The sequence below is a fragment of the Lolium perenne genome, chromosome 7, assembly GCF_019359855.2.
Source record: "Lolium perenne isolate Kyuss_39 chromosome 7, Kyuss_2.0, whole genome shotgun sequence".
In the NCBI taxonomy this organism is placed as follows: Eukaryota; Viridiplantae; Streptophyta; class Magnoliopsida; order Poales; family Poaceae; genus Lolium; species Lolium perenne.
This window is the reverse complement of record NC_067250.2, coordinates 107359736-107429953: the sequence shown is the minus strand read 5'-3', so window position 1 is coordinate 107429953 and position 70218 is coordinate 107359736. Positions and strand designations below refer to the sequence as shown.

General features: G+C 44.1%; 8 protein-coding genes and 1 long non-coding RNA gene across 11 annotated transcripts in view; 1 reads left to right on the top strand and 8 right to left on the bottom strand.

Moving 5' to 3' along the window:
• Positions 1-23407: 23407 nt before the first annotated feature.
• On the bottom strand, positions 23408-25546 carry LOC127312672 (uncharacterized). The gene is made up of 2 exons (XR_007858501.1): positions 25268-25546; positions 23408-25195 (listed from the first exon to the last, which is right to left on the bottom strand). It is a non-coding gene; the product is annotated as an uncharacterized lncRNA (long non-coding RNA).
• A 1384-nt stretch (positions 25547-26930) lies between these two features.
• LOC127316364 (uncharacterized) lies at positions 26931-30243 on the top strand. Its single transcript, XM_051346759.2, has 5 exons — positions 26931-27362; positions 27604-27699; positions 27889-28011; positions 29307-29655; positions 29746-30243. Exons 1-5 carry the CDS (start codon positions 27196-27198, stop codon positions 29857-29859), a joined length of 849 nt encoding a protein of 282 aa, XP_051202719.1. The 5' UTR covers positions 26931-27195; the 3' UTR covers positions 29860-30243.
• Positions 30244-30341: 98 nt separating this feature from the next.
• On the bottom strand, positions 30342-31421 carry LOC127316363 (chlorophyll a-b binding protein 2, chloroplastic-like). The gene has a single exon (XM_051346757.2). The coding sequence runs from the start codon at positions 31412-31414 to the stop codon at positions 30560-30562; it is 855 nt and encodes a 284-aa protein (XP_051202717.1). The 5' UTR covers positions 31415-31421; the 3' UTR covers positions 30342-30559.
• A 4346-nt stretch (positions 31422-35767) lies between these two features.
• On the bottom strand, positions 35768-36815 carry LOC127316365 (chlorophyll a-b binding protein 2, chloroplastic-like). The gene has a single exon (XM_051346760.2). The coding sequence runs from the start codon at positions 36767-36769 to the stop codon at positions 35990-35992; it is 780 nt and encodes a 259-aa protein (XP_051202720.1). The 5' UTR covers positions 36770-36815; the 3' UTR covers positions 35768-35989.
• A 2429-nt stretch (positions 36816-39244) lies between these two features.
• On the bottom strand, positions 39245-40321 carry LOC127316362 (chlorophyll a-b binding protein 2, chloroplastic-like). The gene has a single exon (XM_051346756.2). The coding sequence runs from the start codon at positions 40318-40320 to the stop codon at positions 39463-39465; it is 858 nt and encodes a 285-aa protein (XP_051202716.2). The 5' UTR covers position 40321; the 3' UTR covers positions 39245-39462.
• Positions 40322-42745: 2424 nt separating this feature from the next.
• LOC127316361 (chlorophyll a-b binding protein 2, chloroplastic-like) lies at positions 42746-43851 on the bottom strand. Its single transcript, XM_051346755.2, has one exon. The coding sequence runs from the start codon at positions 43834-43836 to the stop codon at positions 42955-42957; it is 882 nt and encodes a 293-aa protein (XP_051202715.1). The 5' UTR covers positions 43837-43851; the 3' UTR covers positions 42746-42954.
• A 5520-nt stretch (positions 43852-49371) lies between these two features.
• On the bottom strand, positions 49372-53479 carry LOC127316366 (uncharacterized). Its single transcript, XM_051346761.2, has 16 exons — positions 53083-53479; positions 52843-52933; positions 52595-52716; positions 52444-52497; positions 52247-52366; positions 52019-52138; positions 51795-51936; positions 51548-51718; positions 51240-51395; positions 50974-51080; positions 50747-50840; positions 50535-50676; positions 50309-50465; positions 50113-50229; positions 49886-50012; positions 49372-49795 (listed from the first exon to the last, which is right to left on the bottom strand). Exons 1-16 carry the CDS (start codon positions 53094-53096, stop codon positions 49556-49558), a joined length of 1974 nt encoding a protein of 657 aa, XP_051202721.1. The 5' UTR covers positions 53097-53479; the 3' UTR covers positions 49372-49555.
• Positions 53480-57194: 3715 nt separating this feature from the next.
• LOC127316367 (O-fucosyltransferase 6) lies at positions 57195-64744 on the bottom strand. Of its 2 annotated transcripts, XR_007860290.2 has the most exons (11): positions 64393-64744; positions 64225-64293; positions 61582-61672; positions 61298-61374; positions 60570-60658; positions 60274-60457; positions 59725-59906; positions 58854-58956; positions 58426-58757; positions 57782-58328; positions 57195-57514 (listed from the first exon to the last, which is right to left on the bottom strand). XR_007860290.2 is itself a non-coding variant. In XM_051346762.1 (10 exons), exons 1-10 carry the CDS (start codon positions 64588-64590, stop codon positions 57833-57835), a joined length of 1821 nt encoding a protein of 606 aa, XP_051202722.1. In that variant the 5' UTR covers positions 64591-64744; the 3' UTR covers positions 57587-57832. The 2 variants fall into 2 exon arrangements, 1 of the variants encoding a protein (XP_051202722.1); XM_051346762.1 differs by lacking the exon at positions 57195-57514 and having other exon boundaries at positions 57587-58328.
• Positions 64745-68451: 3707 nt separating this feature from the next.
• LOC127316368 (WD repeat-containing protein DWA2) overlaps positions 68452-70218 on the bottom strand; it is a 3858-nt gene continuing 2091 nt past the window's right edge. The window contains exons 8-14 of one of the 2 annotated variants that reach the window (XM_051346763.2): positions 69877-69965; positions 69488-69533; positions 69296-69366; positions 69140-69213; positions 69007-69065; positions 68837-68909; positions 68452-68733 (exon numbers count right to left, since the gene is read on the bottom strand). In XM_051346763.2, the coding sequence (XP_051202723.1) occupies positions 68868-68909; positions 69007-69065; positions 69140-69213; positions 69296-69366; positions 69488-69533; positions 69877-69965 (381 nt within the window). In that variant the 3' untranslated portion in view covers positions 68452-68733; positions 68837-68867. Of the gene's footprint in view, positions 68737-68836; positions 68910-69006; positions 69066-69139; positions 69214-69295; positions 69367-69487; positions 69534-69876; positions 69966-70218 lie in introns of both variants that reach the window. The other variant, XM_051346764.2, reaches the window with a different exon arrangement.

Here is a 70218-nt window from a genome sequence, read left to right as displayed (position 1 = left end):
CATATAGGTTATAGATAATAACGGAAGTAAACTGCCAAAATTACCAACCAAGAACTCAGATTCCAACCTTCCCTAGCGTCCCCGCTCGTTAATGTTGGATGTTCTAATAAGTGGTTCGCATGATCAATCCCTAGGAAAAATAACATTGACAAGTCAGTCTACGATAATACAAAGACCAGACATGCACGCAAAGCAATAACTATATAAGCTAAAGACGAGGTATAAGAGCAAGCAGATTGGAAATGCACATAGCATGATTATAAAAGCGATGTGAGAATAGCAGACACGATAAAACAGCTAGCAGCTAGCGGTGAGCTAATGACGTGGTATAAGAACAAGCAGATTGGAAATGCCCATAGCATGACTATAAAAGCAAGCGACAATAGCATGCAAGACAAAAACAGTTGGCAGCAAATGAATGGGTATAAGGCTATAAATATGTGGATGCACACAGTGTCGATAGAATGAACAGGATGGTAGCGACCGGATAATGCTTTTGTACTGTACAATATTTAAACAAACTTCATGCGAAGCAACACATCAAGAAAGTTAACGGCATATGAGATCTGCAAATAACTACACAAAACATGGCTAAAGAAACACCGCGATCTAACGGGCCAGCGTACTAACCAAGCTGCGGCGGGCTGGACTGGCGCGGGCACTTGCATTACAGCGGCGCCCAACGCGGGTGACGAGGAATCGACCCTGTTTCAAAGAGAAGCGGGCGTTAGTGAAGCAGATCTGGTTGGTCGGCAAGGGATTCGGTGAAGTTGATACAGCCGCTGCGCCGAGGTAGTCGGTGGCGAGGTCGGCGGTGACGCAGATCCGTCGGTGGCGAGGTCGGCGGTGACGCAGATCCGTCGGTGGCGAGGGCGGCGGTGAAGCAGATCCGTCGCTGACGCGGGCGGCGGGGAGCGGATCGTGGGTGGACAGCCAACACGATCAAGGCTACGCCGTGGAGGAGTATGCCGGCGGCGAAGCAGATCTAGTACTGTAGAGAGTCAGAGCTTTGGCGTGTGAGAGTATTTTTGAGCTAATGGGGCGAATGGTTGGTGGGTGGGTGTGGGCCTGTGGGGAGGGTTCGGGATCTAGGCAAGATATTTCATTGTTACCGAATGAGCCCTCCATGGTCGGTGGGTTGTAGCTTCCGACCAGGGTTAAAAGGGTAAAACTGGTCACGGGATTTTCGAATGGATGCGGCGGGATGATTTGGCGCGCGGCCGAAATTTTCAGTTTCAAGCTACGAGCAGAACGACAAAAATAATGTTCTTCCCCAGGGAGCTCTCATTTCTTCCTCTTCTCTTTCTCTCTCGAATCTCTCCCACTCCCCCGGCTCCTCTCCCCCTTCTCTCCGGCGGCCTCGCCGGCCGGAGACGAGGCCGACTTCTCTCTGTATATTGTACACCCTCCGAACTAAATTAATTGATTCAACTTTCCTTAGACGTGTATGTATCTAGAGTAAAAACATGTGTGGATACATCCATATTTAGATAAGCAAAGTTGAGTCAGCTAATTTGGATCCGAGGGAGTTAGTGTTGTTGTAAGCTTAGATCCAGTGTTTCCCATGAGCAGAATGGCGCAATGGAGTCAGGGATCTCGTCATCGGCTTCAGATCCGGCCTATGGTGAATCATGGCGGATCTTGCCGGCCAAACCCCGATCTGGTGCCATCAATGTGATGGCGCTAACGGTGAGGCTTGCTTTGGTCAGTGCTTCAGATCTGGCCAATGGGGAAGTCAAGCTGCTAAAGTTCACAAGCTCGGGGCATACGACGGCGTCATCCGTCTTGCCCGTGCACATCTTGGCCTTTCAGCGGCCCTTCTCAGAGCCAATATGCCGTTGCTGAGGCCCTTCTTCTCCTTCGTCCTGGCGACTACCGGCGACACTGTCCCAAGTGGTGCGTCCCCGGCGACGGAGTTGCTGGAAAGGATGCGGAGCAGAGATCTGATGTGCGGTCGAGAAGGACTCGATTGATTTTCTTCTATATGTTTTGGGGTCCTTTTTGTAAAGTTGCAGGTTCTATTAGTTATTGTCTAGTACTTTTGGTCCTCTATGTAATTTTTTGGACTAGTTTCCATTGGCACTGATAAACTTGAATTTTGACAAGTTCACAGGGAAAAAATTCCTTTGCACATATGGCCTATCATGTATAAACATTCTTGAGATTTAAACTATATGTAATGTGCCATGCATTAACCCTAAACCATATATATGTAACTAACCCTAGCTGATCAAACCCTACTTAATTAAAACAAATAACCCTAAACTATACGCATGCACTTTATGCGCAAAGGCGCGGGTGCCTCTAATAATGTGTGTGCGCACTCGATCGATGATCCCTAAACCTTATACAACCCTGAAACCCTAATCCCTAATCCCTAAACCCTAAACACCCTAAACACTAAACCCTATACCCTAAACCCTAACCCTAACCCTAAACCCTAATTAAACCCAATATATAGGCCAACGACACTTAATTGTGCATCAAGCGAGCCGTGGTGCCTCGCGGTCCTCTAATTAAATTAAATGTGCCATGCATTAACCCTAAACCATATATATGTAACTAACCATAGCTAATCAACCCTACTTAATGAAAACACATAACCCTAAAGTATACTAGCTATAACCCGATCTAATAAAAACATGCTCTATATATAGCAGCTAGCTAGCAAACCTTAGATTAACACCAATTAATATATACATGGCCTATATCGATCATGTTGTATAACATATCCCTGAGATTCATTAATTAATTATATAATTATCGTGATAAATTAATTAACTCTAATTTTGACAAGTTCTCTCGAATGAAAACACATTTGATTAAGTTGCCTCATAATATATATATATAATTAGTGTGCATGCATGGCCTACGATGCATTCGTGCATATATTTTAATGTATATTTGAACATATTCTTGGGGATTTCAATCTCTCTCTCTCGATCATCTATATATCGTTGGTGGCCAAAAAACACACATATATATGCATGCAATTTATGCGTAAAGGCACGGGTGCCTCTAATAATGTGTGTGCGCACTCGATCGATGATCCCTAAACCTTAAACAACACTAAAACCTTAAATCTCTAATCCCTAATCCCTAAACCTAAACACCCTAAACACTAAACCCTAAACCCTAGACCCTAAACCCTAACCCTAACCCTAACCCTAACCCTAAACCCTAGCTAACCCTAAACCCTAATTAAACCCTATGTATAGGCCAACGACACTTAATTGTGCATCGAGCAGGCCAGGGGTGCCTCGCGGTCCTCTAATTAAATTAAATGTGCCATGCATTAACCCTAAACCATATATATGTAACTAACCCTAGCTAATCAACCCTACTTAATTAAAACACATAACCCTAAACTATACTAGCTAGCTATAACCCGATCTAATAAAAACATGCTCTATATATAGCAGCTAGCTAGCAAACCGTAGATTAACACCAATTAAAATATACATGACCTATATCGATCATGTTGTATAACATATCCCTGAGATTCATTAATTAATTATATAATTATCGTGATAAATTAATTAACTTGAATTTTGACAAGTTCTCTCGAATGAAAACACATTTGATTAAGTTGCCTCATAATATATATATAATTAGTGTGCATGCATGGCCTACAATGCATTCGTGCATATATTTTAATGTATATTTGAACATATTCTTGGGGATTTCAATCTCTCTCTCGATCATCTATATATCGTTGGTGGCCCAAAAAACACACATATATACGCATGCACTTTATGCGTAAAGGCGCGGGTGCCTCGATCTAATAATTAATGTGTGTGCGCACTCGATCGATGATCCCTAAACCTTAAACAACCCTAAATCCCTAAATCCCTAATCCCTAAACCCTAAACACCCTAAACACCCTAAACCCTAAACCCTAGACCCTAGACCCTAAACCCTAACCCTAACCATCTGCCCTAGCTAACCCTAAACCCTAATTAAACCCTATGTATAGGCCAACGACACTTAATTGTGCATCGAGCAGCCCAGGGGTGCCTCGCGGTCCTCTAATTAAATTAATTAAATGCGCCATGCATTAACCCTAAACCATATATATGTAACTAACCCTAGCTAATCAACCCTACTTAATTAAAACACATAACCCTAAACTATACTAGATATAACCCGATCTAATAAAAACATGCTCTATATATAGCAGCTAGCTAGCAAACCGTAGATTAACACCAATTAAAATATACATGGCCTATATCGATCATGTTGTATAACATATCCCTGAGATTCATTAATTAATTATATAATTATCGTGATAAATTAATTAACTTGAATTTTGACAAGTTCTCTCGAATGAAAACACATTTGATTAAGTTGCCTCATAATATATATATATATAATTAGTGTGCATGCATGGCCTACAATGCATTCGTGCAGATATTTCAATGTATATTTGAACATATATATTATTGGGGATTTCAATCTCGATCTCTCTCTCGATCATCTATATATCGTTGGTGGCCCAAAAAACACACATATATACGCATGCACTTTATGCGTAAAGGCGCGCGCGGGTGCCTCTAATAATGTGTGTGCGCACTCGATCGACGATCCCTAAACCTTAAACAACCCCTAAAACCTTAAATCCCTAATCCCTAATAATCCCTAATCCCTAAACCCTAAACACCCTAAACACTAAACCCTAAACCCTAACCCTAACCCTAACCCTAGCCCTAACCCTAACCCTAAACCCTAGCTAACCCTAAACCCTAAACCGTAGACCCTAAACCCTAGACCCTAAACCCTAACCCTAACCCTAACCCTAAACCCTAGCTAACCCTAAAACCCTAATTAAACCCTATGTATAGGCCAACGACACTTAATTGTACGTGCATCGAGCAGGCCAGGGGGTGCCTCGCGGTCCTCTAATTAAATTAAATGTTCCATGCATTAACCCTAAACCATATATATGTAACTAACCCTAGCTAATCAACCCTACTTAATTAAAACACATAACCCTAAACTATACTAGCTAGCAATAACCCGATCTAATAAAAACATGCTCTATATATAGCAGCTAGCTAGCAAACCGTAGATTAACACCAATTAAAATATACATGGCCTATATCGATCATGTTGTATAACATATCCCTGAGATTCATTAATTAATTATATAATTATCGTGATAAATTAATTAACTTGAATTTTGACAAGTTCTCTCGAATGAAAACACATTTGATTAAGTTGCCTCATAATATATATATAATTAGTGTGCATGCATGGCCTACAATGCATTCGTGCATATATTTTAATGTATATTTGAACATATTCTTGGGGATTTCAATCTCTCTCTCGATCATCTATATATCGTTGGTGGCCCAAAAAACACACATATATACGCATGCACTTTATGCGTAAAGGCGCGGGTGCCTCGATCTAATAATGTGTGTGCGCACTCGATCGATGATCCCTAAACCTTAAACAACCCTAAAACCCTAAATCCCTAATTTCTAATCCCTAAACCCTAAACACCCTAAACACTAAACCCTAGACCCTAGACCCTAAACCCTAACCCTAACCCTAACTATCTGCCCTAGCTAACCCTAAACCCTAATTAAACCCTATGTATAGGCCAACGACACTTAATTGTGCATCGAGCAGCCCAGGGGTGCCTCGCGGTCCTCTAATTAAATTAATTAAATGCGCCATGCATTAACCCTAAACCATATATATGTAACTAACCCTAGCTAATCAACCCTACTTAATTAAAACACATAACCCTAAACTATACTAGATATAACCTGATCTAATAAAAACATGCTCTATATATAGCAGCTAGCTAGCAAACCGTAGATTAACACCAATTAAAATATACATGGCCTATATCGATCATGTTGTATAACATATCCCTGAGATTCATTAATTAATTGTATAATTATCGTGATAAATTAATTAACTTGAATTTTGACAAGTTCTCTCGAATGAAAACACATTTGATTAAGTTGCCTCATAATATATATATATATATAATTAGTGTGCATGCATGGCCTACAATGCATTCGTGCATATATTTTAATGTATATTTGAACATATATATTCTTGGGGATTTCAGTCTCGATATCTCTCTCTCGATCATCTATATATCGTTGGTGGCCCAAAAAACACACATATATACGCATGCACTTTATGCGTAAAGGCGCGGGTGCCTCTAATAATGTGTGTGCGCACTCGATCGATGATCCCTAAACCTTAAACAACCCCTAAAACCTTAAATCCCTAATCCCTAATAATCCCTAATCCCTAAACCCTAAACACCCTAAACACTAAACCCTAAACCCTAGACCCTAAACCCTAACCCTAACCCTAACCCTAACCCTAAACCCTAGCTAACCCTAAACCCTAAACCCTAGACCCTAAACCACCCTAGACCCTAAACCCTAACCCTAACCCTAACCTTAAACCCTAGCTAACCCTAAACCCTAATTAAACCCTATGTATAGGCCAACGACACTTAATTGTGCATCGAGCAGGCCAGGGGGTGCCTCGCGGTCCTCTAATTAAATTAAATGTGCCATGCATTAACCCTAAACCATATATATGTAACTAACCCTAGCTAATCAACCCTACTTAATTAAAACACATAACCCTAAACTGTACTAGCTAGCTATAACCCGATCTAATAAAAACATGCTCTATATATAGCAGCTAGCTAGCAAACCGTAGATTAACACCAATTAAAATATACATGGCCTATATCAATTTTAATATATATTTGAACATATTCTAGGGGATTTCAATCTCTCTCTCTCTCGATCATCTATATATCGTTGTTGGTGGCAAAAAACACACACGTACATATATACGCATGCACTTTATGCGCAAAGGCGCGGGGTGCCTCTAATAATGTGTGTGCGCACTCGATCGATGATCCCTAAACCTTAAACAACCCTAAAACTCCCCTAAACCCTAAACACCCTAAACACTAAACCTTAGACCCTAAACACCCTAAACACTAAACCCTAAACCCTAGACCCTAAACACCGTAAACACTAAACCCTAAACCCTAAACCCTAAACACCCTAAACACTAATTAAATCCTAAACCCTAGACCCTAAACACCCTAAACTAAACCCTAGACCCTAGCTAAACACCCTAAACACTAAACCCTAAACCCTAAACCCTAGCTAACCCTAAACCCTAATTAAAACCTATATATAGGCCAACGACACTTAATTGTGCATCAAGCAGGCCAGGGGTGCCTAGCTCGCGGTCCTCTAGTTAAATTAAATGTGCCATGCATTAACCCTAAACCATATATATAACTAACCCCTAGCTAATCAAACCCTAGTTCATTAAAACACATAACCCTAAATTATACTAGCTAGCTATAACCCGATCTAATAAAAACATGCTCGATCTATATATAGCAGCTAGCTAGCAAATTAAACGGTAGATTAACACCAATTAATATATACGACATGGCCTATATCGATCATATGTTGTATAACATCTCCCTGAGATTCATTAATTAATTATATAATTATCGATGATAAATTAATTAACTTGAATTTTGACAAGTTCTCTCGAATGAAAACACATTTGATTAAGTTTCCTCATAATATATATATAATTAGTGTGCATGCATGGCCTACCATGCATGCATTCGTGCATATATTTTAATATATATTTGAACATATTCTTGGGGATTTCAATCTCTCTCTCTCTCGACCATCTATATATCGTTGTTGGCCAAAAAAACACACACATATACACATGCACTTTATGCGCAAAGGCGCGTGTGCCTCTAATAATGTGTGTGTGCGCACTCGATCGATGATCCATAAACCTTAAACCCTAATTAAATAAACCCTAATCCCTAATCCCTAAACCCCTAAACACCATAAACATTAAACCCTAGACCCTAGACCCTAAACCCTAACCTCCTAACCCTAAACCCTACACCCTAATTAAACCCTATATATAGGCCAATGACACTTAATTGTGCATCAAGCAGGCCAGGGGTGCCTTAGCTCGCGGTCCTCTAATTAAATTAAATGTGCCATGCATATATATATGTGTTTAATTTGGGGATTTCAATCGCTCTCTCGTATGTAGATCTCTCTCTACCTCTCTCTCTCTCTGTCTCTCTCTCTCGTTAATTGGTGGCCAACAACACACACATGCACTTTTGTGCGCAAAGGCATGCGCCTCTAATAATGTGTGCGCAGTCGATCAATCTAGTTTTGATTAATCATAGCACACAAATAAAGAAGTTGTATTTGAATCCACACAACCTAATCTAAAACACATAACCCGTAACATGGCCTAATTAATTAACCCCTTCTCTCTACCTAATTAGTGGAAATTGCACAAAATCAAAAGGGGTCCCTCACTAATTGTGCATATCTGCTAGATTGTGATAAACTTTTGCCCCATATATATTTGGTGGATGGGTGCATCTTGGCATGTAAAACAATTAGTGTTTGCAAATGGCGTTGTCAAAATTTATGTACAAATGATTTCTTTCCATCCAAAGTGCATAAAATGGGAGTTTTAATGAAGAAAGTACAAATAAAACAGCTCAACATGCTTCCACACCCCGATTTCCACACGAAGTAGAGCATATTTAAAGGATAATTCCAGAGTTTTACTATTTTTCAAGCAACTTTGCTAATTTTCCCCCACTCACATGACTTTATGTCGATTTAACGAAAATATGGCGAATTTAAACTACATGGGCGGGATAGTTTGAATTATGCGCGCGGCAAAGGGAACCGCCTATTCCTCAACCTTGTGCACGGCAAATTACACACGCAACTCCATTAAACGCCACCTACCGACCTTAATTATCACCCCGGCGGCCCGGCCGCATGACCCCCCACCCACCCCTACACAACTTATCCCCGTCCGTGCGAAGAGCTTCCCCTCCCCGCCCCGTCCGTGCGAAGAAGAAGCTTCCCCTCCCCGTCGTTCTTCTCGAGACGCACCGGCGGTCAAGTTGATCCACGGTAGGGCTGCTATCTCTAGCTCAATCATGTATCGGGCAAGACGGCCTAACGATTTATATTTTCTTGATGCTGCTAAAAAAATTTGTCAGTATGCTCGAACTAATTGGCACTTTATAGTTTTCCGCTCGATTTGTCATCGATCAATTTGTTCATTTGTGTGGGCATATAGAGTCAGTTCTGCACTCGATCCGTTAATTTGCTGAAATGCCATGGCAGAGTTTTGTACACGATCAGTTTGCTAAAATGTCGATGGGCATTTTTTGTTTTGTACTCGACATGATTGCTGAAATGCATAATCATGTAGTATAGTTTTGTACTCGATGGATATACATTTCCTACTTCGCCTTAAATTAATCACCAACCACTGTATCTCATAATTAAACAGATGGACAGAACTTGGATACTGCATGGACACTTATGTTCCCCTTCATATATAAATGGTGTTCAACCCTTTATGGGGTTTATTAGAGCTCATGAAGGTCACAACCTGGACGTGTATTGCCCGCGCTGCACATGTATGAATGGTGAGAAGAGGCCTCACCCTGTAGTGGCAGATCATTTACACATTTTTGGGATGGACCGCACATATGTTAATTGGGTTTAGCATGGTGAACCATATAATGATCCTTTAGCAGGAGAAGCAGATCTTGCTCACACTGTATGTGTGCTGGCATATGTAGTTAATTATTTATATTGATGCTGCCGCTGTTTCAATCAATAGTTTGCATTGCTGTGCAAGGTTCTGTACTCAAATTTAACTTGTTGCAGATGGATGGACGGGAAGGAGAGAAAAAGCGCTTGCTTCAGGAAACGGGTTTCAGCTCTGGGACATGTGCTGTGCCAGATGAGAAGGTAAATATGTAAAACGGCATTTGTTCAGGTTGCATCCCTTAGATGTTTGTCTAATCGGTTGATGTACTAATTGCAGAAGCATAGAGTTGAAGAGGTCTCTCAGTTTGATGGGAGATTTGAAGATGAATCTCAGTTTGATGCACCTGTGGATGGTACTGATGACGAGCCTTTCATAGACGAAGGTCCTGCACCTGAGATTATCCAGCCTACAGAAGGAGGCCGTGGACCGAGTACACAGCTTTGCGTTGAAGTGGATGCACGCCCGGAGATCATCAGGGGCGTCCGGGTAGTCTCAAGACCACCCAGCCCTGATGCACCTGTGGATGGTACTGATGACGAGCCTCTCATAGACGAAGGTCCTGCACCTGAGATTATCCAGCCTACAGAAGGAGGCCGTGGACCGAGTACACAGCTTTGCGTTGAAGAGGATGCACACCCGGAGATCATCAGGGGCGTCCCGGTAGTATCAGGACCACCCAGCCCTGATGCAAAATGTTGAGCTACTTTATGATTCGTACTCTTATGTTCTGGTGCTGTAGTATGTTATGATTTGTACGCCTTTGGCGCTAGATTAAGCATTCAGTGGATGATCGCGTTGCAAAATTCGACACCCACACAATCAGTTCATCGTATGAGTAGTAGCACAATTACTTCTACAGCGATTCCTGCCAGCGCATTAGTTGGTAGCATGAAACACTTTCAGGTACTCCCCTCTGATTCATATTAATTGACTCAATTCTATCTAGATATGGATGTATCTAGATGCATTTGTTAACTAGACTAACAAACTTGAGTCAGTTAATATGAATCCGTGTAAACCGCCCAGTCCTCGAGCAGCTAGTTTATTGACTCTGGACTCCAAGCCTCTCGCGGCAAGCCATCGACGAAGCTTTGACCAGATCTTGGCCCGCAATTTTTTGTGTGTGGCGAATAGCAAAGCTTTGACCAGTTCCTCTCGGGATGCAGCACGCCGGTGAGCATGCACGGTTGCCATGAGCACTTTCCGGCGGAACTTCCTCTTTAGTGCCCTCAAGCCGCTGCTGCGAGATAGCACGCAGTGCCTCGAGGTGGACAGAATTCTGGATCTCAGGGCGGGGGGTCCGCATCGTCCGGGAACGATCTCCAGCGGGTTAACGAGGACATGCATGGCGGCCAGGGGATTTGTTTTTTTGTTTTTTGGTTTGAGCTTGGGATTTGGGGTTTTTTCGGATAGGGGAGGAGGAACCGAGGAAGATGAAGGAACAGCCGCGTGCTTGGCCCGTGGCGGTGTGCTTGAATTTCGAATTTTTGTGAAATGTTTCATTTCCCCGCTACAATTCGGGGGGTTTCTTGACGCGCCAATGCGTCCCGCCGGGCAGCTTCAAGTGAATTTGGGGTGCCACGCTATGGCCCTAGTTTCAGTGAGACATGTAATGACTAGTCACATCAGTAAGTTCACTGTGTAATAAAATATGTTACCCCTCCCCTTTATGTAGCACCCCTTCTCTCCCGATCGAGTGCCGATTGCCGACGGATGCAAGCCGCTAGCTCGATCCCCTCCTTTCGCCTCCACCGTCCAGGCATCCAGCTTGGAGGGGCAAGCTGCATCTAGACCAAGCGGATTAGGTAGGACTAGTAATGTTCTTTCCTTTCTCGAGATCGGTTCTTTTTTCCTCTCCTCGATATCTTGCGCATCTCTTTCCTATTCTGGGCGAAGGGGTGTCTTTCTGGTCACCCTCGAGCTAGGAGTGATTGATGGGGGTGGGGGCGGGGGCTACCTTTGCTTGGATTGGGGTGTTCTTCCTTTATTTGTCGACATTTGCAACCTTTGTAGTTTCTGCTGATCCTCACCGTATCTTTTGTCGCCTTGTACAGAAAGGTAAGACCTCGGCGGTGGGGGCAATGGAGCGTAAGGCCACCACGCATGTGGGCGCTTGGCTGAGCCTGAGCTGCGTCCCCAGCCCCGCGGCAGGTACTCCGTTTGCTTATCCACTCTTTACCTTTTAAGTGTCTCTCTCGCATCCTCAATCTGTTCCTGTTGGAATATGCTTAAAGTAGCACATGTCTTCGATTGTTTGTGCGTAAAGCCTCTGTGACACCATGCTCTATATTCTCGTATCAGGTTGGTACCTCCGTGTTCCGTGCCGAGGCTATGGGGAACGAGAATAGCGCCCCACCTGCTGCAGAGCATGGCCCGATCTGCAAGACAAGAAGCGAAATGCCATCGCCGAGCTGGGCGGGGACCGCCTGTGGGTAATTTTTTTTAACCAACTTACCATGATGTAGTCTGAATCTGATACTCCCTCAGATCCAAATTAATTGACTCAACTATCTGTAGATACGGATGTATCTAGATGTGTTTTAGCTCTAGATACTACTGCCTCCATCCCAAAGCTTTGGGCTTATATTATTTTTAGAAAGTCAAACTATACCATGTTTGACTAAGCTTTTACCAAAAATCAGTAACATGCAAAATACAAAATTAATATCATTAAATAGATAATAAAATATATTTTCCTACGGTATCTACACAGTATTATATTTGTTGATAGAATGTTCTAAAATTTTGGTCAAACTTTGCTTGTTTTGATTTCTCAAAAATAAATAAGGCTTAAGCTTTTGGATGGTGGTAGTACATTCATATCTAGACAAAGCTGAGTTAACTAGTTTTTTGTCTGTCCATAGCTAGTGTTCACGCTGCAAAAGGCTAAGAGCATCCACTATATGCATCAGTCTATCTCATACAGTAATTCAATATCACTGCTGAGGTCTGCCTTTTGTTTTGCTATTCATATGCAGACTGAAACTTTAGGGCCTTTACTTAAAAGGAAGATCAAAACTACGGCTGATCAGGCTGCCAGTATGTTGATGCCGTCCCCATCTTCTAAATGCCTCTACAAGCACAAGGCCACGCGCCAGCTGGGCGGTGATCTTTTAATGAATATGGTATATTTTCTTAATCCACAAAACATGCCTTGATTTTTCTCTGTTTATTGTCGGTTTTTTCTATGCTTGCCAAAAGTTTACAACAACAACAACAACAACCAAGCCTTTCAGTCCCAAAAAAGTTGGGGTAGGCTAGAGTTGAAACCCATAAGATCTCGAAGCCAAAAGTTTAGAAACACCAAATTCGTTTGCTTACAATCATCATACAATAATGTTCATCTACTCCAGTTCCCCTAACCCAACAAAAAATGATGTTAATTACGATTTTTAGATTAAAAGAGAACCATTAGGCGCTGTTAATTACGACTTTGAGATTAAAATGTCATTTGCAATTGTTAATTACAATTTTGAGACAAATGGTTAGTTTAACCTCGATCTCTTCTGCTCTCCATTTATCCCAACCGAACAAAAATTTAACCATTCCATTCCTCTGAAATGGAACCATTCCATTCCATTCCACGCTGTTTCAGAACCGAACACACCCTTGCATTGTTGTGAACTGTTGTCCATACACGGCCATACCCTTCCACTTACATCCAGCACTATATGCATCAGTCTGTCTCAGAGTCATTCAATATCACTGCTGAGATCTGTTCCCATTCTTATGCAAGCTGAAACTGCTGCGCCTTTACTCAAGTGGATGCAAAATGAGGCTAATGAGGCTGCTGTGAGGACGATGGTGCCGGCACCATCTTCCGAAAACCTCTACAAGCACGAGGCCATGGGCCAGCTGGGTGGTGACCTTTTAATGAATCTGGTATATTTTCTTAATCCACATACATGATTTCATTATTATCTGTTTAATTACTATTGGCTTTGTCTAATGCTTACCAAAAGTTCAGAAACACTGCGTTTGCTTACAATCATCATACACTAATTTTTCACTTTTCAGTCTGTCTCATCCAGTATATAAACTGTTGATTTCCAGTGGCTTCTTTTGTAATCATTTGCATTGTTGTCAACTGTTCTCAATGCACAACCCTATTCTTCCACTTACACCCGCACTATTTGCATCAGTCTATCTCATAGATTTATTAAATATCAATGATGAGTTCTGTTGCTATTCATATGCAGGATGAAACTTCTGTGCCTCTACTCAAATGGATAAAAATGATCCTGATGAGGCTGCTGTGAAGACGATGGTGCCGCCACCATCTTCTGAAAACCTCCTCAAGCACAAGGCCACGGGCCAGCTGGGTGGTACCCTTTTCAGTAAGCAGGTATATTTTCTTAATCCTCATACATGATTTGATTTTTGTCTGTTTATTGCCGGCTTTGTCTAATGCTTACCAATAGTTCAGAAACACACACACCTATTCTTACACTTACATCCAGCACTATATGCATCAGTGTCTCATAGATTCATTTTATATATCACTGCTGATGTCTGTTGCTCTTCAATTTTCATATGCATCGAAACCGCTAACCCTTCATTGGTCAAAAGGATTGCAACTGCCGCCGATGAGGCATCCGCAGAGGCTGCCACCAAGTTATCACAGCCCCACCTTCCGGAAGCTTCTATAACCTCAACTCCAAGGACCAGCCGGGCCGTAACCATCCAAGGGTTCGGGTATATTTTCTTAAGCCACATATACATGCCATGATTTATGTCTGATATTATCACCGGCTCTGTCTAATGCTTTTTGGAATTCGGAAACACCAAATTAGCATGCTTATATTCATCATACACTAATTTTTCACTGCTCGCTTTGTAACATAGTGTTATGCACTCGCTTGTCAACATTTGCATTGCTCTGAACTATGCACTTTACACAACCTAATTCTTCCACTTACATTCAGCGCTACGCACCAGTAGTACCTCCCATGTTTCCTTCACCATCCCGATGCCGAGCTTGCGGGAATATGGCGGGCCCATGTACATACCCCGCATATAACACCTCCTATGGCTCTATCTACCTTTCTAGTAGCTCCTTCACAGAGTTACAGGTATGTATTCTTAGTGGTTTAGCATGAATTGGCAGATAGTAAAGTCTTGTTTTTAGTCTTCCGCTTCTTACATTTGTATCAATTTTCACATGCAGATCGTACCTTGTGAACTTCGTCCAATGATTAACCAGATGTGTCCGTATGAAGGGTCTTTCACTATGCATGGCAATGGCAAATTGATGAACACCTACACGGTCTATGAGGTGTATGTCTACAAGACGCAGCCATCACATATTTGTATGGACATGATTGGAGAAAGTTTGCTTTTGACTACGGTCTGAAGAAGGGCGACGAGCTGAGGATCGTAAACTCAAACGGGCAGATATACGTAATCGCTTACGTAGTTGGAGACACTTCCAAATATATAATATGTAACTTTTTTCTACTCATATCTTTTGATAACCGTTACGAGCAGTTGTTCTAAACCATTCCCTCTGTTCTAGCTTGCTGGGTTTAACATGATCAAAGTCAGCAGATCCCCGATGGAACATGAGCGGATGTCACAAAGGGCAACCACACCAAGACCGCACCGGCTTCCCACTCTCCCGCATCAGCACCGGTTCCTGTACCAGCTCCGTTCTTGCATCTACCCAGCAGTCCCCTACATCAGCATTGGTTCCTCGTAGAGGCCCCATATACTACACCTGCCCAAAGAAGCTTCGCATCAGCATTGGTTCCTCTAGCTGCACCATTTATCGCACCTGCCCAACAGCCTCTCGTATCGCACCGGTTCCTCTAGAGGCACCGTTTATCGCACCTCGCCCAGCAGTCTCCTGCATCAGCACCAGCTCGTGTACCAGCCCGGGCTCCCGCACCTGCCCCAGCCAGATCACCGAGGTCTCAGCTCATTGCCGTGGCCACCCGTGTGGTGACCAGGACGCATCCAAGGCTATGTTCGTGAGTATATGACAAAGATAATCGCTCTTATCTTGATGTCTTCTCTGCTCAAAGTCTCACATGGTTCAGTGCATTGGTGCCATTGACTAATTTTTGGTGGTATCTCTTGCTTTGAATCAGAAATTGCCTAAAAGTATCTCCAAGGATCTCAATGCTGGCCGAAGGGGCAAGATATCCCTCGTCATGGAGAGTGAAGGTCTCACCGTGGAGGGACGGTACTCCGTCAGTCCCACAGATGGCCGCTTGGCTGTTACTTCCAGGTGGAAAAAGTCCATTGACGGTGCCAAACTTCGCATTGGATCAAAGTTGAAGGTCAAGATCTTTCGATGCCGCTGTGACATGCTGGTCATAAAGTTCGCGGTTGTCTAGTTCTGTTGCCCCATGAGCCCTTAGCAAATGCATTTGTAGTTATACTTATATAAGGTTATCTTATCTGAACTGCTAATTAATTGTATGGGTGGTAAAACTCTGGCAAGCTTTTGCTCTTAGCAAGTATGTATGTATGATCAGCTATTATGATAACTAATGTTTGTGTTCATCTTAATTTGCATTTCCGTTTTAGAAAAAAACTTAATTTCTATTTTGGCTAACCTGTTAGAGAACTATCAGATTGAACCCACAACATGATTCAAATAGATTCATTACACCGAACCACATGTCTTGACCTTGCTATACACTACTTCCATTAATCAGTGCAAGAAGGCTTACCTGAGCTGCCTGAACCATGGTAGATTCGAATCCACCTTATCTATCTAGAAATACAACCTTTGCAGAAAGAGGATTTGCAGTATGGGGAGGCTGACATTGGGGACCCATGAGCCAGCAGCGTCAACATTTTAAAGGTGGCAGGAGATCGAAAGAAAAAATAAGCCAATATTCAGTTGGTAAACAAATTCAAGAAAAGAAACATTTACCTTTCTGAGAGGATGACATGCGGGACCCATGAGGCAGCAGCATTCTCAACTATTTCAAGGCGGCAGGGGATCAAAAGAAAAAAGGAAATAGCCAGAAATTAATTAGGGTCAAAAATAAATCCATCAAAGGAAACTTTTATTGTTCATAGAGGATGACATGTGGGACCGACTTGCCAGCTGCGTCGTCATCGTTTCAAAGGGGGCAGGATCAAAAGAAAAAGGCAAATAGCCAGAAATTAGGGGAAAAAATAAATCCAACAAAGGAAACTTTTATTGTTCATAGAGGATGATATGCGGGACCCATGAGCCAGCAGCTTCCTCAACGTTTCAAAGTCGGCATGAGATTGAAAGAAAAAGGCAAGTGACATAATATCAGGAGCCAAAAATAATCCAAGAAAAGAAACTTTATTGTACATAGAGGATGACATGCGGGTCCCATTTTGTAGCAGCGGTCTCAACGCTTCCAAGGCGGCACAGACCGAAAGAAAAATGAAGTAGCCGTAAATCAGGGTGTGAAAAAAAATCCAAGAAAAGAAAGATTTCAATTGGGCCGTATCTGGACATCTCGGGCCTTCGAACTATCCCGCCGGGCCTTTTGACTCTTACAATTTCAGCCCACTCCAAAACAGGAAGGTCGGATTTTTCTCAAAAAAACAGAAAGTCCTATGCTTCGCAAAAACAAAAAACAAGGAGATTCAACATATAAGTTTGTTTATGTAGATATAAAGATTTAATTTATCCGTTTGCAATAGCTCGAAGCGAAATACAACGTTTATTGTCCGCAAAATAAAATATCACATGTTTCTTGTACGGGGAGGCTGACATCGGGGACCCATGAGCCAGCAGCGTCGTCAACGTTTCAAAGGCGGCAGGGGATCGAAAATAAAAAAAGCCAAAAATCAGTTGGTAAAAAAATACAAGAAAAGAAAACATTTATCGTTCTGAGAGGATGACATGCGGGACCCATGAGGCAGCAGCATCCTCAACGTTTCAAAGTCGGCATGAGATCGAAAGAAAAATCCAAGTGACATAATATCAGGAGCCAAAAATAATCCAAGAAAAGAAACTTTATTGTACATAGAGGATGACATGCGGGTCCCATTTTGTAGCAGCGGTCTCAACGTTTCCAAGGCGGCACAGACCAAAAGAAAAATGAGGCAGCAAGATTCTCAACAATTCCAAGGCGGCAGGGATCAAAAGAAAAAAAGGAAATAGCCGTAAATTAATTAGGGGTACAAAATAAATCCACCAAAGGAAACTTTTATTGTTCATAGAGGATGACATGTGGGACCGACCTGCCAACAGCGTCCTCATCGTTTCAAAGGGGGCAGGGGATCAAAAGAAAAAGGCAAATAGCCAGAAATTAGGGGTCAAAAGTAACTCCAAGAAAGGAAACTTTTATTGTTCGTAGAGGATGACATGCGGGACCCATGAGCCAGCAGCTTACTCAACGTTTCAAAGGTGGCATGAGATCGAAAGAAAAAGGCAAGTGACCAAATATCAGGAGCCAAAAATAATCCAAGATTTATTGTACATAGAGGATGACATGTGGGTCCCATTTTGCAATGGTCTCAATGTTTGTAATGCGGCTTGAGATCAAAAGAAAAAGAAAGTAGCTAGTAATTAGGGGGTGAAAAAAATCCAAGAAAAGAAAGTTGATGGACATAGAGGATGACATGCGGGTCCCTTGAGCCAACAAATTTACTCAACGTTTCAAAGGGGGCAGGGATCAAAAGAAAAAGGCAAGCCAAAAATCAGAGGGTGAAAAAAAATCCAACAAAGGAAACTTTTATAGCACATAGAGGATGACATGCGGGTCCCATGAGCCAGCAGATTCCTCAACGTTTCAAACGTGGCATGAGATCGAAAGAAAAAGGCAAGTGATCAAATATGAGGTGCCAAAAAAAACTCCAAGAAAAGAAAGTTGATTGCTCATAGAGGATGACATGCGGGTCCCATTTAGCTGCAGCGTTATCACCTTTAGAGAGGAGGCAGGGGATCGAAAGAAAAAGGCAAGTGACCAAATATCAGGAGCCAAAAATAATTCAAGAAAAGAAAGTTTTATAGTCCATAGAGGATGACATGCGGGTCCCATTAACCAGCAGCGTAATCACCGCTAGAGAGGACCCAGGTGATAGAAAGAAAAAGGCATGTGACCAAAAATGAGGTACCAAAAAATCCAAGAAAAGAAAGTTTTATAGTACATAGAGGATGACATGCGGGTCCCATTTAGAAGCAGCGGTATCACCGTATGAGATGCGGCACGGGCTAGAAATAAAAATGAAAGTGACCAAATATTAGGATAAAAAAAAAATCCAAGAAAAGAAAGTTTAAAAGAACCTATAGGATGACATGCGTGTCCCATTTAGCAAGAGCGGTATCACCGTTTGAGAGGCGGCAGGGATCGAAAAAAGGCAAGTGACCAAATATGAGGTGCCAAAAAAAACTCCAAGAAAAGAAAGTTGATTGCACATAGAGGATGACATGCGGGTCCCATTTAGCAGCAGCGGTCTCAACGTTTCCAAGACGGCAAGGGATCAAAAGAAAAAGGAAGTAGCCAGAAATCAGGGGGTCAAAAAAATCCAAGAATAGAAAGAATTTTGGTTCATAGAGGATGACATGCGGGACCCATGATCCTGCATCGTAAACGGCTCGATCGGAGAACGTTGAACGAGATGGCGCGATCTAGAAAAAAAACAATGCCAGAGAGGCTGCCATCTGGGCCCTACATCCCTCGGCGGTGCGGATTTGCGTTGACTCGGCCGGCGAACCCGAGATTTCGAGATGCACCACGTCCCGGGCCACCATACGCGACGTTTTGGCCGCTTTCGTCGGGCTAGGTGGCCTCAAAAACGAGAAAAAAAAAGTTTTGACATGCACCACGGAGGGACCCAAAATCGTCGGCCATGGTACACCAGCAACCACGGCGCGACTTCAACTTCGTCGGCCATGGCAACTTTTCTTGTAGTGCATGTTTCAGTTATAAAGATACCGGTTTAAAGATTAATCCGGACTACTAAGTTATGCTGGTTAGCACCAAGTGAAAACATACCGGTATCCCAGGAGGGGTATACCGGAATATGATTAACTAGAGAAGAGGCCGGAGTACCGGCAGGAGCTCAGCTGTAGCCTGTCGGCACGCTGGTCAAAGATTCCTTCAAGAACTAGAGGACAAAGATGAGCGAAGCAGGTCAGCTTTAAACGAAGCCCTGGCGCCAAAGCAGAAGGTGACGAAAAAGCTACCGGAGGATGTCATCGTTCCCTGATTAAAGACATACCGGTGTCATCTGATGCCAAAGAGGCTTTGTAAAGTAGTTTGTCTAGTCAAAGATGCCATTAGGGTTTCTTCCCTTGTAAGCCACCCTCTCCCCTATATAAGGAGAGGGAGCACACCCCTGCGTGGGATGGATCACAACCCAGCAGTAGAGAAGTAGAGCTTGTACTGTACATCTTCAACCTCTGGCCAAGGGCTAAGTTAAGGAAAACATACCGGAATTCTGTTCCAAACCTTCTCCCCTGTTACCAAAACCCTCCCCCGAATCCTCTAGCGCACATTCGGTCCCAACTTAAGCCATCTCATGGCATCTGTCTGTTCACCACGACGACACCGCCTCCATCACCATCTTCATCAACACATAGAAGAGGAGGAGGAGGCTAGGATCTTGAAGGGCAACACATCGATCTCCATCATCAACACCGTCATCAACGTCTTCACCGCGATCCCCTTTGTCTACTTGGTTGTGATCCGAACTCTATTATGATTTGCACTTGTATACTTGTACCTTCATATTCAATCCATATTATTGCTATGATGTTGACCCCCTTCATGTTTGAGTAGTTTGTTTATTCTTGAGGAGATATGGAGAAACCCTAGTAAAATTATGATGTGAAATAAAGATGTTTTATACCTTTAATCTATGAATATGTGTTAGTTTTCTCTCTTGATATTACATGTTGTGCACCATGTAATATATGCCTTATGGTCTTGAGAAGAAACTACCCTTAGAAGTGTGGTAGAGTGAACGGCGGGAAGTGACATTACCATATCGGCGCTATAACACATGGATGAGGGGATAAGAGGGATTCACAAAGCTCATATCGATAACCATGGGGTACATCCCTTAATAACTAATAGTCAATATGTGGCTTGCAGAAGGCTTGCTGTTGTGGTTATAAAGAGATGCGATGACCGATGGCTTTTTGGGCGCATGTTATTACAGAGCTCTCTCACACATATAGCATAGAAAAGATATAATTCATTCTAATGGTAAGTAATAGAAATACTAGTGGTGGAACCTACACTCCTTGATAACCCCTCAACCATATTACAAACACATTCTCAATACTCTCTTGTTTTAGTTTACATTAGTTTATTTCTTTGTCCTTATTTACTTTAGCTTTCAACACAAAAAAAACTCGTTTATATACTTTATATTAAAATTATAATAACTTACGAATACCCCCTTAGATAATAGTAACAAGGGATATTAAGATCACTACTAGTAGCTCCTCGTGGTTTGATACTCTTACTTCGAAACTAGCTACATCTGATATGTGTTCTTATAGTTATCATCAACATCTTCATCAACATCCTCAGCACCATCTTCATCTACCCTTTGTAATCTCTTGGGAAACATGATGTGTGATGCAATCTATCGTTTTCCCATGATGTATTGTACCTCTATGTCTTTATTTGAGTAGTGACTTGTTCTTGGCAATTGTGAGGTAATTTATTGATAGTCGATTGCATATAAGTATTTGTTATCTTCTATGATGATCTCTTGTACTAATATAAGAGTGCACACATATGTTGGGGAATACATGAGGTTATCACCGTTGCATGATGATAGGAGGAGGGACAGCTGGAGCTTGATAGAAACCATCTCCCAATTCTTAGATACCATGTTATATTAATTCATGGTTAATCAACATGGATATAACTATGGGAACCTTTAAAATTACATCGGTGGTTAGACTTTATATCTTAATAATTCCCTTGTTTCCTCTTAACTGGCCTTGGGATCAATCACTAGGGGTGTATTTGCACCTATCTATGGTTCCTCTCTAGAAGAAACACCAACAAGACTATACTAAGCTTCATTAATTGTGACAACCGAACAAATGAAATAGAAATTTGCCAGAACACTTACTTCCTTGAGTTACTGCACTCCACTTCACTTCACTTTACTTTTCTTGTATTCTTGTATTAGTTTTACTCCTTGCATTTTAATTTTAGTACTTATAGTTTTATACTAGAAACCTCTTCACACACACACAAAACACACTATAGATCCTAGCTTTGCATAGAAGGCCATATAAGTGGATTATAGGGATTTAGAGAATAGATAGTCACATTCAGCTTCTCGTGGGTTCGACACTCAAATACTTATCGAATTGTACTGCGGTGATCCCCTGCACTTGGGGGTTATCAGCGCCTCATCTTCTGCACGTGCACTAGGTCTGGCGGGCGGCGGCTAGACTTCTGTGTCGCCATCAATATCATCGTGTCCCACGTGTGCCCGGTTGGACAGAGGAGGATGCGAGGAGGAAGACGGGCTTCCTCGGCGACCGAAACTTTCCGTTTGACCAGCATCTGGCACCTGCGCGCTCGCCTCCTCGTCGAACACGGCAGCCGCCGACTCTTCCTTCGCCTCCCGAGGATGATAACGACGCGCTGGCCTACCACAACGAGGAGGCCAAGGACGACTCAGACGCTTAATCGGTCCAGACGGCCATGGCGTAGGGCCGGAAGTTTGAGTTGCCGACAATGATGACCGACGACGAGGTGTGTCCTCGTGTCAGAGGTGGACCGACCGGTGCGTCTGCCGCTGCCCCGGTACGCCACCGACATCATGCCGACATGCCTCACAGAGGATAAGGCCCTCCAACGGGCGCTACAGAACTCGTCCCCGCACCCGGCGCCGCCTCCACCTCCGTCATTCAACCCGTGGGTTGCACCACCTCCACCTCCACCACCGGCGGCACCGGCGTATATTTCGCCGGCTTCCAACTAGCCGTGGCCAATACCGGATTTCGTCGTGCTCGACCACGATGACGAGGAGTAGGTTAGGGTAGCAGGCGGTACATATGCGGCTTTTAGTTTTTTTTCCTTTATTCACTATGTAAATTATGTTTCTATCGAAAGAATGCAAAACCTTAAATAAGATTGCTTCGTGTCGCTGGGAGCACTTGGCGCAAACGCACACGCGCGATTAGTTTAAGCGTCCGATTTGTATCGCTCCGTTAGAGATGCTCTAATAAAACCTCCGAAGGTTTTGAATCGTTTTCCTTAATAAAGTCTGTAACATAGTCCCCGCTGCTTGCATATAACAAACAAATAGATGATCCTCCCAAGTTTCCTTATGCTTAGGCTTGTAAAAGATATGACTATGTTCGATTGAATAATAAAGGTTACTACTCTGTCAAAAAAAAGATATACTCCTCGATCGGACAGACATATAGACAGAATCGGACTGGACCTGACCGCCTGGTTAATTCCAACAAGCACTGCCTATTAAGTTGTAAGACCACTCGGGACGTACGTGTTGTATTCGGCCCCTAGCGTCGGCCTGATCATCAATCTAACTCTATATATGGGCAGCAACTCCTTGCGAGGACGACGACGCCTAAAAGGACTAGGATCTAGACAAAACAATAACTGGCGTGAATTTCGTCGACTCAGGCCGGCGGCGCAATGCATCCACTCGTCGACTCAGCAGCAGCCGAGCAGTACGTATAAACTCCGTACATGTGTGTTTGTGAACTAGATGATACCCCGCGCGTTGCGGCGGAAACTGATTGATTGGTTTTGTCTGATATTTATTTTAGAAATCACTTTAGAATGGATATAAATGAATGAAGAAATTTAATGTGTGAATAAGAGAACCCAAAAAGAAAAAAATTATTATTTATTCTATTGGAGAATTTGATCATTATAATTTCTTACTCAATACAAATAACATGGTACTATTTATTTCAAGTTGTTTGGGTGGGTGCCTTCTTCGTTGATGACAACTTGTACATGGGGGCTTCCTTTCTTCGTGTACTGGACGATGTATTTGGCAGCCTTGAAAGGGTGCTCCTCAGGAAGCTTTGTGGTGCCTTTGAAAGTAATAGTACACGCCAGTGGTTTTGCAATATTCTTCAAGTCTGCAATAGCTTCCATATACCTTGTGTGAGTTCCTCTGGATGAGTGAAGAAAAGAGGGGGTGGATCTTTTTTTTTTTTTTTGCATCATCTTGAATCCTGCAGAAAATGTTTTTTTGTTTTAAATAAGGTAAGTATGCAACGCTGGAAGAACCAATAAAACTTGATAAAGTGGCCATACCTGCTGCCTTCTTGCAAATTCACCATGTATGACCTATAGACAAAACTCTATGCAGATGAAAATGATGAATTTGTAGGTAATACGGTGCTTGGGATGGTGTTATAGGTGTTTTTCAGTTTTGAAGAATGTTTAAACATAAAAATAGTTCTAATAATAATAATTAATTGGGTAATGAATGTTTAGAAACTGATAAAGGTACAGTAGTAACGTTGTTGTTTTGTAGAATGTCACAAATAGTAGCAGTTAATGAAGGCATTAACATGCTGCATGCCTACATGGGTTCACGGATTTTCTTAGGACAATAATGAGAAGAATAAGAAAAATAGTTGAGCAGCTTCAAGATTTTGAGCAAACATGATAATGGTGCAAAAAAAAACTTGAAACTGGGTTTATTAATAATAATATCCATGCAGGTTGCAGGTACATGTAGACACAGGCGATGACATAAGTAATTCAACAAAGTTTTCTGCGTATGAGATGTTTCTCAGTTACAACCGAAGCTGATTAGTGCGGGTATGGGCTATTATCAATGAAAGTAATACTGGGTTCTTCTTGTAGGTTGTGAAGATTTCATGCACAGTATATTTTCATGGACACACTCATTGGATCATCTTGAGTTGTTTACATAAGTAGGAATATCAGTAATTTGGGTAGAAGCGAGTGCAGTCCTTAGTTGATCCATGCGTGGTTGATGGTGCCCTGCATGTGGTTCAACAAATTGGCAGTACTGCTTGTGTGTTCATGTTTATGTTATACTAAACTTTCGGATGATTCTGCTTGTACATGAAAATCGATAATACCGATGTTATCTTTAATCTCTAAAATTGAAGGTGCATATGGTCAGCCAAATTAAATTAAAATTTAATAGGTTATTTTCATTTGTAAATTGTTCCATCTACACCTCAATTCGGACCATTGCTAATTTGCTATTATTACACAATATAAAGGCACAAAGTATTCCGTGTTTAATTCTATGTACCAATAGTGCAGAAATATCCCCGAATAAATCATTCGTTGGATAAACTCTATATGACTACAGAAATACTACTAGCTATTTGTATTTACTGGTCCCTGCAATCCACTTGACATCATACAAAGCTTACTGATTAGGTGCGCTTACTTGAACAGAAAAGGGGAAGGAGATTAGAATATGCGTAAAGCTTACCAATGGAAGAAGCCGCTATGTACTGTGTAGAGAGTGAGTACTCAATAAACCCAAAGTAATATCCGCGAGCAGTCTAAGAATCCAAGAAATCCGAAGAATTGGGAGAGCCTGAGGTAGTAGGTGACTGAATCCAATTGAATTGGGTGGCGCTGTACATCGTCGAGCCATATTCCAGCAGTAGTTGGACCTGCCAGGTTGGAAAGATATGAGGAATTGTGAAAAAATGAAGGAGAAATTAGAAAGGGGATCGGCCAAGTACGAGCGTTTAGGCTGCTTGGCGTTGTGGCAGCGCGAGCACCCTGGCGTGGTTGGTGTGGATGCCGATGGCAGCGGGGGCCCTTTTTAAGGTCGATGCAATTGCGGCGACATATGTGCTCCATTGAGCAGTTTCTAGTCCTTCAATGCTTGGATTTTGATTACAATTAAACTCGCGGCGGCACATTCGTGGGGAGGAATACGGATTTTTGCGGCGGCGAAGGAAGACGAATAGAGCCTGGGGAGGAGAACGGATTTTGTCAACGGATGGGGAAGATGAACAAAGGCTGATTTTTTTTCTGAGGACAAACGTCTAGCGAGCAGGCCATCTTTATACAATGTGAGCTACGGATGTGCAGCCCATGTCTTCCGGGCCATGCTTCGCAGCCCATGTCGGTCTGGAGGGTGCTTTGCAGCCATGGCGGTGGGAAGCGATGCGGAGGATGTTCGGAAGCAGGCGAACCGACGTGCGAGGAGTCTGCGCGTACGCATGGTTTTGGACGAAAAGGAGTGACGTGGCTCAACCACAGGCCAGGAAAATCAGTAGTGGGGGATTCCTATTTAGAGATAGAAGATTTCGTCGCATCCACATCTCTTTTTCGTTACTACACGCCGACTGAAATAACCGTAAATTCGATCTAAGGATGCATGCATTGCATACACACACGCACGCTTCAAATCGTCCGGTTAGCCTTAGGGGTGTGGTGGTGGTATTGCGTTTAGAGAGGACACGTCGGGGGAAGATATCGGAAAATTGCCTCGATTAGGGCTCGCCCGATGCCCGCACACGAATGCGGCCGGGCACGGTGTTACTGGCCCGGCGGAGGTGAGGAAGACACTTAGCGGAGGGTGCATACGGGTGGAAGCTCGCCAGCTACCGGAGTCTATGATTGGCGTGTTAGGATGACCTCGCCAACGTCGGAGGGTTTAGATGGAGCCTCGAGAGGGTGGACCTTTGGAGGTAGAGGCTCGAGAAGGACTGTGCGGAAGCTACGCCCCGAACACACCTGGATGCATAGTGGCGGGAGCAGCAAGCTATTAGGGCAACTGGCACATATTGACATGCGGTGGTGATGGATGCGTGGCAAGCCTGGGCCCAGGGGATACACCGAACATATCAAAAGGATATTTGTCCCAACCAAGGAGATTCCTATTTGATGCTTCACGTGTCGGTTAGCGCCAAAAGACCCAAAACGCGTTGATGTGGAGAGTGAGGCGGTCGAAGATTGCAAAGATGATGTTCCATCGAACCCGGGAAGATGACCTTAACTTAAGGTTTGGGGAGGGGGAGGGGGTGGGTCCAGGGCGGTGATGAACCGGTGGTGGGCGGAGGATTGAGGATGGCTGCGGGGGGCCACAACTGCCGGTTTAGCCAGCGGAGGATGGAGGGAAAAGCCCGAGGTGGTGACTATCGTGAACGACCACGGTACGTGGTGGCCTGGCCCATCTGCTAGTTCCTGCGAGCGTTCAAGCGTAAGCGTTGAACATTAAGGCATGTGACATGGGTCCAATTTCGAATGGTTTATAGAATTCAGGGTTGAAGATTGAACCAAAATAAAATTAAGGGTTGTAATCTGAACTTTGAGACGAGTTTAGGGGTAAATTGGACATCTCTCTAATAACATTATGATTGAAAAAAGCAGTAGTTTTCTTAAAAAAAAAAAAAGCTAACCCGCAGGCCAGACCCGCAGCGCTCTTCTGCTCGTCTCCCGACCTCACCGGCCCCTCTCCTCGCCGGCCGCGCCCCGCCTTGAGCGGCTGCAGAAGCACGCGGCTGCGCACTAAGCGCGACCTACACACTCAGGACAGATCGATACAAAGGAGGGGGAAAGGAGGAGAGTTAGAGAAAGGGATATGGGTTGAGAGGGAAGGAACCCTAGCTAGAATCCAAATTTCCCCTCAAAAAAAAATCCAAATTTCCCCAATTTTGCCATGGACGGCGGCGATTCCGGCTCCGGCTTCGTCCATCTTCGTACCGAGGACCATGACTATGGCTTGGTTAGTGAAGCATTTGCAAGAGCACACATGGCAGCCCTAGAGAGAGACCGGCGGCATCGAATCCTCTTTCCAGAAGCATCCTCCTCCGCCCGTGCAACCGGGTGAGCGACCTCCCCGAGCCCGTCCCCCCTCTTACTTTTGGCCGCCCTCTCCTCCTTCGATTTGATAGGTTTCATGGATGAGTAGAGAGGTTCTGTAGGACGATCCCCATCTAAACCTATGCTTTCTCACCATAGAATCATCAACAGATATACTATAACACTGTCTCCCAGGAAAATAGAACTGAATTATATATGCAGTTGTTACTACTAGTAAAATTTACCTTTTACATCTTTCCTGCAGTTCTCGCCAGAAAGGGTTCCGTGTCCGGCACAGTGCTATGTATTCAGACCGCCCAGGGCGATCCCGGCGGCAAGTGCAGCAGCCACCCAGCTCATGGTAAGTGCCATCGGTTGTTTTCCCATTTCTTTTTGGGCACACAACATATTTATGACATTTTCCATTTACAAAAAAATTACCGTCGCGTTCCCTCTCCCTGTTTATTGAAAGTGTTTCTCATACATTTGATAGAATATCGATTGGTTGTGTGCCCATCATAACAATCAGCATCCTACGTGTTCTAACCAGGGTTCAGGAGGAGGATTCCAGCAAGGCAAGCAGCAGTGAGCTTGGGCCTAAAATTTCTGACGCGTCAAAATTCGAGACACTGTCGCTGAATGACTCACCTCCCGCACTTGACTCATCCGATCGGTATGACCTTTAATTTCGAAATTGCCTCTGTTCCATCTTGTAGCATAATCACACCCCCAAAAAAAGCAAAATAAATGAGTAGAACACAGAGAAGTGCATTACAGATCGATAGTGTCTTGTGTTGAAAGAACCATTTTGAACCCTCAGGATTGACCAGCAAATTTCTGTTTTGCCTTGATCACCCTCTTCCCACATTGTGTAGAATAAAGATAAGTGCTATATGGTTACAAACACATTCTGTTTAAGAACTGTTAGAGTTGAAATTATTCCGAGCTTATATTTCATACGACATGTATGGTTATACCTTACATTGGATAGATGTTCATTGGCAGCATGTGTATGATTCTTAATGACCTAGCGTTCTGGTACTTGACACCCATGTGGGTAGTACGCATCTGAAACCTTTGCCAGTCCTGCGTGGGCCTCCCAGGCATATTTCATGTGATGTATATGGTTATTATCATGTCTGATTATTGGTTTGCTCTTCTGTGGAGACTTTTGTGCCTGCAATTCTATTACTCCGTCATTTAGTAAATACTGGAGCACATATTGTTTCTATCATGGGTGTATGCTTGTTATATATATTTAACTAAGTCACTCAAACATACCATTTTGGATTTTTTTAATTACAGTAGAAGTTGAAACAATACATTGTCTTTCAAGTTTTCATGTTTCATTACAGTGACTTTCTCCTGTCTCTGTTTTTCATTACAACGATTTTTCCTATCTCTGTTTTGCATATGGAGCAAGTAATGAGAAATGCAACATGTGTTTTGTGTGTGATGTAAAATGTAAGCACCACAAATAAAACTTTTGTCACTAAAATTCTTAGGTTAACTGCTATTATGCAAACCCATGATTCTTTTTGAATTAGACTGCACCAAGAGTTAGTAATAGGCCCTTATCTATTTACTTGGCGCTGGATGGTTTAAACATATAGAACCCAGGCCCCTAGAAGCACCGATGCACGGTGTAAACTAACTAACTAAGGGCACTGATAACTGATAATGTAGAGAAAGGCAGGGGTAGACCAAAACTGACATGGGAGAGGAGTCTGTAAAGTGAGACTTGAAGGACTGCAATATCACGCGCCTACTGCCTTTGTAGATGACTTAGTACTGCGTTTAAGTGGCCAACCTACTGCCTCTGTAGATGAATTAGTACTGTACTACTTGTGTTGCTTTATTCTGCCAGTCATGAATTGTTATTTAGTTCTAGGAAAATGGATTCACTTGCTGAACTGTGCCCTTACAAAATTTACATGTTGCATGGCATAACTTGTTGGTTTTACTTAGGTCAGAGGAGCCAAGCATAGCTGATTTGCTCTTAAATCAGCCTACATTTGACAGCGTTGATGATTGTATGGACTATTTTTGTAATAGTGACAGAGCAGCTCGAGCTGCTCGAGATAAGGCTCTACCATTTTCCCAGCAGCCTACACTAGACAAATTTGAAGCTGAACAGGTGCTGGTAACACCAAATCAAGCTCAGCCAGTTCCAGCACAAGAACAAGCATCAGCAGTTGCAGCACAAGGGCGATATGAAGGTTCCAAAGCAAAAATTGCTGAGAATGGGAACAAATGGATGACCGAGGAGTTGCGGGTAGCACTTCAAAAATACCTTCAGAAAGAAGATGCTCTTAAGGTTTGGCTGTAATTTCTATCTTCGAACTGTGCTATAAGTTTTTCTGATTGTTGCAAGTGTAAAAAGTTTAACTAACAATCATTGTTATAGGAATTTGACTGTGAATTTGAAGAACTTAAACACCAGTGTTTTCATGTGGAAAATTATTGCAAAATCTTCCATCACTTCAACTTTACTGTAAAGATGAAGAAACACGGTTATTAGGGCCGCAACAAGACATTGCAAAATCTTCCATCACTTCAACCTATCCAACAAGACATATACAAGCGCCGCAACAAGAAAGGTGACCACAAACCCTTTGTTATGTTTCATTGCTACAAGAAACTAGAGGGCAATGAGAAGATTTTGCAATGAGTGTTGCAATGTTCATCATTATAGACCGTTGATATGTATTATTAGCTCACGTTTGGCTATAATACCAAGCCTCACCGCACACATGTCTTTTAACCGTGTATGATGTCCAACCTGTGTCCGCAGGGGTGTCCTTAGGGTTTTTATGTATTGATGATGTTGTGTAAGCATTGACAAAATTATTGTGGGATGTCGATTGTGGACGTGTTAACCACTACATAAATTGTTGTTTGTCGACTGTCACTCGATCTCTTGGCAAAAGAGGTGTATCAAAGGTGTAAAGATATTTCAAGTTTCGCTGGTAACTGGATATACAACTTTCATGAGAAAACAAAGAAACAAACGATCGAACCACATCCATTCATATTCATATGGAAACCGAGATCTTGCATTTTTCCTTATAGACATTTCGTGTTCCAACATAGGTCCTTGACGATCAGAGAAGTAGGCCTCAGCTAAAAACATCTTTGATAGTGTACAAATGATCACAGCTTAATGATACATCTAGAGTTCAGAGTATATGTATACTCTTAGGAACTCAACCTTCAAATGCTCACTTACCGGGCACAAAGTTGGTGGCGAAAGCCCACGCATTGTTGTTGACGGGGTCGGCGAGGTGGTCGGCAAGGTTCTCAAGTGGACCCTTACCAGTGACGATGGCCTGCACGAAGAATCCAAACATGGAGAACATGGCGAGGCGGCCGTTCTTGAGCTCCTTCACCTTAAGCTCAGCAAATGCCTCAGGGTCGTCAGCCAGACCAAGGGGGTCGAAGCTGCCACCAGGGTAGAGTGAGTCGACGATCTCTCCGAGCGGGCCACCGGCAACACGGTACCCCTCGATGGCACCCATGAGCACGACCTGGCAGGCCCAGATAGCAAGGATGCTCTGAGCATGGACCAAACTTGGGTTGCCGAGGTAGTCGAGGCCACCCTCACTGAAGATCTGGGAGCCGGCCGTGAACCAGACGGCCTCACCGAACTTCACGCCGTTGCGGGCGAGCAGCTCGGGGAAGACGCAGCCGAGCGCGCCGAGCATGGCCCAACGGGAGTGAATCACCTCGAGCTCACGGTTCTTAGCGAAGGTCTCCGGGTCAGCGGAGAGCCCGGCGGTGTCCCACCCATAATCACCTGGGAACTCGCCGCTCAGGTAGCTCGGTGGCTCACCGGAAAGTGGGCCGAGATAAAGAACGCGGTCGGGGCCGTACCACGGGCTGTTGGAGCTTGCCGCCTTGGCCGTGGCCTTGCGCATGGTGATGCGGCCCCCGCCTAGGACGGATGAGGCTCCGGCGAGCTTCATAGCAGGGGAGGACGGAGTCATGGTTGTGGCTGCCATTGCTACGGGATGGAAGAGAGCAAGCTGCTGATGTGGTGCTGCTGCTGGTGGATGACTGCGTGAGGAAGACAGCATTGCGGAGGGAACTTAAATACCAGGGCGTGCGCAAGAGGAGGAGCCACGTCCTTATTTCGGGAATCACGAACTGCTCTACTATTGGCTTCGTTGGCTGGAGGACGGTGGATTGGGTTGCTAGTGTGGCGTACGCAGGTCCGGACACCTGATCTGCCAGTGGCCTGGACCTTCGCTACGGATGTGGTGGTGGAATTTCGTCAAGTTGTATGTCTGTACCACTAATCAGCTAGCTCTTGTCATGACATCCGAAAGTAGAAACCTTCGGTTTTCCAATACATGCATCTATTTGCATGTTACTAGCCAATAGACACGATAAATTTTGGGCAGTGGTAGGCAGCAGGCTACTATTCAAGCTTTAGGGCCGGTTTGGTGCCGCTACATCGTGGAAAGTATACATGTGCAGAACTTTACACTAATGAGTCCGCCTTGTGGTCACTTGAACTCGTTCGATGTCAGCTATGGATTTTTAAAAAAAAAAATCAGTTTCAACTATATGGCAACTGATAAATATTCACCTGCAATAATGGTAAAACAGGACAAGTTCCAACTTAAAATGGAAAACAAGATCAGTTACAACTAGTGTGCAACTGAAAAAATCAGTTGCATTCACAATATAAGTGAAAAGGATTCAATTGCAACCATCGCGTAACCAAGTTTACATGACCCCCACAACTATCGTATTTAGGACGCAGCACCCCCTCAGGTTTCAACGGGAGCATTTAACCCCCTCAACTATATAATACCGGGTAATTAACCCCCTGAGCCCCTGATTAGCTGTTTTGCAATCTGGTTTTAGTGTCGTGGAACTCTGCCAAAACCAGGTACGGTGAGAGGAGGTCGTGGCCATGGCCAGGTCTATCGGTGGCATCGCTCCCGTCCCGACTAGCGGCGGCGCTCGCACCTCAGTAGCAGCAGGGCTTAGAGCATCTCTAACAGAGCCCCTATTTCTCGGAACCGAAAAAACGAGTTCAGTCTCCTGAAAAACAATTTGGTTGCGGATTTAGCGACGACGCATAATAGAAACCGAAAACGTGAACCGAACTCGCTGAAATCAAACGTCGCGGAAAATTGAAATTTGCGATCGCACTCGATTTCATCGGATGAAGCTGAATTTGTTCATAATTTTTACAATACTAAGGCAAAATACATGCATATTTCACCTACATTGCTCGCCGGGTCTTCCTAGGCGACGACGACCGCCGCCACCTCGATGATCGCCGCCTCGGAGGTTCTCCCTCACGCTAGAGGCGGCCCGGCGGCGTCGTCGTCGCCGTCGCCGTGCGGGGGCAGCGCCGGCAGAGGAGGGATGCACGCGCCGGCAGTGGGGGCTGCCTCCGCTTCTCCTTCCGGCGCCTCCTCCGCGCGCGCTTGCAGGTACGTCATCATCTCCGTCCACTTCCGGCCGGCCCGCTTCCACGCGCCGTTGGAGCGCCTACGCCTGGCGAGCTCCGGCGACGCCCGTGCACCCGGCGGACGTCGAGTTGACCTTCCGGCGTCGGATCGGCCACCTCCCCTACCCACGCGTCTTGCACACGCCATTCTGGACGGAGGGGAGCTGGTCGAAGCGGCGGAGCGGCGTCGGAGCGTCCAGAATCGCTCGTCGGAGCGGATGCATGCGGCGGCGGGAGAGGAGCGGCGGAGGGGAGTAGGGTTTACGAACCGAACTCCCCTCCGCGAACCCTTTTAATAGGGGTCATGCGGGGAGTTTCTCGGACCCCCGAACTTCCGATTCGGGCTGGCCCATGTTTACGGACTCTGATCTGCGCGCCTTTCGGCCTGAACCCGTAAATTCACCGAAAAAATTCGGTTCCGACAGGATTTACGGCGTCTGTTAGAGATGCTCTTACGCGTCTTCCGTCCTGTGCAGCGATGGCTGGGTCAGGGCCCCTGTGGTGGCAGTGGCACAACAACTCGATCGCAGCAGTGGACTCGGAGGGGAGCTTACTTGAGAGGGAGAGCCAGAACCATCTTCAGGAGACAAATCCAGAACTGTATCCGTCTGGTGAGGCAATGTAGCAAGTAGCAGCACGTGGGAATTCAGCATTGGCAAAGTATAATCATTGCCAGGGGATCAAAAGACATACCACGGTTATGAAGAACAGCATTAGGGATCTGCGAGCCAAACCGTCAATGGCTCACATCCAGCTCTTGGATGGTTTGCATCAGCGACAACAACTGTGAGCCTAGCGGTTGTGTATTTTGTACGAATCTAGACAGAGGAGCCGTGTGGGACTCTGTGATGGCCTCGGGGTCTCGGCTGCGATGTGGATCCGTTGTGAGAGCGGCCGGCAGTTTCGAGCACCGAAGAGCTGCACGAGACAGGCGACCTTTTTTTAGGAAGACTAGAGTTCTTACACTGACTTGTGGCGGTGGGTCTAGGATGACAAGTCGAACGTTATCACATTATCTCAGCACCACGTGTGCAAAACCGCTAGCCAAAACAGCCTAGGGGGTCTTTTACCCGGTTTTGTATAGTTGAGGGGGATAAGTGTGCTAGTTCATAGTTGAGGGGGTGTAGTCTCCGAAACATGATACTTGTGGGGGTTATATAGACTTTTTTCCGTAACCAAAACAAAAGTTGCAACCATTGTGCAACTGATCATACAAATCTCTATGTCAACATCCAAGCTACGGAGTTGATTGAGCTCTAAGCTAATTCTCATATGAGTTACAATTGGCAAAAACTATTTACTAATTCGGGCAATAGTATGGCTTTACGACCCTAATCACTTTACTAATTCTTGCATGGTTTTGCTTTGTGTAAAACAAAAAAAAGTCTCACTCAACACAATTGGATTTTTTTGACCAACCAATAGACTGAACACAATCGACAAAACATTTCCATTAAATATAGTGAGGGAAAAAGAACCCAAGAAACATAAGCAAACAATTTTAACACAAATTTTTATTACCACATTAAAAAAACACAAAAATTCAGTCAAAAGTAATAAAAAGATGCAACTAGCCAAGATAAATTTGTGAATGTTAAAATCAGTAGCATATATTAATTAACTTAATCCATATTATTATCAGGACAAAACTATACAAGAGGGTAAGTTGTATTGCCTCCGTTCCAATAAATAAGATTTATATTATTTTTGAAAAATCAAATCATGTATAGTATGATCAAGTTTTACAAAATATCATTAACATTCAAAATATTAATAATAATATCATTAGATATATCATGAAATATTTTCATAGGATATCTATAGAATATCATATTTTCGATATTTTTTTTAATTTTTTGATTAAATTTTTATTTGGCTTGACTGTTAAAAATAAAAAAGCTTGTTCGTTGGAACGGAGGGAGTATAGAAAAACAAGAGATGCGGCAAATCAATAGCTGAACATCTATCTCATTTGCATATGAAGTTATCATCCATACTAGTACTATCAACAAAGTAACATATATAATAATCAAGGAAAGTTGACTCAAGGTGAGGGTCTTCGTCCTCCGGTCTGGCAAGTGACTCTTTGGCAGGGTTCCTCTCGCGGTGCAGTTGGGTTTGAGATGGCCAGACCAATCATGGATTGGGGGTTCTCGGGAGAGGTGCTCCCTCCCACCAATGTTGATGTTGTATTTGTCCTCTCCCTAGGCCACTAAGTTGTGTCCCGAATCCAATCTCTTCTTTTGTCTGGCCTCCCACAGATTTCGGTGACTATCCCTCCTCTCCTCTCACACATATCATCGCCACCTCCTTGTATCCTCTCACACGCTTCTCGCGCCGTGCCTTTTCTACCTCTCTTCCTAGGCTCGAGATTTGGACGATGAGGAGGAGACGTTGTGCTCTCACGCGTTGAACGAACTCTCTCGTCGAGAGTTGTGAGAGTGCTAGGTCATGACAAGTGCCGCCGCCACACAACATCCAAATCATGGAGAGTGGGGGAGAGGTTACAGGGTTTATGTGGGTTACAGGGTGATATATAATTTTGCGGTCACATCAACAATGGTTAATACAACGTCTAAGTGTTCACACTTTGCTCCGTAAAATATTTTGTGGCCTGTGTAAACTGACCACGTCGGCAACGGTCATCATTATAGACCGTTGATATGTATTATCAGCTCACGTTTGTCTATTCTACCAAGCCTCGCCGCACACATGTCTTTTAACCGTGTATGATGTCCAACCTGTGTCCGCAGGGGTGTTCTTAAGGTTTTTATGTATTGATGATGTTGTGTAAGCATTGACAAAATTATTGTGGGATGTCGATTGTGGACGTGTTAACCACCACATAAATTGTTGTTTGTCGATTGTCACTCGATCTCTTGGCAAAAAAGGTGTACCAAAGGTGTAAAGATATTTCAAGTTTCGCTGGTAACTAGATATACAACTTTCATGAGAAAACAAAGAACCAAACGATCGAACCACGTCCATTCATATTCATATGGAAATCGAGATCTTGCATTTTTCCTTATAGATATTTCGTGTTCCAGCATAGGTCCTTGACGATCAGAGACGTAGGCCTCAGCTAAAAACATCTTTGATAGTGTACAAATGATCACAGCTTAATGCATGATACATCTAGAGTTCAGAGTATATGTATACTCATAGGAACTCGACCTTCAAATGCTCACTTGCCGGGCACAAAGTTGGTGGCGAAAGCCCATGCATTGTTGTTGACGGGGTCGGCGAGGTGGTCGGCAAGGTTCTCAAGTGGACCCTTGCCGGTGACGATGGCCTGCACGAAGAATCCAAACATGGAGAACATGGCGAGGCGGCCATTCTTGAGCTCCTTCACCTTAAGCTCAGCGAACGCCTCAGGGTCGTCAGCCAGACCAAGGGGGTCGAAGCTGCCACCAGGGTAGAGTGGGTCGACGATCTCTCCGAGCGGGCCACCGGCAACACGGTACCCCTCGACGGCACCCATGAGCACGACCTGACAGGCCCAGATAGCAAGGATGCTCTGAGCATGGACCAAGCTTGGGTTGCCGAGGTAGTCGAGGCCACCCTCACTGAAGATCTGGGAGCCAGCCTTGAACCAGACGGCCTCACCGAACTTCACGCCGTTGCGGGCGAGCAGCTCGGGGAAGACGCAGCCGAGCGCGCCAAGCATGGCCCAACGGGAGTGGATCACCTCGAGCTCACGGTTCTTAGCGAAGGTCTCCGGGTCAGCGGAGAGCCCGGCGGTGTCCCACCCATAATCACCTGGGAACTCGCCGCTCAGGTAGCTTGGTGGCTCACCGGAAAGTGGGCCGAGATAAAGAACGCGGTCGGGGCCGTACCACGGGCTGTTGGAGCTTGCCGCCTTGGCCGTGGCCTTGCGCATGGTGATGCGCCCCCCGCCTAGGACGGATGAGGCTCCGGCGAGCTTCATAGCAGGGGAGGACGGAGTCATGGTTGTGGCTGCCATTGCTACGGGATGGAAGAGAGCACTGCTGATGTGCTGCTGCTGCTTCTGGTGGATGGCTGCGTGAGGAAGACAGCATTGCGGAGGGAACTTAAATACCAGGGCGTGCGCAAGAGGAGGAGCCACGTCCTTATTTCAGGAATCACGAACTGCTCTACGATTGGCTTGGTTGGCTGGAGGACGGTGGATTGGGTTGCTAGTGTGGTGTACGCAGGTCCGGACACCTGATCTGCCAGTGGCCAGGACCTTCGCTACGGATGTGGTGGTGGAATTTCGTCAAGTTGTATGTCTGTACCACTAATCAGCTAGCTCTTGTCATGACATCCGAAAGTAGAAACCTTCGGTTTTCCAATACATGCATCTATTTGCATGTTACTAGCCAATATACACGATAAATTTTGGGCAGTGGTAGGCACTAGGCTACTATATATCCAAGCTTAGGGTCGGTTTGTTGCTGCTACATCGTACGTGGAAGTATACATGGGCAGAACTTCACATTAATGAGTTCGCCTTGTGCTCACTTGAACTCCTTCGATGTCAGCTATGTTTTCTTTAAATCAGTTTCAACTATATGGCAACTGATAAATATTCAGCTACAACAATGGTAAAACAGGACAAGTTCCAATTTCAAATGGAAAACAAAATCAGTTATAACTAGTCTGCAACTGAAAAATTCAGTTGCATTCACAATATAACTGAAAAGGATTCAATTGCAACCATCGCGTAACCAAAATAAAAGTTGCAACCATTGTGCAACTGATCATACAAATCTCTGTGTCAACATCGATCGAAGCTACGGAGTTGATTGAGCTCTAAACTAATTCTCATCTAAATTAAAATTGGCAAAAACTATTTACTAATTCGGGCAATAGTATGGCTCAATGACCCTAATCACTTTACTAATTCTTGCATGGTTTTGCTTTGTGTAAAACACACAAAAAATCTCACTCTACACGATTGGATTTTTTCAACCAACCAATAGACTAAACACAATCGACAAAACATTTCCGTTAAATATAGTGAGGGAAAAAAACCCAGGAAACATAAGCAAACAATTTTAACATAAAATTTTATTACCACATTAAGAAAACACAAACATTCTGTCAAAAGTAATAAGAAGATGAAGCCGGCCAAGATAAATTTGAGAATCTTAAAATCAGTAGCATATATTAATTAACTTAATCCATATTATTATCGGGACAAAAATATACAAGAGGGTAAGATTTATATTATTTTTGAAAAATCAAATCATGTATAGTATGATCAAGTTTTTACAAATATCATTAACATTCAAAATAAAAAATTAATATCATTAGATATATCATGAAATATATTTCATAGCATATCAATAGAATATCATACTTTTCGATAATTTTTTAATTTTTGATTAAATTTTATTTGGCTTGACTTTAAAAAATAAAAAGCTTGTTCGTTGGAACGGAGGGAGTATAGAAAAACAAGAGATGCGACAAATCAATAGCTGAACATCTATCTCATTTTCATATGAAGTTATCATCCATACTAGTGCTATCAAAAAGGTAACACATATAATAATCAAGGAGAGTTGACTCAAGGTGAGGGTCTTCGTCCTCTGGTCTGGCAAGTGACTCTTTGGCACGGTTCCTCTCGTGGCACAGTTGGGTTCGAGATGGCCAGACCAATCATGGATTAGGGATTCTAGGGAGAGGTGCTCCCTCCCACCAATATTGATGTCGTCTTTGTACTCTCTCGGACACTAAGTTGTGTCCCGGGTCCAATCTCTTCCTTTGTCTCGCCTCCCACAGATTTCGGTGACTACCCCTCCTCTCCTCTCACACATATCATCGCCACCTCCTCGTCTCCTCTCACACGCTTCTCGCCGTGCCTTTTTTCCTCTCTTGCCAGGCTCGAGATTTGGACGATGAGGAGGAGACGTTGTGCTCTCACATGTTGGATGAACTCTCTCGTCGGGAGGTGTGAGAGTGCGAGGTCATGACAAGCGTCGCCGCCACACAACATCCAAATCGTGGAGAGTGGGGGAGAGGTTACAGGGTTTATGTTGGTAATTACGGGGTGATATATAATTTTGTGGTCGCATCCACAATGGTTAGTCTAAGTGTTCACACTTTGCTCCGTAAAATATTTTGTGGCCTGTGTAAACTGACCACATCGGCAATGTTCATCATTATAGACCGTTGATATGTATTATTAGCTCACGTTTGGCTATAATACCAAGCCTCACCGCACACATGTCTTTTAACCGTGTATGATGTCCAACCTGTGTCCGCAGGGGTGTCCTTAGGGTTTTTATGTATTGATGATGTTGTGTAAGCATTGACAAAATTATTGTGGGATGTCGATTGTGGACGTGTTAACCACTACATAAATTGTTATTTGTCGACTATCACTCGATCTCTTGGCAAAAGAGGTGTATCAAAGGTGTAAAGATATTTCAAGTTTCGCTGGTAACTGGATATACAACTTTCATGAGAAAACAAAGAAACAAACGATCGAACCACATCCATTCATATTCATATGGAAACCGAGATCTTGCATTTTTCCTTATAGACATTTCGTGTTCCAACATAGGTCCTTGACGATCAGAGAAGTAGGCCTCAGCTAAAAACATCTTTGATAGTGTACAAATGATCACAGCTTAATGATACATCTAGAGTTCAGAGTATATGTATACTCTTAGGAACTCAACCTTCAAATGCTCACTTACCGGGCACAAAGTTGGTGGCGAAAGCCCACGCATTGTTGTTGACGGGGTCGGCGAGGTGGTCGGCAAGGTTCTCAAGTGGACCCTTACCAGTGACGATGGCCTGCACGAAGAATCCAAACATGGAGAACATGGCGAGGCGGCCGTTCTTGAGCTCCTTCACCTTAAGCTCAGCAAATGCCTCAGGGTCGTCAGCCAGACCAAGGGGGTCGAAGCTGCCACCAGGGTAGAGTGAGTCGACGATCTCTCCGAGCGGGCCACCGGCAACACGGTACCCCTCGATGGCACCCATGAGCACGACCTGGCAGGCCCAGATAGCAAGGATGCTCTGAGCATGGACCAAACTTGGGTTGCCGAGGTAGTCGAGGCCACCCTCACTGAAGATCTGGGAGCCGGCCTTGAACCAGACGGCCTCACCGAACTTCACGCCGTTGCGGGCGAGCAGCTCGGGGAAGACGCAGCCGAGCGCGCCGAGCATGGCCCAACGGGAGTGGATAACCTCGAGCTCGCGGTTCTTAGCGAAGGTCTCCGGGTCAGCGGAGAGCCCGGCGGTGTCCCAGCCGTAGTCGCCTGGGAACTCGCCACTCAGGTAGCTGGGGGGCTCACCAGAAAGTGGGCCGAGGTAGAGCACGCGGTCGGGACCGTACCACGGGCTGTTGGAGCTGGCCGCCTTGGCCGTGGCTTTGCGCATGGTAATGCGCCCGCCGCCGAGGACGGATGAGGCTCCGGCGAGCTTCATAGCAGGGGAGGACGGCGTCATGGTTGTGGCTGCCATTGCTACGGGATGGAAGAGAGCAAGCTGCTGATGTGCTGCTGCTGGTGGTGGTGGATGGCTGCGTGAGGAAGACAGCATTGCGGAGGGAACTTAAATACCAGGGCGTGCGCAAGAGGAGGAGCCACGTCCTTATTTCAGGAATCACGAACTGCTCTACGATTGGCTTGGTTGGCTGGAGGAGGGTGGATTGGGTTGCTAGTGTGGCGTACGCTGCTCCGGACACCTGATCTGCCAGTGGGCAGGACCTTAATTAGCTGCGGATGTGGTGGTGGAATTTTGACAACTTTATGTCTCTACCACTAATCAGCTCTTGTCATGACATCCGAAAGTAGAAACCTTCGGTTTTCCAATACATACATCTATGTGCATGTTAGCCAGTAGCCACGATAAATTTGGGGGCAGTAGTAGGCAGTGGGCTACTATATATCCAAGCTTAGGGCCGGTTTGTTGCTGCTACATCGTGGAAAGTATACATGTGCAGAACTTTACATTAATGAGTCCGCCTTCTGCTCACTTGAACTCGTTCGATGTCAGCTATGGATTTTTTTAAATCAGTTTCAACTATATGGCAACTGATAAATATTCAGCTACAACAATGGTAAAACAGGACAAGATCCAATTTAAAATGGAAAACAAAATCAGTTATAACTAGTTTGCAACTGAAAAATTCAGTTGCATTTACAATATAACTGAAAATGATTCAATTGCAACCATCGTGTAACCAAAATAAAAGTTGCAACCATTGTGCAACTGATCGTACAAATCTCCGTGTCAACATCCAAGCTACGGAGTTGATTGAGCTCTAAGCTAATTCTCATCTGAATTAAAATTGGCAAAAACTATTTACTAATTCGGGCAATAGTATGGCTTTATGACCCTAATCACTTTACTAATTCTTGCATGGTTTTGCTTTGTGTAAAACACACAAAAAATCTTACTCTACACGATTCGATTTTTTTGGACCAACCAATAGACTGAACACAATCGACAAAATATTTCCGTTAAATATAGGGAGGGAAAAGAACCCAAGAAACATAAGCAAACAATTTTAACATAAAATTTTACAACCACATTAAGAAAACACAAACATTGGGTCAAAAGTAATAAGAAGATGCAGCCAGCCAAGATAAATTTGAGAATGTTAAAATCAGTAGCATATATTAATTAACTTAATCCATATTATTATCAGGACAAAACTATACAAGAGGGTAAGTTGTATTGCCTCCGTTCCAATAAATAAGTTTATATTATTTTTGAAAAATCAAATCATGTATAGTATGATCAAGTTTTACAAAATATCATTAACATTCAAATCAAAAATTAATATCATTAGATATATCATGAAATATATTTCATAGGATATCTCTATAGAATATCATACTTTGAGATAATTTTTAAAACAATTTGATTAAACTTTATTTGGCATGACTTTTTAAAATAAAAGGCTTGTTGGTTGGAACGGAGGGAGTATAGAAAAACAAGAGATGCGACAAATCAATAGCTGAACATCTATCTCATTTGCATATGAAGTTATCATCTATGCTAGTACTATCAACAAGGTAACATAATAATCAAGGGCAGTTGACTCAAGGTGAGGGTCTTCGTCCTCCGGTCCAGCAAGTGACTCTTTGGCAGGGTTCCTCTCGTGGCGTGGTTGCGTTCAAGATGGTCAGACCAATCATGGATTGGGGCTTCTCGGAAGAGGCGCTCCCTCCCACCAATGTTGATGTCGTCTTTGTCCTCTCCCTCGGCCACTAAGTTGTGTCCCGGATCCAATCTCTTCATTTGTCTAGCCTCCCACAGATTTTGGTGACTATCCCTCCTCTCGTCTCACACATATCATCGCCACCTCCTCATCTCCTCTCACACGCTTCTCGTCGTGCCTTTTCCTCCTCTCTTCGCAGGATCGACATTTGGATGATGAGGAGGAGACGTTGTGCTCTCACATGTTGGACGAACTCTCTCGTCGGGAGGTGTGAGAGAGAGACGTCATGACAAGCGCCGCCGCCACACAACATCCAAATCATGGAGATTGGGGGAGAGGTTACAAGGTTTCTGTGGGTTATGGGGTGATATATAATTTTGCGGTCACATCAACAATGGTTAATACAGCGTCTAAGTGTTCACACTTTGCTCCGTAAAATATTTTGTGGCCTGTGTAAACTGACCACGTCGGCAACATTCATCATTATAGACTGTTGATATGTATTATCTCACATTTGTCTATTCTACCGAGCCTCACCGCACACATGTCTTTTAACCGTGCACGATGTCCAACCTGTGTCCACAAGGGTGTCCTTAGGGTTTTTATGTACTGATGATGTTGTGTAAACATTGACAAAATTATTGTGGGATGTTGATTGTGGACGTGTTAACCACCACATAAATTGTTGTTTGTAGATTGCCACTCGATCTCTTGGCAAAAGAGGTGTGCCAAAGGTTTAAAGATATTTCAAGTTTTGCTGGTAACTGAATATACAACTATCATGAGAAAACAAAGAACGATCGAACCATGTCCATTCATATTCATATGGAGATGGAGATCTTGCATTTTTCGTTATAGACATTTCATGTTCCAGCATAGGTCCTTGACGAGCAGAGAAGTTCGCCTCAGCTACAAACATCTTTGATAGTGTACAAATGATCACAGCTTAATGATACATCTAGAGTTCAGAGTATATGTATACTCATAGGAACTCGACCTTCAAATGCTCACTTGCCGGGCACAAAGTTGGTGGCGAAAGCCCACGCATTGTTGTTGACGGGGTCGGCGAGGTGGTCGGCAAGGTTCTCAAGTGGACCCTTACCGGTGACGATGGCCTGCACGAAGAATCCAAACATGGAGAACATGGCGAGGCGGCCGTTCTTGAGCTCCTTCACCTTAAGCTCAGCGAATGCCTCAGGGTCGTCAGCCAGACCAAGGGGGTCGAAGCTGCCACCAGGGTAGAGTGGGTCGACGATCTCTCCGAGCGGGCCACCGGCAACACGATACCCCTCAACGGCACCCATGAGCACGACCTGGCAGGCCCAGATAGCAAGGATGCTCTGAGCATGAACCAAGCTTGGGTTGCCGAGGTAGTCGAGGCCGCCTTCGCTAAAGATCTGGGAGCCGGCCTTGAACCAGACCGCCTCGCCGAACTTCACGCCGTTGCGCGCTAGCAGCTCCGGGAATACGCAGCCGAGAGCGCCGAGCATGGCCCAGCGGGAGTGGATCACCTCCAGCTCACGGTTCTTGGCGAAGGTCTCCGGGTCAGCGGAGAGCCCGGCGGTGTCCCAGCCATAGTCACCTGGGAACTCGCCACTCAGGTAGCTCGGGGGCTCGCCGGAAAGTGGGCCGAGGTAGAGCACGCGGTCGGGACCGTACCACGGGCTGTTGGAGCTTGCCGCCTTGGCCGTGGCCTTGCGCATGGTGATGCGCCCGCCGCCGAGGACGGAGGAGGCTCCGGCAAGCTTCATAGCAGGGGAGGACAGAGCCATGGTTGCCGCAGCCATTGCTATTGGACGGAATAGAGCAAGCTGCTGATGTGCTGCTGCTTCTATTGATCGGTGGCTGCGTGGGGAAGAGAGGAGCAGCGCATGGAGCTTAAATACCATGCCGTGCGCGCGAGGGGAGGGGGCCACGTCCTTATCTCACAAATCACGATCTGCGTTGCGATTGGCTCTCGTGTTCTCGGAGGGTGGATGTGCCTGGATGGGGCGGCTGGTGTGGCGAGCCCTGGGCCGGACACCTGTACAGGGCACAGGGGTGTTGAGCTCAACTGGATCGGCCAGGACGATCGCTGCGCGTGTGGTGGAGGAATGTCGCTGAGTTCCATGTCGCCCACTAGAAGGCAGCTTTTTTTTAGACGGACTAGAAGGCCATGACAAAAGTAGAAACATTAATTTCGCAATACATGCACTTAATCATAGAGAAACCCTAGCTCCTCCCGCCCGTCCCGCACCCCAGAAACCCTAGCTCCTCCCGCCACCGCCGCCGGCGGCGCCGGCCGCGGGGCGTGGCGGCGGCAGTGGGCTTCCCTCATGGCGCGGCGGGGACGGCGGCTGGGTCCTCCCTCGATGCGGCGGCGGCGGCTTCTGCCTCCCGATGGGGGCGGCGGCGGCGGCGGTGGACTTCCGGCCTCCGTGTGATGGCGGGGCGGCGGCGGTCGGAGGATGGAGGGCGACGGTGGCCTCGTGCTGCGGCCTCCCTGCCTCCCGGCGGCGGCACACCGGTGGCGGGCCGGTGGTGGGATGGCGCCATCCCTCCGCTTCTCGCCGGTGCGAGGGGGTGACCTTGGGATTCTCCCGCGGTACGAGGACGCCCGGGGCAGCAGCCTCGGGTTCGACGGTGGAGGCGGCCTTCTTCTTCGTCGGAGGTGGTCGGCCAGGCTGGTAGTCCTGTGTGGGTGATCATGGGATCTCGCTCAGGTCTCCTGCGATGGTGATCTAGTCCGGGGTGTCATGGCGGCCGGTGAAAACTGAGCCTTGACCTCGGTCTTGGCGGATGATGGCGACGTCGGTCGACGTCGTCACCTTGTCGAAGGCGTCATCTTTGCCCGTCTTGGCACTACACTCGGCGAGTTGGGGATGCGCGACTACCGGTGAAAACCGTGTTCCGACCTCGGTTGGCGGACGATGGCGACGTGTCGCGCCGCTACCTTCTTGAAGGCATCGTCGACGCAGTCTGCGGTTTCTCACTCGTGCTGCTCCGGGGGAAACCCTAAGTCCGGGTCTCCCGGATCGGACGATGGCGGCGCGCCCTGCGTCGTTCTACCGCTTGGGGCATCGTTTTTGGAGCAGCTGCTGGATGTTGGCGGTTTTCGGTGGAGTGGTGTTCATCTACCACTTTGTTGGCGTTGAGTCTCAGTGGCATGGTGCTACAGGGTATCGACGACAGATGCGGGATGATGTATACGTGCAGGAGGGTGGAGCCGTCTGGCGTCATGGTGGCATCGCCGGCAGGTCTTGCAAGGTTAATGCGATGATCTCTCTTGAAGATGGAGTCGAGGAAGACGGCGGGAGCAACTCCTGTGACGTGTGTGTTGACGTGCGCTGAGAGTCTGCTTGACTGGATGTGTTTCTCACATGCTATTGGGCGGTTTGGGAAGGCATTTAGTTTTGGATGATGTGAGTTGGTGTATTGTCACCCTCTTCATCCCACTGTAGGTATAGTAAGGTTGCTTCGAGTTTAATCTTTTGTATTGTTTCTTGTAAGGTTCGTGAATAATCTAATAAAAAGCCGTGTGCATCCTTTGGATGCAGAAGCTGGGCCGATATTTCCCCATTTCAAAAAAAAAAAATGCACTTAATCATATGTCAGTTTGCCTACAAAAACAAAACTACAAAATGTTGATCAATTCACAGCTGCCCGCCTAGGAAGCCCTACACTGCGACAGTTTGCGCAAAGACCTGCAGATGGCACAAAAGGTGGCATCTTGATGCTTTGGGATGAAAATGCGGTACAAGTCTCCAATGTGATCATGTGCACATTCTCCCTTTCCACCACCATCACCATTGTCGGAATGAATATCTCCTTCAAACTCACCACCGTGTATGGGCCAACTCGAGGTGATCTAAACGTTGCTTTCTTTGCGAAATCAGTTGCGGCAAAACCTCCTATTGGTGCAAGATGGCTAGTCACGGGTGACTTCAACTAGGGAAAAAATCGAGCCAATTCCAACTATAAGCCCGATAGATAGATTTCGGAATGCCCTTAATACTTGTGACCTCAAGGAGATACATCTACAAAATCGGAAATTCACTTAGGCGAATGAACAACAAGGCCCAACCATGAGTAAGTTTGACACTTCCTTTTGCAATGAGGAGTGGGATATCACCTTCTCCAACCAGAGTCTTGCTTCCATTCTTTTGAACCTCTTACGCTTACTTTTATTTTAAGTGGTACACCCCTCAGAGATATAGGGACGGCCATGCTCGTCCACTGTCTTGATAAACGACTCGATGCATTTTCTCTTCCTCGCCACGCCCATTTGTCATCCTTGTCCGACCATTGCACACTTCTCCTTGCAAATGATAGTGGCCCCAAAAAACCCGAGTCCTTCCACTTTGAGAACTTTCGGATCAAAATGTCGGGATCCATGGATGTGGTTAATGAAGCTTGGAATGGGTACATCAATCATGCGGAACCTTGCCAACACCTTTTCCACAAGCTCAAGAAGAATGGGAAAACGTTGAGGATTTGGAATAAGAGCCTCGTCTCCAAAGAAAAAGTGGAGCTCCATATGGCCTTAGAAGTCATTCTCCGTTTGGATGTGGCACAAGAAAATAGGGCTCTTAGCAATGACGAAAGAGAGCTTAGAACAATATTGAAAAGAAGAGCCATTGGGCTAGCGGCTCTTGAAAGATCAAGGAAAAGGCAAGACTCAAGAATCATAACTCTTAAGGAGGGAGACACAAACACGAGATTTTGACACCTTCATGGCAATGCCCGAAGAAGGAAGATTCACATCCATCGCCTTAAACACAATAATGGTTGGGTCACGACGCATACAAAAAAAAATACTATCATCCATAGTCAAAAAATATAATCAATAGAGGCCCGCCTCGCACCAAAAACTTCAATGTGATCTTGCCGGTCTTAGTAAGCCTTTCATGGAGGAAGAGGTTAAAGTCGTGGTCAACAACACCTGCAAGTGACAATGCGCCAGGTCTAGATGGCTGCTCGGGAGCTTTCTTCAAGACTTGCTGGAACACCATCAAGGTAGATGTCATGATGGTTCTGAACCAATTCTCCAATCTTCACACCAATAACCACCATTGGCTCAATTCTTCCAACATTGTTCTCATTCCCAAGAAAGAGGGGGCCGAGGAGGTGCGATTTTCGCCCAATTAGTCTTATACACGCAATTGCAAAATTAATCTCCAAAAAAATGGCCACTGCACTCACACCTCACATGAACAAGTTTGTATCCAATGCCCGAAGCGCCTTCATAAAGAAGAGAGGCATCCACAACAATTTCTTGTATGGGAGTTAGGAATTTGGGAAGGAAACTTCACAAGTCAAAAATGCCAACTCTCCTCTTCAAGCTCGACATAAAGAAAGCTTTTGAATCCTTATATGGGACTACTTGATTGATATGCTTCAACATATGAGCTTTCCAAGCAAATTTCGTGAGTGAATTATGGCCCTCTTTTGCACCTCCTCATCTAGAGTGCTTCTCAATGGTATTGTCGGTGACCCAATAAAGCATAGTCGGGGTCTAAGACAAGGGAACCCTCTTCCACCACTTCTTTTTGTTTTTTCCATAGATCATCTACACCATATTCTCCGCAAACTCACCGATCAGGGTCACAATCAAAGCATCCATGTAAAAGTTCCCACAATTCGCACATCCCTATATATCGATGATGCCGCTATTTTCATAGCCCCAATTAAGAACGATATGAACTTCCATGTTTCCACTTTGCAACCGGGCTTGTAATACCAATTGCTCCAAGAGTCAGGTGGCTTCCATTAGATGTATGGTCCTTGACCTTGATCACATCCTTCATGCTTTTCCAACCACCCACACAAATTTCCCGATGAAATATTTAGGGCTCCCGCGCTCTCGGTCACAAGGCTCAAAAGAATTCACTTTTAACCTTTGGAAGATAAGGTAGCCACCAAGCTTGTCCCTTGGCTTGGGAAGAATTTTACCATGGCCGGCCGTGCAACACTTGTAAAGTCAGTTCCTACTAGAATTTTTATCTATTATATCACCGTCCTCAACATTCTAGTTGAGGTTCTCATGAAGATTGATAGCATTGGAAGGGCCTTCCTTTGGGCGGCTTGTGACAAGGTCACCAGGGGTAAATGCAAAATTAATTGGGAAATGGTATGCAAGCCTAAGAATTGTGGAGGTCTTCAGATCCTCAACCTCACAAAATTTGCTTCAGCCCTTTGTATGAGATGGCTATGGCATGAATGGAACGACGAGGCAAAACCTTGGGTCAGCCTTGGCACCCCTTGCACTCCGCTTGACAAAGATCTTATTGTGAAGGCTACAAAGGTCATCATAGGATATTAGAAGAAAACTAGCTTTTTTGGGAGGCCCCTTGGCTAAATAGAAGGCGTCCCAAAAACATCACATGCCTCATATATAAAGGATCAAAAAGGAAAATTTTCACTGTCAACAAAGTTTTGGATAATGACTTTTGGACCACACAAGTCAACACCCAAGATGGTCTCTTGCTAGACCACACTACAACACTGTGCAATTTGCCAACCTTTGGGAGATGATTTTCAAGCGATACATTGGACCCTAACACATTGGATTCAATCTTTTGGAAACTCACCGATGATGGTTGCTACTCATTGAAGTCGGCCTACACCATGTAATTCTTCTCAACCGAAATCTTACATGCCTTCCTAAGTTTGGAAGCCATGGGCCCCTCCTAAATGCAAAATCTTTGTGTGGTTGATCATCCAAAATAGAATATGGACGGCAGATAGGATCGAAAAGAGAGGATGGACAAATTGTGGAAGATGCAAGCTTTGCAATCAAGTACAAGAGTCCGCCTCTCACCTTCTTTTCAAATGTCGGTTCACCATTCGTGTGTGGTAAAATGTGAAGAATTGGCTAGGTCTTCATGACGTTGATCCAAGAAATTGGCGAAATTGGCATGCTACACGAAACGTAAAGGAGTGGTGGAATGAGGCAATTCACAAGCAAAGACAATCAAAGAAGGCCATGGCGTCACTTGCAATGTTGGTTTCATGCAAAATTTGGAAAGAAAGGAATCTCCACCTTGAGTATGATTGTAGCCAAAATCAAAGATGAAGTCGCCTTATGGAGCCTAGCCGGGGCTAAGGCCTTGAGTGTTGTAATGCCGTAAGAGTAGGCCTTGCCTAGGCTTTGCTTTTTGGGCTTGACTTTTTTTCAAGTCTTGATTTGTAAGACTTCTAAAACTTCCCCTTAATCAATGAAAATGGCAAATCTTTTGCCTTGTTTAAAAAAAAAATGGGATGTGGTACAATACTGGCTAAAGCTAAGAACTGGGTTGGGAATGGAATATATACATGTGTGAAACTTTACTAAGTCTGGTACTTTGCAACCAGAATATGACTTTACTCGGCGTAAAAGAAAAAAGGAAACTTCACAAATCCACCATAATTCATGCTATAGAACACATTGCAGGTAGTAAGGGTCATGGAGCACAAACAAGCAGACATATTATTTTCGATAGTGGAACAAACAGACATATTAGATTAAGTATTAGTAATCAGTAGATGGATTCTACCAAACCGAACATATAACTACACACAATACAGCTCTACTATGTATCAGAACATACCTAAGCTAGGCAAGGTGGGATGATTAGCTTTCGACTTAAATTAGCAGCCACAGGGTCCTTCCAGGCGCAGGTAGTCATACATGATCCCCTGAAAGGGACTCTGGTTCCTGGGCTGCTTCAGGTATATCGTGTTCATCCCTCGGACAAGCCAGGCGCTACTCACAGCGATGTTGAACAACCAGTACAGGCCATGGATCCCATGCCTCGCGATGGCGTTGTCACGCCCGATGAGCCCAGTGGTGAAGTGGGGAACAACCCTGTCCTGATCGTTGAAACGGACCTGGAGATGGAAATGGAACACGGTTGATAAGGAAGACTGAATGCATATTAGCGAACGAAGATTTTGGGGGTTAGTTCTGCATACAACAACCTGTAGCTCAGCGTTAGCCGAAGACGCAAGCGCCACCCTGAATTTGTAATTGCTGTTCGGAGAGACGCTGTCAAGATTGAACCTTATTTGCCATGTGGTGGGCTGGTATGTGTTCTGATCAGTTCTTCTGCAATTCAGAAAGACGGCAGATCAGTGAATGTTAGTCCTAGTCCATGTACCTTGGTGCACACAGTTGTATGATATCTGAATGAACCAACTGACGCCACCTGGTAACTTGAGCGTAGAACCAATCGGTGCTGTAGTCGCTTTCGCCGATTGTGTATACCAAATCACGGTCTGGATACAGTTCTGCATATCTTTCCCAAAGCCCATACTGCCTGAATCTGTAAGTGTGCCAGCCGTATGATTAGAAATGGCAATACTAGATGTTTTACAGGACAGAAGGTAGCCAGTTTGTTTCACCTGTCAGGATGATTGATGAACAATCTGTTGACATAGTTGGGGTTCGGGTCTGGGACATAGAACTCAGCAGCAGATCGATCAGGTATTCCGATCTCCCACATAGTCGGACCGTCTCTTGGTGGCTCGTACACAAGGTCACCCAGATAAATATCATCCCCTGAACAGCATTCCTGAACATCTCAGAATATCAGGTTAGAAATTGCAAGAGGTAGGCTAAGAGGCGAACCTGAAGATATTGTTAGTGTGGCATCGAATTTATAGTCCCCTATGAAACCTGGAACCCATGCATAGAGATTGTAGTTTCCAGCTACAATGTTCTTTATGTAGAAGCTACCATCTTCATCTGCTCTACACCAGAATTGGTATCCCTATGGCATCGCAGCATGTGAGAAAAAAAAAACATCCAAAATAATGCTGTAACTTATAAGCATGCGGTACCTTGCACTCTCTTGGCCACGATCCAGCTTCTCCTGGTAGTGCTAAGCCTACATAGGCTGATGTGGCATAAAGATCCTCACCATCGATAATATACCTAATGATATGGTGAAGCAACCATTAGCGAGAGATCCATAGCTAGTTGAACTATATCTACGGTGATTAAGAAAGTAAAGTTACTAGGAGCCCTATCTACTTGTAGGATATTGAGAAATGCCACTATTGAGTACCTGTCTCTTACAAGCAATCTACCAGAGATACAGCCTCTTTGCTCAGTCTTCTGGAAATCCTCTGAAAGTGCAAAATCATATGGCCAGCTCTCTTTCTCCATCATCATCTGTTTTCCACGGGTAAATAAAATAAGAAATGAAGTACCGAGTTACTTATATAGTGTTCATAATTGCTGTCGTTTGATAAACTATGGCGTATGATGCTCTTTGTTGTGCGAAAACTGAATTAAATCCATAAGTACTTATTTCATCTGAATGTTAATCACCTGAACTTTTGCGTCCTCCCACAGTAGACTTGGGTCAGATGCGTCCTGACTGGAGTTCAGGTACATGAACACCGGTCCATGAACCTTTTTCCAATATTCCCCATTGGTGAACTTAGGCGAAAGGTCATCCCCGGCATAATGGGCGCTAAGAAACATCTAAAACCAGAATAAAAAATCTTCAATAGTCTGAACTAAATTTCGTCTCTGTAGGTTCCAGATTATCGTAATATTTTTTTCCAAAAATTAGCCAAAAAATATTATTTATAGTCAAAGCTTGTAAATATGCTCTTGTCAAGGTCTGAACTTACCGCGAGCATAGTGGGCCCCACATGAGATGTCAAGTTCTGCTTCAGAGGTCCTCCAGTACGGAACTCGTCGCTAGGCGTGATTTGCCAGAAGCCAATCGGAGGATCAGATGATATCCATCCATGGACATTATTGTATTGGTCTTCACACGAGTATTGGTACTTGTCATCGACCTTGACAGGCATACCAGTGAAGTTCAGATTATTCAGAATATAGTCAGGTTACAATCTTAAATATCTACTAGCTTACCTCCCCTTTGAGTTTAGGATTAATTGGATCCACAAGGAGGACAGCCTCAGGGTACGCTAATTGCCGGCCACGGGGAGGCAAACGGTCATCAGGCATCGGCATTATTCTCTGCCTGTTGTCAGCCATTGCCATGTAATGGAACCTGCATTCCACCAGGACATAGTTTCAGTAGGCAGAAAAATAGAGTTGAATATCAAAATAAATACAAAAGGTTGAGTACCAACTTGTCGTTCCGAAGCTTGAAGGCCACTCTGGTCTCCCCAATGCCAAAATCAGGCCACCCTTCCTTGTGTTCATAGATTCCATAGGTGTAGAATCCTGAGGAGCCACGAAGCACGATGAACCTGTACAGAAATGCTTTGATCAGATAAACATGATCTGTACCTTATTTTCCCACAATGAACTGGAAACAGCAGCTCCAATATTATGCTTATGATGCATCAGTCAGCCACCTTTTATCGATGATCAACGGAACAGCTTTTCCTTCGAGGGAAGGATCCCATGATCTGGTGAAGGAGACCTCAGCCTGGTTTTCATCATGATATATGATGCGGAAGTCTGTACCTTTGATCCTGCGTGCGAGTGTTCAGTGTCAGATCAAGTCGGAAAGCCCGCAATGAAGTCTGAACCGTGAACAGTGAGCTCTTACACGTCAAATATTCCAGTTCGCTCTCCCGGTGGATTCCAAACAATGTCCCAGTACCTGACAGAATAATGGTCATCAGCATAACCAGTCATTCTCTATGTTATAACCGAAGTAACTAATCATAGAAACGAAATATGCAGAGTAGACTCGGTACCCTCTGTTGTCTTCTTTGTTAAGAATCTCCATGAGATTATCCACACCATTGTAGCGCACGCCGGTCACCATACCGTCGGGGTTGGAGAGCGTCAGCTCGAAGATGTCATTTTTAATCAGAACCTGCACATATACAGTAAACACAGAACACGCGCCGACATGCATGTTCACGCGAATCAATTCAATCCTGCAAATCTCACAACCGAGAACATAAACAGCACGGAGAGCACGAGGCAGATCAGCACTTACGTATCTGTTGGTGACCTTAAGCTTGACACCGTCCATGGCGTCGACGGCTGCCCGTGGAGGGCCCATGCAGCAAGCCACGAGACTCCTGCAGCTTCAGAAAGATGAGAAGCCAGCATTATGCGTGTGCGTGCTTATATATAAAATGAATAACTGAAACACGGCAAGATTTAATGGCAGTTGGGCAATGCACCCATGGACATGCATGTGGAGGAACGGCAGTGGAACAAGGAGAAGTAGTACCTAAGTTTCGCCATGAGATGATGGATAGATCAATCAATGAATTGCTCCCTCCACTGATCGATTCTTGTGCTTGCAGAATGTGGTTTGCTGGCGGTGCTTAGATGGACGGGCGGGCGGTTAATTTATCCCTTGGTTTGGAAAGCAAGCATGTGTGCGTGGAGTTGAAGCCAAGGAGGGTGGAGGAGGTGCGGCAATGGCGTGGTCCGCCTCGGTTTAATTCCTTTGGTGGTTGGTCGGTAACATGTGGCGCCTTCAGAGTTGAGAAGTGCAGCCGGCCGGCAGGAGAAGGAGACGATGGAATATGCATGTCATTGTCAAAGATGCCACTACTGGTCATCAGACCAACGAGATTGAAGGAGCTCTTTTGAGTAAAGTATGGGTTTTGCGGGTATCTAGCTGCTCCTGCAGTGATTGGAAAGGGAGTGCATTAAAGAGGTCATGAAACTGACATGGCTATGTGCCTTCAGTCTTTGTTGCTTGCAGCAATAAATCTGGGAAAAGAAATGAGAATGCAAACAGCAAAGGGTAACCTCATTGGATGTAATAGCAAATACAAAATTTATATATATATATATATATGTTCAATTTTCAGTTGACTAAATTTTTGTGGGTTTAAGTCCCAAACACATTACTCCAATAGTGTGCAATATTAGCAGACGTAACCACCGTTTCTAGTCTTTAGGTTATATATATATATATATCTGGAGTGACTTGGGTAGTTAGATGTTGATCCAGAAGCCTAAAACAGGTCTAGAAAAAAATATAGTTAGACAACCTTACTCATGACCAGAGTGCGTTCTAGCAGCTGACAGCTAGTTGTTGTATAACATTCCGATCATGTACCTAAGTACCTAACCTAACCACAAGAGATACTCCACATCAGAGATTAAGTTGGAAGATAGAGTTAGGTGTACGTGTCCGGCCTCTGAAGTATCGGCAGCGCGTGCGAGGTTCTGATGTTGTAGAGGTAAGGCCGTAGAATTGGGTTAACTTAATAGCGCCTTAACAGCAAGGGTACACAGCACTACGTGTACACTGAAAACGGATGGACACCTCGCACTCACCCGCTTACACAGATCCGTGAGTCAACATTGGGGAAAGTGTGTGGCCTCTTCTTCCCTGGAAGGCTGGAACAGGAAGAAGACATTGCACCATGGATGCAGTTTGCACGGGGTGGTGTACTGGAGAGACAGTACAGTACAGTACCGGAGAAAAAAGGAAACAGTGATCATGTGATCCGGTGGCGATTTACACAAAAATAACCCTTTGTTGCAACTATAGCACAGACTGATCCTCCGGGCAAACTATTTCACCCATCTAACCCTTTTGTGTGGCGCCCGTGCCTGCGGCGCCACTCTCCCAGCCGACGTGGCGCCCTCGACGCTGAGCTGGTGCGCCGATCCGACGTGGCAGCATGTGTGGCGCCCATGGGAGGGGCGCCACACTACTCTTTATATATAACGTCGTCTACAGGTAACAGAAGGCTGTGGTACCTCAACCGGTTGAAGTCTTTGCTTCCCAATCCCAGGTCATGAGTTCAAACCTCCGCACCACCTGATTTTTTTTTTAAAATTATCCTAGACATTGTAGTATGTTTTAAAACACTAGTAAGATTAAGATTGCACGTGCAACGCACGTTTTCATTAAAACAAATTTATTTAGACGAATGATGCCCACAAAACAAATTCCAAACCATCAGACATATTGTGCAATTCACACAGTTTACTTGCTAACACACAAAAAAGGAAAAGAAATTACGCAAATTAAAAGCCAAAGAACGTTGTATAAACTGTCAAATCCTATTGAATTTGAGTGTCATTCTGTCACACAAAATTCAAGTGAATCAACTAATCAAAATATATCTTATAATTTCTACTTATATTGCCACTGCTGCTCATCTCGCTTATAAGATTATTTACAAATGATGGAACGGTTTTGCTCATGTCACTCCTATGCAAAGTTGCAAACTGATCAACACTGTAGTCAATCATGAGGTTCCTCCTATACTCTTTTTATTCTTCAGTCCTCTGAAACAGCAGATGTTGACACATATATTCAAGCAACTTGCAACCTCTCAGATTGTGTCAAATATGCAATGCATTCATTTTGCATGATCATTTTCACCGCTTGGCATTTCAGATTGTGCAGGAGGACAAGCGCTTAAGATCTTCTAATTGTGACAAACAAGTGAACGTGTTCAGATAACAAAACCTTAACTGAAACTCCCAACAACCAAACCTATTAGTCGCTACAACCGCTAAAATACTTGTTAATCCTGGGTCTTCCTGAGTAACAAAACAAATCACGAACAAACTTCATTCATCACTTTCCAGTCTGACCAAATCAACAAGCTGCGAGATAATGTCTTAAAATAACATTTACCCCTTCCCAAAAAGAGGTGCATATCTACTGTCGACCTTAGAAGAAAGGAATTATCCAGTTTGCATTTAACTCGATCGCCAGAATACATGACATAATAATATGTACGAATGCACTGAGCTTTATCTCGCACAAAGTGCTCAACACATGGATCTTTTAGTTGCTCCTATCGTCCATATTGGAGTTCCACTGAGTAGTGTTGCAGTTTGTAAAACAAATTTTATCTGACTTTCTTCTGAAGGTGTGCTTTCTTTTCCTACCTTGTGAATACAAAAATAACATATGAATTGACACAGGAATATATACAACATGCCTGAACGCCTAAGTAAAAAACCACCAGTCAAACTTTCCTGTCTTACGTTGTCAGACCAGCGCAACATGTATTGTTGATTTGGAACCAAGCCATCATACCTCAATTCCAATATGGAAGATAAAAAAACTCTACAAAACAGTACGAGGCTAGATTTCATGTTTTAAACATACTACAATGTCTAGCATAATTTTTTTTTAAAAAGAAAAATCGGGTGGTGCGGAGGTTTGAACTCATGACCTGGGATTGAGAAGCAAAGGCTTCATCCGTTTGAGCTACCACAATCTTCTGTTATCTCTAGACAGACATTATATATAAAGAGTAGTGTGGCGCCCCTCCCATGGGCGCCACACGTGCTGCCACGTCGGATCGGCTCACCAGCTCAGCGTCAAGGGCGCCACGTCGGCTGGGAGAGTGGCGCCACACTGGCATGTGTGGCGCCCATGGGAGAGGCGCCACACAAAAGGGTTAGATGGGTGAAATAGTTTGCCCGGAGGGTCAGTCTGTGCTATAGTTGTAACAAAGGGTTATTTCTGTGTAAATCGCCTGATCCGGTGATACGGACTTTTGCTGAGCTGCTCAGGCTCACGGCCTCACGGGGAGCTAGAGATTCTCGTCTCGTTCATGCAGAGGGTCGAATCAAATGGCAAAGAGACCTGGGCTGGAGTAGCCTGCCAATCCATTCCAGTAGCCTTGTACTAAACGACTGTGAGAGTATGAAACTGCTCGAAATCTGAACGCGCGCGTGGGGAGATGCACGATGCAACAAGACTACGAGAGGTAAGGACAAACATGGGCAAGAATCGCCTAGAAATCTACATGCCTACAAGCGTCGCAGGTAGATCACAGGAGAACAGTACCACCTTGGATTTTGGATAGAGGGCTTTGCCTCCTTCGTCGCTTCCTGGTGAAGGAAGGCTGCTCAAAGGATTGAAGAAAATAAGGGGAAAGAACTAGAGTTTGGGGCTAAAATGTTCCACAGGAAACCACCCCTTTGTCTGTTCGTTTAGTCTAGGGAGAATTCAATGCCAGGATAATGTTCCAAGTTCCAAAGAAGGACCATTTTGCTCTGGAGCAGAACGCGGTTTGGCACTTGACTGACTGGGCAAGGAAACGAAGAAGCGAGTCAGATTTGTCACCGTTCAGGCTTGTTTGGCAGGCCGGTTTTCAAGGTCATTTTTTTCTCTTTGCTCACGCCGAATGATTACATGCGTATCTTTGGTTGGTCAGCTAATTTTGACAGTATGAGAATGGTGCTGCAATAGATTTGTCACAAGCACCAGCTCTTGAGCATTCTGATGAGTTCCAGTTTCCATGGTCACAATCAGCACAACAGGTTATTCTCTGCTGTGGAAATTGAATTATTTGTTGTAGTTTTTTTTTGAACAAATTGGTTGCAGAATTTCCCCGTCTTCCAAACAGATAAATCAATATGTAGTATTGATGGAAAAGGGGATTATGGTGTAACAGAGTGTTTTTGGTGATAGAAGTGTTTTCACCCAATCCACTTGAAAAAAACACTCTCAAATACTCAAATCGTGTACACTCTTACCAAACGAGGCCTCGGGGTTTTTTTGGGTGTGGCGTTTGTAGAGCCTCTCTCCGAGGAGAGAGTTCGAACTTAACAGCTCAAAACCCACAGGAAAAGTTGGCTGGAGAGAAGGTGAAATGAACCTGGCAGTTATGCAGCTGAAAAGCACACACTTCGCAGGTCTCTAAACAATGATGCTCAGCTGCAGTTTGCTGCAAAATAAGTCACCTTAGACACCATCAGAAAGGCTTGCAGAAAACGAATAAACAGAAACAGGAGCATGCTACAGCTACAAACTCATACCACCACAAACGCTACAGCCTCAAAATATAAAGTTCCAACAATCAAGAGCCAACGATACTGGACTAAGGAATGGTGATGATACACTATGAGCTAGCTACAGTAGAGCTGAGGGTGCGCATTTTACACAGCAGAAAATATGTACATGTTAAGAGGGTCAAAACTCATCAGTTGCTCACCAAAACTGTGGCGGCGGCTGGTTAACATCTACGTCCTGGATAATAACTTGTCTAATCTGAAAGAACCTCCTCTAGCTCAGGATCATCTGGTCTGACCAACGCATCATCCTCCGCTTCAGTGTCGACTATCTCCTCTTTCTCCACAGGAGCGTCATCTCCTTTCCCCACAGGAGCGTCATCTTCTTTCTCCATGGGAGCGTCATCTTCTTCCTCACCGGATCCTCCCAGCTCTTCACCGGTATTATCAGGAACTGTGGGCTCACTAGTGGCTTTGCCTCCCTCGGTACCATTACTCAAGCCTTGCTGGCTTCGAGGGTTAGATTTGGCTAGTGTTTTGGGATCGGTCTTTTCACATATACAAGTCGAAGGGTTCTCATGGAATTCCCCCCTTCCTGGCCTGAGCTCTTTGGGCTCTCCCATAAACCCTTTCTGGAACATGTGCACTTTGGAGGAGAATGCATCCCAAGACATGTTTCCTCTAGTCAAAAATAAAGAATACAGCCTTTTAGCGTTTGGTCGGATCGTTCTCTTATGCCCAAGATATCTCCTGCAAAGGGCTCCAATAAATAGTCAGGATTAACATCAGACTGTACGACAGAAACGTGATGATAGCAGAGGATACAGCAGCAGAACAAAGTTTATACCTTCGGCCAGCCAAAATTTTGGCCATGTTCCCGTTGTTGTTAGTCACGAAAGCATCACTTCCATCGCAGACGATGAAATCCAATGCAGCCATGCGAGATGCGTATTTTGAGAATGGAGCCAGCTCATCTTTGCTTGCTATTGTTTCTTTGGTATGGAGATTGGGGAAGAGGGCTTTCAGGGGTTCTAATGTCCTTTCCCCACCATATATATCTCCAGAGGCAACATAAATGTGAACATCGTTTGTGTAGCCCAGTGCCTTCAACATCAGCCCCACCTCTTCAGGGGTTAGTGGGCATCTACCGTGCCTTCTTTCTTTCTCTGGATTGCTAGCCTGAAATGCAAAAATAGCAGAGGTTGCATTCATAGTTTAGTCGTCGGTTCATAACTTATTTAAGTGCCTAGCAATACATTATGATATCATACTTACATGCAAGGTTTTCCATCTCTTCCGTATCACACCAAGCTCTCTCTTCTCTTTCTCTCCACCGCCATAGTAGCACCCCGAAAAGGCAAGCATATCAGGTTCAAATCTGGCACCACAAAACAGTGTTAAGAGGGAAAGACAAAACATTGACCCATTAAGAACTAAATAAAGAGCGTACATCATCTGGGGTAACAATTTATAGCATTGATACAAGGACACTTCAGAAGTAGAAAGCTACTCCCTCCGGTCCATATTAAGTGTCGCTGACTAAGTACAACTTAATATGGATAAGAGGGAGTAGTAAACTTCAGACCAAAATCACATTCGCTAATGGAGCCATAGACGACAGTGGTTCACTAGCCCGAGCACCCAACTGTTCCTAGGAATCTAGTAGTCAAATATATGGAGGACCAACCGAACATTTGAAACAAAGATTGAACTTCATACAACAGAAAAACAAATGAGGCCCTCCTAGGTGCCACTTCGGAATCATGAGTACATGCTCACAGAAAGGCCGAGCCTATACAGATTTCTCGTTTCAGTTCTAACATCTTTCATTTATTACTTTGAATAGTGTTGGGCCAACACCAACTTATAAACATCCCTTCACTCCTTGTGCATCCTCCCACTAGACTATGCTTACGGTATTCCTGGTAACAAGACAGCATGTTCATAATAGCAATGACAAAGTTGCTGAGAAGCCTGCATTATTGCTCATCCCTGCTAAGATTGAGGCAATCTGTATGCTTCAAACTAAATCTCACCTCATACCAACTATGCTTTTTTACATACACAAAGAGTTGATAGCCTAATATAGCATATATCAGTAAGCTTTATCTCACTTTGCGGCAATGAGAATTTGAATTGTGAGCACCTTAAATGAAGAGCAATAAAATGTGTGCTCCTCTCCCTCATTCGCTGTATTATCTTTTCACCCATTTCTTGTATTGGGTCAGTAAATCTCAACGCATGGTAGTTTACTCTGCATCTCAGCTTCTGCAGGTCAGAATCCAACCTGTTTGCTAGCCTATAATCAAATTTTGTTAGTCGAACAACCTGCATCAGGTGGAAGAAGAGATATAAGCTATCCTAGTATTTCAATCATAGAAGCCAAATATCTCACATTCACAAAATAACTTTGAGCATGGGCAACTTCAAGAGTAAAAGTTATGGCTTCTGAAAATGCTGACAAAATGATGTTATATTTTTCTTTACCAGAAGTACTTATCAATTTCCCAACAGAAGAACTAAGCATGGCCCTATAGTCTTTTGAAAGAACATGCAATCCAATACCATGCATATGAAATATCTCTATTTTTCAGTTCATACAATCCAATGAGGGTGTAACAGGTTGATGCAAGTGATAAAATCACATTAAATAATGTATCTCAGTAACAAACATTGCTACACTGCAATGACTTACATGTTTCTTAAGAAGTGCAGGCAACACACGGTTCAAGTAACAACGCGGAGTGCACTTTCGGGGCACACGCATTCTATGAGGAGCCCGCACTTTACCTCCTATCTCTGGAAGCACTTTCACGATCCTCACATCCTTTGATAAAGATGAGATGAACCAGTCGGCATCAAAAATTTGAGCAAAGTCACTGCAGAGTGCAGAGAAATGGCATTAAGTACAGACAAAATGCATCCTAGTCTTTTAAAAAACATCAGCAGATTTGAGGTTTAGGGTGATAAGTGTCTGGTACTCGAAGAAACCTGGCATCTTTCCAGAAGGAAGTCTGGTCCAGTTTGGGAACAACAAGTGTCGCATTTAGAATACGTGCAGCAACAACAGCATCAATTATCTGAGAAGTAGTACAGAATACTTAGGCTAATGGATGATTATGAACATCATAATATGGAACCAAAAAACATATATAACTACTGCAGAGTTAGCTCTGAGACATAACGTGAAACTCCTAACCTTGCTCGTTTTCAGAGCAAAACTGTGAAGATCTCAAACTTCAAATATTCACCCCATCCTTAAGACACTACACAGGAGGTGTCTCGCTGTTCCCAGCATCAGCTTAGACTGCTCTAAGTTTTGACTGAAGACTAATAATGATATTAAGGATACAACCTCTTATTTATGTGTTGCATGTATCAATCAGTTAGCTTATTTATACATTTGCACTCATATGTAAAGATACTAGCTCTGTTCTAATATTGAAACTGGTATCAGTTTAGTCACTTGATAATGTATCTTCAATTGGTTATTTGATTTATAATCATGATATCCAAAACAAAGCAAACCTGCAAACATGTTTTAGGAGCAGATTCTCATAGATGAAATAATATATGACAAACTACAGCTGTAACACTGGTCAAATAAGAGGGCATTAAGACTACACACATATAACTGGTTGCTTTACATGTGTGTCCTACCCAGCTACATGCATCATGATATGTGAGCAGGAATAATGTGCCAGTTGCACATAACTTACCCCTGTTCTCTGTTGATTGAGGCCTCCACTCGTAACAATCATCAAATAACGGTCTGGGTGTGTTATAACACTTGAATCTGCACAGATTAAACAATAATTACTTCAGGCAAACAAAAAAAAACTAATCCAGGACAACAAAGAAAAGGCGTGCATTCAACCTTTTCCAGAATACAATAGGCGTGCATTCTAAGATTGTAGATTGTAGAGCAAGTTTAACATCTGAAATACCGTATGTGGCTGCAGCAAATTTTAACCAATCCTAAATGGCAAAGAAAATTGCGCACCAGGGAATTTGCTGCTGGAGTTGCTGCACCCGTAGAATTTGCTAGCAAGCTTTGAACCCCATTGGTCATCTGCTGCAGTCCAACCACCTCTCTGCAGCAAGGTTTGAGAAATTGTAACCAACTAAACAATACTGAAAATAGAGGTTCTATTTGAACAAACTATAGCAACAAAAAAGAAGACAAAACATGGTTTGCCAAAAGGGCAACAGATCTACACTCAAAATAGTCAGCAGTGGAACAGAAAAACAAAATCCATTTCAAGTCACACCTCTAGAAACTCAAGAAGACAGGTTCAATGAACCCTGGAGCATACAAATATAAGTCCTTCTGAAACAAAATAGAAACGGAGCTTAACTCAATAGCTTACCACTCTTTTTTATTGAATTTTTTTCCAAATATATAAAAAAAAGAAACAAATTACACCACAAATATCCATGTGTAGGACAATTGTCCCCAAATAAAAGAAAAGCCCGTGCAGAACATAAAAAAATAGAAGCAAGCCCTTGGAGCAAAACTTTGGAGAAGAAGGCCCAGAGGGAAGACAAAGGAGACCGCAGCAACCGATGAGCCGTCGAAGTAGACCTGAAGAGGGACCCTCGTTGGAGTCGCTGCAGTATCAAACCCGTGTATGATGGGATCAAAGGGAATAAGGCATATCTACGAGGGCATCGGCCCGATCCACACCGACCATCAGGTGCATGTTGCCAGCCGGAACCTGGCCCACAGGAAGAAACAATTGGGGGGGGGGGGGGGGGGGCAAGATGAAAGCACTACATGGTTACCACCAACTAATTACTTAAACTTCGCGGGACGTCACTAGTTTTGACAGTTCATCCTTTGTTAAGTTTGTCTATTCCGACGAAGAAATCAACTACTATGAGGAGGTAAAAGGGCATTATGATCAAGACTACGAAACATTTATGTATAATTTTGTAACTAGTATGAAAGAGAAAGACACATCTACTTGGAACAACGACTATCTTATAAATTGGGTGAAGGATAAGTCTGAAAGTACAGCATGCTTTCTGGAAACCTTGAGACGTCACGTGGCCAAGCTGCAGGTGGAAGATACTTCACACTGGGATAAGTTAAAAGTGCAAACGCATAACAAAGATATCATAACAGAAGTGATACTAGAATAAATGACTCGGTAGACTGGGAATTTGTACTCATGCATCACATGTTGAGGTTGCAAGGTACATAGCAGTCAGGGGAATGAATTACGTTGTGGCAAACAGGTATCTTGTGATCTCGTACCTGTATCTGGCAATGGCATGACACAACGTAATTCATTCCCATCACTGCTACCTACCTTGGAACCTCAACAGGTGATACATTAAATACAGCTTACTAGTCTATTGAGTTACTTATCCTAGTACTAATTCTTTTATGACATCTTTTTCCGTATAGTTGCTCCCTTAACTTATCCCAATGAGAAGCATCTTCCACCAAGGAAGCGTGTCTATGAGACATCTCTAGGCAAGATGAAAGCACTAGATGGTTACCACCAACTAATTACTTAAACTTCGCGGGACGTCACTAGTTTTGACAGTTCATCCTTTGTTAAGTCTGTCTATTCCGACGAAGAAATCAACTACTATGAGGAGGTAAAAGGGCATTATGATCAAGACTACAAAAAATTTATGTAGAATTTCGTAACTAGTATGAAAGAGAAAGACCCATCTACTTGGAACAACGACTATCTTATGAATTGGGTGAAGGATAAGTCTGAAAGTACAGCATGCTTTCTGGAAACCTTGAGACGTCACATGGCCAAGAAGATACTTCACACTGGGATAAGTTAAAAGTGCAAACGCATAACAAAGATATCATAACAGAAGTGATACTAGAACAAATGACTCGGTAGACTGGGAATTTGTACTCATGCATCACATGTTGAGGTTGCAAGGTACATAGCAGTCAGGGGAATGAATTACGTTGTGGCAAACAGGTATCTTGTGATCTCGTACCTGTATCTGGCATGACACAACGTAATTCATTCCCGTGACTGCCACGTACCTTGGAACCTCAACAGGTGATACATTAAATACAGCTTACTAGTCTATTGAGTTACTTATCCTAGTACTAATTCTTTTATGCTATCCTTTTCCGTATAGTTGCTCCCTTAACTTATCCCAACGTGAAATATCTTCCAAGGAAGCGTGTCTGAGACATCTCTAGGTTTCGAGAGAGCAAAATTTATTTCCAGACTTATCCTTCATCCAGTTCATTAGATACTTCTTGTTCCAGGTAGATATGTCTTTTCGTTTTCATACCAGTTACGAAATTCTCTACAAATGTTTTGTAGCCTTGATCATATTGCACTTTTATCTCCTCGGTGTAGTTGTTTTCTTCGGCGAAATAGACAGACTTGGTAAAGGTTGAACTGTCAAAATCAGTGGCATCCGATGCTTACCACCAACTAATTTCGAAACTGAGCCTAGTTCACTTAGATCTACCAATCAAAGCAACAATCAGAGAAACTGGTCGACTGTCTACAGGGATCGGAAGTGATGCAGTATACTCAAGTCAGTACTCCACCAAACAGAACAAAATAACCATGCAAGCAATTGATTCGGTTCTCTGAAGAATAATCCTATCTGGTGAATACAAAGGCAAAATAGGGGAGAAGCACATACTTACCGGAACGCGGGAAATCTCGCGGCGAGCGGGTTCCAGTAGGCCGCCGCCGCCGCCGCCAGAGCTGTTCAGCTGCGCAAGCGCGCGGAGGCAACACCCGTGGGACGACACGAGTTAGATCGAGAGATGTGGGGGAAAGGCGGAAGCAGCTAGGGGTTCCAGTGGAGTTACCAGAGCATGCGAGGAGCGGTGGCGGGAGGAAGCGAGGGCCGGGTGGTCGGAGAGCGGCGGCGGGGATACGTAGAGCAGCGCGACGGCGGCGAGGAGGAAGAGCAGCAGGAGCGCCGCCGGCGGCAGGGCGGCGCGGCGCGGGCAGGGGCACGGGCACGGGTTATGGTTGTGGCCCCCGCGCCGCCGCGGCAGGACCATCTCGGGCCCGGCGGCTGGAGATTTTAGGGCAGGAGGAGAGCGCCGCGGCGACGGCGGCGGCGGAGTTGTCGCGGGGACAGCGGCGACATGGGAGCCCTACGGATCAGTTGTGTGTTTGAACTTTCGAGATGGTGTGCTGAAAGCGTACGGCGATTGTCTTAAGAGTAATTCCAATAGTGTAGCCGATTGTTGGCTATAAGCGAAGATCTGTCATCTATATAACTTCAGACATGGCCAAGACAATCTGATAGTTGGCTATTGAAGTGCACTACTTTTTCAATGGATGGCCCACCTTTCATTGACACAACTTGCCTAGAAAGACGGCGTCTTTGAAAGCTCTTGCATAAGAGCCCACTTACATTCTCTCTCATCTTCTCTCTCCTCCAACTAGACACAAATATATTATTTTAATCCTTGTAGCCAGCTGACTAGGACTTATTGTACTTGCTCTAAAGCTGAATCACGTTTTAGGTCTTCTTTTCCGTCACTAGTGTCCGTAGGATCGAATTCGAGGCTATAAGATGCAAAATCATTGATGACGGTGTCCATGGTACTCCCTCCGCCCAAAAATATGTGTCTCGCTTTTGTTTAGATACAAATATTTTCACCACATAAAAATATTTTCTCATACCTCCCTCTTATTCTCTGGGTTTGACGTGGCAGGCAACATGTGGCGACGACATGGAGATGAGGTGGGCCGTGGGGCGGTCTGGTTAGGATTAGGCATGAAATATAGTAAACTTGCTAAAATTTTAACGGTAAAAAATGTTGCAATGGTAAACTAGAAAATATCAAACCGCTAATTAAAAGCTACATGAAAATCTCATGGAATAGTACATGAAATTTGGTACGATTGTAAGGAAGAACACATAAATTCAACTCAATTGTTTTTTTAGAGGATTCGAACTCCACTGTCAACAATCCAACAAGGAAGTACATATAGTTTGGGTACTTTCTTGGGTTTGGGAACTCAACTATTGGTGGGGTGTTGAGATACAGTCTATTCATGCAGTATTATATTCTACAACATATAATTGATTACAGAAGTTGTAAAATCAATTAACTGTTGAATTGGTGTAACAATATTGTTGAGGAATAACTAATGCAAGCACACGTTCTGGACAAACAAACACATACTGTATTACCTAGCAGATGCAGGGCCGCAACAGTGTACAACAAAGCAGCACCCGGCCAGCGCCGGACAGTGGTCGCACGGAGGTCTTTCCAGCAGCTGCCATTGGCAGCACAAAAGGCCACCAGCTAAGCCGGAACTCGTCCAGGGAGCCTCCGAGGTGCGGGCTAGGGGCGGAAAGCTGGCCTGCCGACTGTGTCGTGGCCTCGTGGGCACGCGGCGGCGCGCGTCCTGCCGCAGGTAAGAGCCAGGGTTCGAGAGTTAGGTTCGCTCGCTCGTGATGGACCAACTGAGTACTTCGTTGCAACCCGGGCCAAGATAGAAATCTTTGTAAGTAGTAGGCCGGAATATTTGCTGCGCCCCGGGCCATGGCCCTAGTTGCCCGGGGTGTAGCTCCGCCCCTGAGTAGGATGACGAAGGGAAGCGACATGAAGAGGAGGAGCAGGAAGTGTTCACCCTCGCTTACATCGGTAAACCACCTTTTGCAGAACCACCCATTAGGGACATAAGGGATGATGATGGTACCGTCTAGGCATTGCCGGTGGAGCATGCCAGATGTAGAGGTGAATGGTGTAGATTGGCGAAGAGGGGGTGTTCCATATCCATGTTAGTGGTGGGTGAGAAAGAGGATGCCAACCGCTTGCTCATCAAACTTCGTCTTGCAGGAAATAACTTTCTCAATTTTCTTAACAGATTAAGTACTATGGTGAAGGCATGTTGGCGTGGTAAAATTATGGAAAAGGCATGTGTATACTAGGCGGTGTATTTCCCAAGCAATGTTATAGGTCCAAACACATGCTTCCTTTTTGTACTAACAACTAGCTGGATTTAGGTTTTGGTGTGGTTAGATACTAGAAGGATACTCTATTAAAGAACATTAAAAAAAACATCTATAAGTGAAAGAGTATAAGACGCACATATGCAAGTACTGCCCTTCCACGTCGGGGGCGGTTTCGCCTGATCTTTTCTCAAAATCGATGATTGCTGGAATGCCAGCCACTAGAGTGAAATTCTTCTTTTCACCCTTTAGAACACATGAAAGGTGCACAATAAGTGCATCTTCACTAGCATGCACCTTACATAGTTTGAGGTGGCTCGTGTCGCGTTTACTTACAATAACGTTCAACGCGTTCAACCAAACAACCTTCACTCCAACATTATCCCCACTAATCCCAAAAAACTTAGTGCCAAACAAAATCCCTAATGAATTTTTTATAATGTTTTTTAGGTGTTTGTCTGTGCTTCCCCTCTAACAAAAAAATGCTCGCTCTTGTACATAACTTCCTCCTTTCAATCAATATAAAAGGCATTCTTATCGGGGAAAACTTCAAACGAGACGGAGCTACATGTAGCCCTTTATTTGTAAACACTAAGAATTTGTGTTTCAAAGTTTTAAAAATCTGAAACAAAATTCTACAGATAGAAGATAGCTAATGATGTATACTATAATGGTGTACAATTTCAATATAAACTACTTCATATTATAGGTTACACAAAAATAACAAATTCTGACAAATTTTATAGCGCATATGGGAGTGATGTTTTGGCTACTGGGTGTGTATGCTCCCTTTAGTTTGAACTGCAATTTTGATATATTTCGGAATGTCAAAAAAATTCAAATGAAAAATTCATCTGTGCATCTTCACATGCTAAGAGTGCACTAAGTCTTTCCATGAAAAATTAACTTATCGTTTGGGTTGTGTAAAAAAGACAAAATTTAGTGCTAAAAATAAGGCTTTTGTGAAACTTGTTTTGTCTTTTTTACATCGACCATAAAAATATCAGGTTTTCACGAAACTGCACGAACGCACATAGATTGTCGAGATGTACATGCGGAATTTTTTGTTAGAATTTTTTGATAATTTAAAATATGTTTTTTGGGTGGAGGGGGCATATGCACCCAAGAGCCGAATTGAATTTCCGCATATTCAAGAATATAAATTAATATGTCAGATTTTGACAATTTCGTGTAGCATAGAATACAAATTATTTTGCATTGAGATTTACACCATTATAGCATACATCATTATCTATCTCTAGAATTTTGTTTCGGAAAATTTTGAAACTTTAAAATACAAATTTTGAGTGTTCAAAAATAAAGAGCTACATGTAGCTCGGCATCCAAAACGCCATACTCTAAAATGGGGTTGAGAAAATTTGTCTTTGATCAGTACTATAACACAAAACACCATCCAATGCATATCAATTTGCTAACACAAATATCTGCCAGAAGCTAGTAGACGGTTCCTTCTTGGTTCCATACCCAAAGCATGCAATCCTTCCGAAGTGGTAGGTTGTTCATGCGCAAAGTAGGTTACGGAAACAGAAACTTCCAAAGTTCGTGATCCTAACATGTACCTTAGACATCCATGCCCTGAAATGAGGAACCACACATTTGACTTGGAGAAGCTTATGCAACATCATATTTTAGTATCTACCAATTTAACTCAGGCAAAAATAAAAATCTCAAAACCCAATATATTCAACATCCAACAGGACATTTCGTAAAATATACAAATGGCACATTGCATTTTGTTGTTATAGAAAGCAACCTATCAGATTATTAATAATTAACCAGAAACAAAAGAATTCTACGATTTGATATTGTATGTAAATCCCAACAATACTACAAACTTCAGTTCAGTACTTCAGTTACACTACATCACAGAATTATAAGAAGTCAAGAAGCAGCAATTAACACTACCGATCAGACATTCACAGTTTCCCCATGAACCAAAATTGAAGAACCAGTTACTACCAAATTGGAAGATACAAGAAAGCAGTTGAAACCTCAGCTGCGTTATATTATTTTCAATCGTTGGCTAGATTACAATTTCTTTCTCAGCCGCAGCTGACCTGAATCATCCTGGAGTTCAGCCGCCATGATTACTGAAATATTATTGGCTTGCTACTGTACCACGGTTACCACAACCGGATCATAGCCCCTCATAGCCAAACACAGAATGGCAAGGGCGGAGCTCTACAACACCAATTATATGCACAACACAAGTCTGCTTCAGAAAGAAAGGAGCAATTTATTAGAACAGGAAAATAACATTGGTAATCTTAAGAACAATTATACTGAGAGCAAAGAGAAGAATTTCACACACATACACATAAAGTGGAGAAAATTGACCAACAAGCTTCATTTTCTCTGCAAGTAGGGCTTGATAGATTCTAAAACAACCTGACGATCAGAGGATTTATCAACATTCAGACCAAATGTAACATTAGAAAGCACAAATCAACATTTACAATAAACAATAAAGGCTGCAGGTACTCACCCTTCCATCATAAGACAAAGAAGCAAACAAGGATGGGTCATGAGAGCTCCATGCAATTCCTACAGTTCAAATTAGCTCTAAGATTCTTTGCCAAAATTATAATTTACATACAAGTAGGGAGATTCAACAGTACCGTATATGCTATCTTCATAGTCAGTATACGAGTTCAGTAATGGTTCTTCTTGACTATTGGGCGAACCAGATGGGCTGCAAAAACAAGATTAGGGGGCATCAAAACTATAAGTTCAAACAAAGTAATCAAACGAGAAAAATTGTAAGTAATAGAAACCTTTCCACTCCAGATTCATCCGTTCCAACTTTAGCCAACCATAAATTGACAGCTGAATCCGTTCCAGCACTCTACGGAAATGTCAATAATCAGTACAAGTAAAATAAATATATTACTACAGAAACACTTACAAGTGCACATGAGAGAGAGAGAGAGAGAGAGAGAGAGAGAGAGAGAGAGAGAGAGAGAGACCAGAATCAGCTCATCATACTCAGGATTGTGCCGAGCAGCCCATGTCCTGTAGAAATCATTACGTCAAGGTCAATTAGCTTGATATTGCCGGACTGAAGAATAACAAAAGCAAAATAGTAACCACAACATTTTAGTTGGTGACTCGACAGCATCATCCCGTATAGGTGGTAAGCGCTAAACCGCTAGATCAAACAAAAAAGTTAGAACAATGTTGAGATGGGATGAACTACACTCATTTGAAGGATGTCAAGCATCAAGCAGCACACATTCGCATCACATTTGCGTAGAAACAAACGATGTAGATTTACAGTACTTTATCAACTAAATGGGTGATACCATGGCGATGACAGGATTTTCGTTTGAGTTTACTACAAGATACATCGACGTACCAATGTGAATGTCCAGGGAGATCCTTCAAAGGATGTTTAAGCATTCTGAGATCCCACAAGCGAATTCCGAATTCGTCTTCTGCTGTTGCCTGCAACACGTAATTGACCACGGGAAGCATTAATACATGAAAGGTGAATAAACTAAATTAGCAACAACTCTCAGGCTATCACTGTTACTCTGACATGGATACTAGTGCCCGAATCATCAAGATTTTACAAAAATAATATTTGAGGTTTAACTAGACTAAATTATTCTAAGAGATACAAATTCCAAATTTGATGCCAAGCACAATCAACACAATGCATTTAGTAGAACAATAAGTAATACGTAGTGGAAAATCC

Bases quoted from the DNA above. Each gene is read 5' to 3' on its own strand.
- LOC127316364 (XM_051346759.2), top strand. From the start codon at position 27,196: ATGGACGGCGGCGATTCCGGCTCCGGCTTCGTCCATCTTCGTACCGAG. The intron at 27,700-27,888 runs GTAAGTGCCATC...TGTTCTAACCAG, and splicing joins CAGCAGCCACCCAGCTCATG to GGTTCAGGAGGAGGATTCCA. The intron at 28,012-29,306 runs GTATGACCTTTA...GGTTTTACTTAG, and splicing joins GCACTTGACTCATCCGATCG to GTCAGAGGAGCCAAGCATAG.
- LOC127316363 (XM_051346757.2), bottom strand. From the start codon at position 31,414: ATGCTGTCTTCCTCACGCAGTCATCCACCAGCAGCAGCACCACATCAG.
- LOC127316365 (XM_051346760.2), bottom strand. From the start codon at position 36,769: ATGGCAGCCACAACCATGACTCCGTCCTCCCCTGCTATGAAGCTCGCC.
- LOC127316362 (XM_051346756.2), bottom strand. From the start codon at position 40,320: ATGCTGTCTTCCTCACGCAGCCATCCACCACCACCAGCAGCAGCACAT.
- LOC127316361 (XM_051346755.2), bottom strand. From the start codon at position 43,836: ATGGTATTTAAGCTCCATGCGCTGCTCCTCTCTTCCCCACGCAGCCAC.
- LOC127316366 (XM_051346761.2), bottom strand. The intron at 51,396-51,547 runs GTAAGTTCAGAC...TTCTGGTTTTAG, and splicing joins TGGGGCCCACTATGCTCGCG to ATGTTTCTTAGCGCCCATTA. The intron at 50,230-50,308 runs GTGAAACAAACT...GCACACTTACAG, and splicing joins TTCATCAATCATCCTGACAG to ATTCAGGCAGTATGGGCTTT.
- LOC127316367 (XM_051346762.1), bottom strand. From the start codon at position 64,590: ATGGTCCTGCCGCGGCGGCGCGGGGGCCACAACCATAACCCGTGCCCG. The intron at 64,294-64,392 runs GTAACTCCACTG...GCGCTTGCGCAG, and splicing joins ACCGCTCCTCGCATGCTCTG to CTGAACAGCTCTGGCGGCGG. The intron at 58,957-59,724 runs GTGCTCACAATT...TTGTGGTGCCAG, and splicing joins TTTATTGCTCTTCATTTAAG to ATTTGAACCTGATATGCTTG.